This window comes from Triticum urartu, chromosome 1A (genome assembly GCF_056163025.1).
Source record: "Triticum urartu cultivar PI428250 chromosome 1A, HENAU_Tu73, whole genome shotgun sequence".
In the NCBI taxonomy this organism is placed as follows: Eukaryota; Viridiplantae; Streptophyta; class Magnoliopsida; order Poales; family Poaceae; genus Triticum; species Triticum urartu.
The window spans coordinates 386,750,360-386,822,448 of NC_141873.1; the positions used below are offsets into that span (position 1 = coordinate 386,750,360).

General features: G+C 47.0%; 1 protein-coding gene and 1 long non-coding RNA gene across 2 annotated transcripts; one reads left to right on the forward strand and one right to left on the reverse strand.

Annotated features, from left to right (window-relative positions):
- The first annotated feature begins 12,969 nt into the window (after window positions 1-12,969).
- On the forward strand, window positions 12,970-25,441 carry LOC125513750 (protein ARABIDILLO 1). Its single transcript, XM_048678944.2, has 12 exons — window positions 12,970-14,763; window positions 14,861-15,019; window positions 15,107-15,187; window positions 15,293-15,424; window positions 16,428-16,555; window positions 16,675-16,762; window positions 17,162-17,256; window positions 21,973-22,036; window positions 22,338-22,513; window positions 23,954-24,175; window positions 24,281-24,365; window positions 24,806-25,441. The coding sequence occupies exons 1-12, from the start codon at window positions 13,354-13,356 to the stop codon at window positions 24,980-24,982; spliced, it is 2,817 nt and encodes a 938-aa protein (XP_048534901.1). The 5' UTR covers window positions 12,970-13,353; the 3' UTR covers window positions 24,983-25,441.
- Window positions 25,442-26,115: 674 nt separating this feature from the next.
- Window positions 26,116-28,453, reverse strand: LOC125513759 (uncharacterized). The gene is made up of 2 exons (XR_007286124.2): window positions 28,001-28,453; window positions 26,116-27,353 (listed from the first exon to the last, which is right to left on the reverse strand). It is a non-coding gene; the product is annotated as an uncharacterized LOC125513759 (long non-coding RNA).
- Window positions 28,454-72,089: the final 43,636 nt, after the last annotated feature.

Consider the following 72,089-nt stretch of genomic DNA (forward strand, 5'->3'; position numbering starts at 1 on the left):
GGTCATGACATTCGGACACACCATTACACTATGGTGTTCCAGGTGGCGTGAGTAGTGAAACTATTTCACATTGTTTTAATTGAAGACCAAACTCGTAACTCAGATATTTTACCTCTGCGATCATATCGTAGAAACTTTTATTTTCTTGTCACGATGATTTTCCACTTCACTCTGAAATTCTTTGAACTTTTCAAATGTTTTAGACTTATGTTTCATCAAGCAGATATACCCATATCTGCTCAAATCATATGTGAAGGTCAGAAAATAACGATACCCGCCGCGAGCTTCAACACTCATAAAATCGCATACATCAGTATGTATTATTTCCAATAAGTCAGTTGCTCGCTCCATTGTTCCTGAGAACGGAGTCTTTAGTCATCTTGCCCATAAGGCATGGTTCGCAAGCACCAAGTGATTCCAAAATCCCATCAGCATGGAGTTTCTTCATGCGCTTTACACCAATATGACCTAAACGGCAGTGCCACAAATAAGTTGCACTATCATTATTAACTTCGCATCTTTTGGTTTCAATATTATGAATATGTGTATCACTACGATCGAGATCCAATGAACTTGTTTCATTGGGTGTATGACCATCGAAGGTTTTATTCATGTAAACAGAACAACAATTATTCTCTGACTTTAATGAATAACCGTATTGCAATAAACATGATCAAATCATATTCATGCTCAACGCAAAAACCAAATAACACTTATTTAGGTTCAACACTAACCCCGAAAGTATAGGGGAGTGTGCGATGATGATCATATCAATCTTGGAACTACTTCCAACACACATCGTCACTTCACCCTTAACTAGTCTCTGATTATTCTGCAACTCCTGTTTCGAGTTACTACTCTTAGCAACTGATCCAGTATCAAATACTGAGGGGTTGCTATAAACACTAGTAAAGTACACATCAATAACATGTATATCAAATATACTTTTGTTCACTTTGCCATCCTTCTTATCCACCAAATACTTGGGGTAGTTCTGCTTTCAGTGACCAGTCCCTTTGCAGTAGAAGCACTTAGTCTCAGGCTTAGGACCAGACTTGAGCTTCTTCACTTGAGCAGCAACTTGCTTGCCATTCTTCTTGAAGTTCCCCTTCTTCCCTTTGCCCTTTTCTTGAAACTAGTGATCATATCACATCACAACATGCCCTGCAAAAACTAGTTAGACGTCCTCTACATTGTTGTTGCATGTTTTACGTGGCTGCTACGGGCTTAAGCAAGAACCAATCTTACCTACGCATCAAAACCACAACGATAGTTTGTCAAGTTGGTGTTGTTTTAACCTTCGCAAGGACCGGGCGTAGCCACACTTGGTTCAACTAAAGTTGGAGAAACTGTCACCCGCAAGCCACCTATGTGCAAAGCACGTCGGGAGAACCGGTCTCGCGTAAGCGTACGCGTAATGTCGGTCCGGGCCGCTTCATCCAACAATACCGCCGAACCAAAGTATGTCATGCTGGTAAGCAGTATGACTTATATCGCCCACAACTCACTTGTGTTCTAATCGTGCATATAACATCAACATATAAAACCTGGCTCGGATGCCACTGTTGGGGAACGTAGTAATTTCAAAAAAATTCCTACGCACACGCAAGATCATGGTGATGCATAGCAACGAGAGGGGGAGAGTGTGATCTACGTACCCTTGTAGATTGACAACGGAAGCGTTAACTTGGTTGATGTAGTCGTACGTCTCCACGGCCCGACCGATCAAGCACCGAAACTACGGCACCTCCGAGTTCTAGCACACGTTCAGCTCGATGACGATCCCCGGACTCCGATCCAGCAAAGTGTCGGGGAAGAGTTCCGTCAGCACGACGGCGTGGTGACGATCTTGATGTACTACTGTCGCAGGGCTTCGCCTAAGCACCGCTACAATATGACCGAGGTGGAATATGGTGGAGGGGGGCACCGCACACGGCTAAGGAACGATCATGAAGATCAACTTCTCTCTATGGGGTGCCCCTTGCCTCAGTATATAAAGGATGGAGGAGGAGGAGGCTGGCCAAGACAATTGGTGCGGCCAGGATGTGGAGTCCTACTAGGACTCCAAGTCCTAGTAGGAGTCCACCAAGAGGGGAGGAAGGGAGAAGGAAGTGGAGGAGAAGGAGAGGTGGCCGGCCCCCTTTTCCCTAGTCCAATTCAGACTAGAGGGGAGGGGGGGCGCAGCAGCCCCTTGGCCCTTTCTCCTCTTCCCACTAAAGCCCATCAAGGCCCATTGCTTCTCCCATAACTACCCGGTACTCCGAAAAATACCCGAATCACTCGGAACCTTTCCGATGTCCGAATATAGTCGTCCAATATATCGATCTTTACGTCTCGACCATTTTGAGACTCCTCGTCATGTCTCCGATCTCATCCGGGACTCCGAACTCCTTCGGTACATCAAAACTCATAAACTCATAATATAACTGTCATCGAAACCTTAAGCGTGCGGACCCTACGGGTTCGAGAACAATGTAGACATGACCGAGACACGTCTCCGGTCAATAACCAATAGCGGGACCTGGATGCCCATATTGACTCCTACATATTCTACGAAGATCTTTATCGGTCAGACCGCATAACAACATACATTGTTCCCTTTGTCATCGGTATGTTACTTGCCCGAGATTCGATCGTCGATATCCAATACCTAGTTCAATCTCGTTACCGGCAAGTCTCTTTACTCGTTCTGTAATACATCATCCCGCAACTAACTCATTAGCTGCAATGCTTGCAAGGCTTAAGTGATGTGCATTACCGAGAGGGCCCAGAGATACCTCTCCGACAATCGGAGTGACAAATCCTAATCTCGAAATACGCCAACCCAACATGTACCTTTGGAGACACCTGTAGAGCTCCTTTATAATCACCCAGTTACGTTGTGACGTTTGGTAGCACACAAAGTGTTCCTCCGGCAAACGGGAGTTGCATAATCTCATAGTCATAGGAACGTGTATAAGTCATGAAGAAAGCAATAGCAACATACTAAACAATCGGGTGCTAAGCTAATGGAATGGGTCATGTCAATTAGATCATTCAACTAATGATGTGATCTCGTTAATCAAATAACAACTCTTTGTCCATGGTTAGGAAACATAACCATCTTTGATTAACAAGCTAGTCAAGTAGAGGCATACTAGTGACACTCTGTTTGTCTATGTATTCACACATGTATTATGTTTCCGGTTAATACAATTCTAGCACGAATAATAAACATTTATCATGATATAAGGAAATAAATAATAACTTTATTATTGCCTCTAGGGCATATTTCCTTCAGTACATAATTACGCACTCAAGATACCATGGGCATAGGCGGAGACACGGCCATGGCACGGCCCACAATGCAGCTCAACCGCGCCAGGACCCATAAACCTTTAACATTTTCTTCCTTTCAGGCCCCTATTCTTTGAAGGCCCTCTCCGATCGTCTGATTATCGGAGCCGTCATGGGAAGGAAACACCAAGGAAGCAAGAAGCTTTGACGTACAAGGGAATCCTCAGGTGGTCTCTGATAACGATCGATATACCTGTTTTGCAAACCCACACGCAGCTTGACCTTGGATAGGACATGTCAAATAGTCCTATCTTTTACTTATTGCACTAAATGTATGCATACGCTTTGACGTATCATTTAAATAATAATGTACAACATTAGCTCATTATTGCATTCTTCTACCTTTTCTTTTCTCTCATGTCTGCTTATTTACGACAAATCGCACCCGTACATTCTAATACGACCAGTGCGACAGGGGCTGCAGTTTACCCCATAACACGGCATGAAAAGTCCGAACACTTTCGACAGTGCGGCACCCCGAACTTATAGCATTATATGCATCAGCTCCGAATCATGTCTTGGGTCAATAGTTGGGTTTGCCTGGCTCCCATGTTTTGGTACCTTATGTTCCACTATATCGGCTAAGGTAGCACTGGGAGAACTACTGCGATTGTGTCCCGATTCGTCCGGACGAGCACCTCAGTAGAAAAAGCCAAAAACTAACTGTCATGATGCGGCGAGAGCTGGTCGCTATTCGAGAGGTCTCAAATCCTTAAAGATTTTTTTCCGCTTCGGGCGAGGAGTCGGCCTTGTCCGATTTAGGCATACATAGCGCCCCAAGTTCGGCCTTCTGAATACTAGGGGCTTCGCCAAAATTTAAAATTGTAGACTTCTATGGCTAAGTGAGAGTGATAAAGCCTTATAGTCCGATTGCCTGGTTCGTTGTGCTGAACAACTCCTTCAAAGGACCCAAAACTAGGATAAAGAGTGATCAGGTTTATCCCGAACACCTCAGTACTAGTTACATGGGGGCAGAAGCCGACGACTGGCCAACTCTCAAATTTTATAAACGGCCGCACAGAAGGTAATATTTTAAATTAACAAGCGTTACATAGCGCACATGAACTCGTTTCATATTACAGGATCAAAAAGTACATTCATCCAAATATTACATCTTTAGCACATTCATCTACCACAAGGCGAGCGCCCTTCAGGACACTGTCATAATACTTTTCGGAGTGGCGATGCTCCTTGCCCTCCGGTGGCCCCTCCTTCACCAGCTTTTCAGCGTCCATCTTCGCCCAGTGCACTTTCGCCCGGGCAAAAGCCCTGCGCGCACCCTCAATGCAGGCGGACCGCTTTATGACTTCAAGCCGGGGGCAGGCATTTACAAGCCGCCTTACTAGGCCGAAATAGCTGCCGGGCAGGGGCTCGCCAGGCCACATTCGGACTATGAGGCCCTTCATGGGCAGTTCGGTCGCTTTGTGAAGCTCGACCCATTGCTTCAACTGGTCGCTCAAGGGCATCGGATGTTCGGTCCTAGTATACTGAGACCAGAACAACCTCTCCGTCGAGCTCCCTTCCTCAGCCCGGTAGAAATCCGCGGCATCCGACACACTGTGGGGTAGATCTGCGAACGCTCCTGGAGAGCTCCGAATTCGGGTAAGTAAAAGGAAAGTTTCCTTCACATGCTTGCTTTGCATAAAGAATGCCTTACCCGCCGCTATCTTCCTGACCGCCTCAATTTCCTGGAGGGCCTTTTGGGCTTCGGCCTTGGCATTTTGTGCGTTCTCGAGGGCCTTTGCAAGCTCGGACCCTTGCGTCTTAGAGTCATGCTCCAAGGACTCGTACTTCTTGACAAACTCCTAGAGCTCTTGCTGAACCTCGCCGACTCGGGCCTCTTGCTTCTCGCGCTCGGCGCGCTCCTTGGTCGCTTTGCCTTCGGCCTCGGACATCGCCTTCTTCAGGGTCGCCACTTTGGTCGTGGCCCCGAGCAAAATTCATGACGATCCTGTGATCTAACAACCAGTTTCCTTTTTGTTTATCAATAAACAAACAAGGTATCATTTACCTTTGTTCTCTTCGAGCTGCCTCTTGGTAAGGCCGAGCTCTTCTTCGGACCGCTCAAGGTCCCGCTTCAGTGCGGAGACCTCCGCCGTGTGTGCGGCAGCGGCCAACAGTGAAGCCTGCTTATTCACATAGACATATTCTAATTAGACTCCTGTGATTATTATTTGATCCTCTGTTCGGCCTTTCTTCCGAACACCAAACAGAGCATCAGGGGCTACTGTCTATGCTGTAACATTTTCTCACAATTTGATTACTTACCTCAAAGCCTTTTAGGAGGCTGGCATAGGCTTCAGTCAGTCCGCTTTTGGCGGACTAAATCTTCTTGACCACCGCACTCATGATAGTGCGGTGCTCTTCGTTAATGGAAGCGTCGCGAAGCGCTTCCAGCAAATTGTCCGATGACCCTGGATGGACAGAGGCCATCGGCACAGACTTGCTGCCCCGGCATTAGAGCCCATGGGAGTCTTGCCCCTCGTGTGCCCAGCGTCTAGAATGTCGCCTTGGGGCGCTTCCGGAACTGTCTCCCCTTGGTTCGGTACCCTTTGAGACAGCACCTCGACGTCATCCGTAGGGCGGGGGGAGGAGGCGGTCGGGAGTGAATCGTTGTTCATCTCCGACGGGCCCAAAGACTCATCCGAAGAGGATACGTCGATACGGGCTTTGGAGGGGCTGCATAATCATGTTCGGCATGATAAGAAGTAACAAAATAAAACATACCAAGAATTATTACGGTATTCGGATACTTACGACTTCGCCAGGGGCTTGTCCCTGGGTAACCACTCCTCATCGCTAAAAGCGGCCGCCGTGGAGCAGTCCGGAAGGAGAGTCCTTCCCTTCTTGGACCCTTTGGCTTCCCCTGGCGGGGGGGGGGGCTTCCTTTTCTTGTCTCCCCCGGCTGGGGGGGGAGAACTTTCCTCTTCCTCCTCGTTTTCATGGGAGGAGGGCGCCTCGGTGTTATCAGACGACGATTCCGATATAACCTTACGCCGGAGACCTTTCCTGGTCCCCGTGGCCTTCTTCTTGGCCTTCCTCTCCGGCGCCTCATAGGGCGCCGGAACCAGCATCTCCATTAAGAGAGCACTTGCTGGATCCTCGGGCAGTGGGGCCGAACAATCAATCCGCTCCGCTGTCGCGCCCCATTCCTGTTAAATGGCGTGGAGGCTTAGATCCACCACATGATTATACTGAGGAAAGAAACATCTTATGAGATATAAGGAGCTTACCGGATTGGCAGGGCGCTTTGCGCTGAGTCCACGATCCTCGGTAAGGGAAGGAGGTACCTCGGCGGACTTGAACAGCACCCTCCAGATGTCCTGGTGTGTCGTGTCGAAGAGCTCTCGTAGCGTCTGGTGCTTAGCCGGGTCGAACTCCCACATATTGAATGCCCGTCTTTGACACGGGAGGATCCGGCGAAACAGCATAACCTGGACCACGTTGACAAGCTTGATTTTCTTGCTTATCATGTTTTTAACACAGTTCTGGAGTCCGGTCAGCTCCACTGATGAACCCCAGGATATGCCCTTCTCTTTCCAGGAGGTGAGCCACGTGGGGATGCCGGATCGAAATTCAGGGGCCGCCACCCAGTTGGTGTCGCGCGGCTCGGTGATGTAGAACCATCCCGATTGCCACCCCTTCACTGTCTCCACATAGGAGCCTTCGATCCAGGTGACGTTGGGCATTTTTTCCACCATGGCGCCTCCGCGCTCCGCTTGTTGGCCGACCACCACCTTTGGTTTAACGTTGAAGGTTTTCAGCCACAGCTGAAGTGGGGCTTGATGCGGAGGAAGGCCTCGCACACAACGATAAACGCCGAGATGTTGAGGATGAAATTTGGGGCCAAATCGTGGAAGTCCAGCCCGTAGTAGAACATGAGACCGCGAACAAATGGGTGGAGGGGAAATCCCAGCCCGCGGACGAAATGGGTAAGGAATACAACCCTTTCGTAGGGTTCAGGGGTAGGGACGATCTGCCCCACATCTGGGAGCCGGTGCGTGATATCTGCGGCCAGGTATCCGGCTTCCCGGAGCTTCGTAATGTTCTCCTCCGTAACAGAGGAGACCATCCACTTGCCTCCCGCTCCGGACATGTTTGGAGTGGTTTTGTGGAGGAAATGCGAACTTGGGCGCTGGAGCTCGAGTGCGCGAGAATGGATGGGCAGGGAAGAAGAAGACGTGGGTGAAAAGGAGGAGTCCTTGTCCTTTTATAAGGGCGGAAGAAACTATGCGCCTCCCCACCTGACTGGTAAACTCGCTTATTCCCCAAGGGCCGTAATTGATGGCGCGGTTGGGTTACCCACACCCGTATTGATGAGAATCCCGTGATAAGGGGACACGATCTCTACTTCGACAAGACGTGCCAAGAAAACCGCCTCGTAATACGTGTAGTAGCTGGTTGAGAAAAATGGTTCGAATAATGACCGGGCCATGACGTGATGTCACGTTATGAAAAGCTGTCAGCAGATTAGAATTGTGGAAATATTACTCTCTATGGTGGTATGTGGAATTTGTTTTGCAGACGGACACAATCCTTATGTTCAAAATCTTCTATGGAGTATTTGGAGAAGGAACCCGCCTTGCAATGCCGAAGACAATCTGCGCGCCGGACTCATCGTCATTGAAGCCTGGTTCAGGGGCTACTGAGGGAGTCCTTTAGGGGGTCCTCGAACAGCCGGACTATATACTTTGGCCGGACTGTTGGACTATGAAGATACAAGATTGAAGACTTCATCCCGTGTCTGGGTGGGATTCTCCTTTGAGTGGAAGGCAAGCTTGGCAATTCGGATATGTAGATCTCCTCCCTTGTAACCGACTCTGTGTAACCCTAGCCACCTCCGGTGTCTATATAAACTGGAGGGTTTAGTTCGTATGACAAGAACAATCATAATCATAGGCTAGCTTCTAGGGTTTAGCCTCTACGATCTCGTGGTAGATCAACTCTTGTAATACTCATATCATCAAGATCAATCAAGCGGTAAGTAGGGTATTACCTCCATCGAGAGGGCCCGAACCTGGGTAAACATTGTGTCCCCTGCCTCATGTTACCATCTGCCTTAGACGCACAGTTCGGGCCCCCCTACCCGAGATCTACCGGTTTTGACACCGACAGCCGTGGACAAATAAATGTCCGTGGCCAGTTCTGCTGATTTCCAAATAGTGCAAAAGTCCGACACGGTACTACCGCTGAAGGCAAGCAGTGCTACCGCACGGGGAGCGGATGTAAAAAATTACATCCGCTCCTACTTCCACTACTGGTGTTGTGCCGGACCAGGGCTCACGGTACTACGGCTCCCAAGGAGCGGTACTACCATGGCCTCCTGTGGTACTACCGCAGGGGCCTGCGGTACTACCGCTCAGAAGAGCAGTACTACCGCAAGCCTCAGAACAACAACACATAGGAAAACTTCTTTTTGCACAAACAAGAAGAAATGGAGGATGCTCCAAAGTGCTAAAGGAAAGGCGGTGCAAAGAGGAGTAAACATGTACGTGACGATTCCACCCAAACCTTTCCAATGCGGACCCCCTCCTAATAGTACGGCTTTCCTACGACTCAAATCCACCGAAAAAGGAACGTAGAAAAACGTCGTCTTCAATAATCTTCGAGGGGCTCCTAACCGTCTTGTGCCTAGTCATGAAATATCTGAAATACTCGAGACACACAATTGGTACGCAAATGCATTGTCATCAATCACCAAAAGACCTTAGGGATAAATATGCCCTTACAGAGGACCTGGAGCTTTTCACTAGCTTCAAAATGAGCCCAAGATCATCGAAACCAGAGTGTGGATGAGAAAGTTATGCATGTTTTACTTTTGGGGCGGCTGCAGTTTTTGTGTTGGCCGGATGTCCGGTAGTTGGCTGGATGTCCGGGCTCCCAGGATGCCTCAGATGTCCGGGATCCTCTCAGAAATCCGGCTCGCTAAGTCCAGAACCTGTGTTGAAATGTTAGTTGTGCCCTCTGGATGTCCGACACTTGGCTGGATGTCCGGGGCCTCAAGTTTGGCCAGATGTCCGGGTCCTGTACTCCGGCCTCTATTTTTCACATGCGTGTGTGTGCATTTCTCAGCTGCCGGATGTCCGGCCCTTGCCCAGATGTCCGGCCCGGAACAATCACTTACTCACAAATGGCTATTTTTTTAGGCTTGCTGTACATACCCCTCTACCAATCCGGTATAGGGTTGACCACTCGATCCAAAAGAACCCTAGAACACCCAAGTGGCTCCCTCTTACTTCTCCTACACCAAATCTTAGATCCCAGAGAGATTCGTGAGAGTTCTTGAGAGATTTTCCAATCAAGTGATAGATCCACTCCCTCTCCCTCTTGTGACCAAAGGAATTTGGGAAATTTTTGTTTTTGCCACTCTAGATTTTGCCAATTTTTCTTATGCCACTCTAGATTTTGACATTTCACTTTTGCCACTCTTAGTTTTTGACAATTATCACAATTGCCATTCCTGTGGCAAAAGCAAAATTTCCAGAGTGGCAATTGTGATACATTTCAAAAGTTAAGAGTGGCAAAAATGAAATAAAATTATTTTGCTTTTGCCACATAATGGCAATTGTGATAATTGTCAAAAGCTAACAGTGGTAAAAGTGAAATGTCAAAATCTAGAATGGCAAAAATAAAATTTCCCCAAGGAATTTCTGATTTAAGCAAGTCTTGAGCATTTCCCCCTTGATCTTGTTACTATTGGAGGTTGGAGACTCCTAGGCGGTAGGAGTGCTCCGGTGAGGAATCGACTTGTGATTTGTCCCCAGAAAGTTTGTGAAGGTTTGGAGGTCGCCTCAAGGTCTACCACTAGTGGTTGAGAAATGCCTTCATGGTATTGTCTCAAAGGGAGAATAGGGTGAGCCTTCATGGTGTTGGTGTGCCCTCGTGGTAACATCCCCCTCTCTAACGGTGACTAGCTTCCCTCTAAGGAAGTGAACATCGGGATACATCCTCGTCTTCGTGTCTTCGGTTATCTCTAACCCTAGCCACTACTTGTGGTTTACTTTGGTCTCTTGACCTTGCATTCACTATATATTGTTGACCTCATTATATTGTGTTGGCTATTTCCTTATAGAGATTATTTAGGCCTACACTTTATATCCCGCGATTCATACTTGTTACCATTGATATATCCTATCATTAGTATAAATTGCTAACTTGTGTCATGCACATCCATATCTTGTAATATTGATCAAGTAAGTTTGTGTAACTTGCTTGTTCTTGTTAGTATCCTTGTTGTGCTCATCTTATTTAGAATAAGTTATTGGTGCACTTAGTTAAGCTTAGTGTATTTAGGATTTGTGCTTGAAAAGTATCCTCTTAGTTTATTTCCCCATTAGGATTAAGACAAATCCGTAGAAGTTTTTAAAACGCCTATTCACCCCCCTCTAGGCGACATCGTGGTCCTTTCATGTGCCCAGACCGGCGACTCTCAACGGGGAACTTTGGTGGTGTGCGCGTCCGTGGCTCAAGGCTGTGGCCGCTGGGTGTTGGATGTGCGTCTAGGTTCTCCGTCTGTGGGATCCAGGTTTGTGACCACTGCGGTGTGCCCGCCAGGAGGTGGTGCGGTTCCCAGTCGTGCTGGATGTGGGAGATGTGTTGGTGGTGTTCTTCCCCGGTCGCGAGGGTGTGGTGGTAGCTGGAATGTGTGGCCTCGACGTGCTGGGTATCTGGTGCACTGTGACGCTATGACCACAGTGATGAGGTGCTACAGCGGCGGCAGTGTAATCCAGCACAGACAGGGGGGCCTCATTCCTTCGCGAGGGGTGGGAGGTGGGCGATGTTAAGGATGAAAATCCTGCCCGTCTTCGGTCGGTGTCGCGACGCCGCCGCTCGCGGGCGCCGTTCCCCTCCTTGGAGACGTCGCTTAGGCGTGTCAGCATCTCCCCTTCTTGGTTGGGTTGATGTCTCCGGGTGAAAATCTAGGTCTTGGACCGGCGATGGCAACAACGTCGTTCCTCTATTGAGACATCGTTTGTGGAGACATGACTATGAAGTTCTGTGTGGTGGTTCTCCGGTGCACGCCGCTGGTCCAAGTAGAATTGCTTGGGCGCTATGTACATCAACGCCGGTGAGTATAGGACTGTGGCTTCCTCGAGACTATCTCATCCCGCCAACCACTCACCATCTTCTTATGGACATTCATGGGTGGTTGGTGCGTCGACAAGGGGAATTCAATGGAAGTTGCTGCTCTTCAGGTGATCGGTGTTGGTCAAGACGCGTCCGTGTTGCTCTGGTTAGAGCAGGTTTGCGTTGTTGTTGTAATGTGTGCGGAGTCTTTTCTTCGATTAGCATCGGTGTCGTGTTTGAACTATACTTACTGTTTGCAGCGAGTGGTAGTCTCTTGTAATTGTCTTATGTCTTCTATAAAAATATGTACGCCTTTGATGTACTCTCGAAAAAACAATGTAGCTGTAGGCGAAACAGATATTAGGGCAAAGATAATGGGTACGATTTTTTACTTACCTCTTGTCCTCTTTTAATTCTACTCCCTTTGTATATATTTTTGCAGTTTAATTAAAAGGGTTTGTTTAGGGCACATCTAGATGTGTCCTAGTTAAAAAGCCAAAGTTGCCCACACAGCCGCCTCTCCCAAAAAATCCTAGGGTTTTCTTTGTCTCCCGTTGGCGCCGCTGCCGGTCCGCCTCGCCTCCGGTGGCCTTAGGGCCTTGGCGGCATGGTGGATCCCGACCCTTGCCGGTGGGAGGGCTCCGTCTTTATATGTTCCTTTGAATTTTGTTAGTGTTTGTGTCCTACTCAGGAAGATGAGACGACGATGCTTTCCTGAAGATGGAATAAGGTTCTTCCCGTCTAGCCTCCGTCCCGATGGTGCATCTAGCATCATTGGTGGGTGTCTGGAGATGTATCTCCGGCAGATCAGGCCTTGGTGGATTTGCTCGGATTTGGTAGTAGTTCGTCTACATTCGTTCATCTTCAAGTTGGATTCTATCAATCTACGCTACTCTTCAACGACGGCGATTGCTGTTATGTTGCATTGGTCCTATGGGGCCTTAACACGACGATTTCCTGACTGTTTACTACAACAAGTTTTGCCCAACTCCGGCAAGGGAGGGGCGATGACGGTGGTGCATCTTCGACTCGCTTCAGTGCTTGTAATCGCCTCTAGGTGGTCTACGGATCTGAATGTAATTTTTATTATTTCTGATGTTCATTGTACTGTCATGATTGAAGATGAACAGATCGGAAGTTTTCTCGAAAAAAAAGAGAAAGATGTGTCTTAGTAATTGCACATCTAAATGTAACTACCAAAAAAAAAGATGTTTACACGAATTTCATGTAAAATCAATGATATAGGATTTAGATGTGCAATACTTAGCACACATCTATATTGTGCTTTATCCAAACTGTAATTTAAATTTAGAGAGGGAGTACTCTAGTAGAGATACACCTATGGTCGTGCCAGCGCTCTGTACTCCACCATGGCGTGGTGATGGCGCGGCCGTGTGGCGGTGGCGGGTATTTTCTTTTTCTTTTTCTTTTTCAAACAGGCGTGCATATCTACCCGAACGTTTTTTCTATCCGAATAGGTGTGTGTATCCGGAGGCCCAAAATACGCCTACGCAGCTACGCACGCGCGTATCCGCGTACGATATATATACGGCCCCGGCATCCTCCTCCACTCCCCTTTTCCTTCCCTGTCACCGCACGGCAGGAGACATACATACAGAGGCGGGCGGGGGGAGGAGGGAGGAAAGGGGAGGGAACCACCCCGTCCGAGCCGACTTTGGATCCACCCACCTCCCGACGACGATCCGGTCGCGAATCGGAGCTGCCGCCAGCTCCCCTCCCCCCCTGCTCCGCTCGCCGAACGGACCTGTTACTTCTACTCGGATCCCTGAGCTGGTCCGGTTGGCCTGATACGCGCGCCGAAGCTCGATCTCGCGCCGGGAGGCCTGCCGATTGCTGATTCGGGGCCGGATTTGGGTGCCGGGCGTGTCGTGGCGTGCGGGTGAGGCGGGCGGAAGCTAGGGTTCCGGCGGGTGCGCGCGCGCCGGCGAGATGACGACCCGGCGGGTGAGGCGGCGCACGTGCAGGGACAAGGGGAAGGGGAAGGAGGTTGTGGAGGAGGGGCGGGCGGTGGAGGCCGGCTCATCGCCGCCGCGGGACTGGGTGCCGGCGGGGGATGGGGATGGGGGCGGCGAGGCGGTGGCCGGCGAGGCCGTGGACTGGACGCTGCTTCCGGATGACACCGTGCTGCAGCTGTTTGGCCGGCTGAGCTACCGCGACCGCGCCAGCTTGGGGGCGACCTGCCAGACCTGGAGGGGGCTCGGGTCGTCGCCGTGCCTGTGGAGCACGCTCGACCTCCGCGCGCACCGTTGCGACGCTGAGGTCGCCTCGTCGCTGGCCTCGCGGTGCGGGGGCCTGCAGCGGCTGCGGCTGCGGGGTCATGAGGCGGCTGTGGCGGTGGCCTCCGCCCTCGGCGCCCGCGACCTCCGAGAGGTGGTGGCCGAAGGCTGCAGGGGACTCACTGACGCCACTCTTGCAGTCCTGGCCGCTCGACACGAGGCGCTGGAGAGCCTCCAGATCGGTCCAGACCCCCTTGAGCGCATCTCCAGCGACGCCCTCCGCCATGTCGCTCTTTGCTGCTCCCGCCTCCGTCGCCTCCACCTCTCGGGTCTCCGTGAAGCTGACTCTGATGCCATAGGAGCGCTGGCGCGCTACTGCCCCCTCCTTGAGGACGTTGCCTTGCTCGACTGCGGCACTGTAGATGAGGCTGCCCTTGGTGACATCCACTCCCTCCGATTCCTCTCCATAGCAGGATGCTACAACGTGAAATGGGCTACAGCATCCGCCTCATGGGCCCAGCTTCCCTTGCTAGTCGCCGTCGACGTCTCCCGCACTGATGTCTCTCCAAATGCTGTCGCTCGTCTAATCTCCCACTCCAAAACCCTCGAGCTTATATGTGCTCTTAACTGCAAATTTGTCGAAGAGGAACAAGCACACAGTCCCACTGCATTTAGCAACTCCAAGGGCAAGCTTGTGCTTACCATTACATGCCCCATTTTTAAATCACTCGCTTCACTGTTTCCTGCCGAGGCTGTGGAGGAGCACGGCGTGTTCAATGAGTGTAATTGGAGGAACAAAAGGAAAATACTTGGTGTCATGATGAACTGGCTCGAGTGGATCCTATCACAGTCGCTTCTTCGGATTGCGGAGTGCAATCCATATGGCATGGATGACTTCTGGTTGCAGCAGGGCACATCAATGCTGCTGAGCCTGGTGAAGAGCTCACAGGAGGATGTGCAGGAGCGTGCAGCTACAACAATTGCTACATTTGTGGTTATTGACGATGAAACTGCGAATGTGGATGCTGCAAGGTCGGAGGCGGTAATGCGGGATGGAGGCATTCCACTTCTGCTGGACCTTGCAAGGTGCTCAAGGGTGAGTGCTCAGTCTGAAGCAGCAAAGGTAATAAATTATTTGGCCGAACTCATGGGTTCTCAGTATTTGTTTTCTATACTATTCTGGTATATCATTTAGTCCCATTGGTTATGTCTCTGTTCAGGCTATTGCCAACCTATCGGTGAATGCGAAGGTTGCAAAGGTGGTTGCAGATGAAGGAGGTATCGCCATTTTCACTAATTTGGCTAAGTCGACGAATCGACTTGTTGCTGAAGAAGCTGCTGGTGGCCTTTGGAACCTCTCCGTGGGTGAGGAGCACAAGGTTGTTATTGTCTAAATGCTGATTCTTATTGCTTGCTTTGATGTCCGTATCACTCGTGCTAATAATTGATTGGTTTCTCATTTTCAGGCGGCTATTGCGGCAGCTGGTGGTATCAAGGCTTTGGTTGATCTTATATTTCGTTGGCCTGCTGGGACTGATGGAGTTCTTGTATGGAACTTTTAACTTCACATTTTCAGCAACTTCCAACTATACCTGCTGATATGCTCCCAACCATCCTTTTTGTGACTTTGCTCTACCCCTTTTTTCTATTAGGAACGTGCTGCTGGTGCGCTTGCAAACCTAGCTGCTGATGACAAGTGCAGCTTGGAAGTTGCAAAGGCTGGTGGTGTCCATGCTTTGGTTACACTTGCTCGATCATGTAAACTTGAGGGCGTCCTAGAACAGGTAAGCTGCATTGTGTCTTCATGCTTGTCCAGTTTTGTTCTATACGTATAAACCAGTAAAATTTTATGCTATATCTCCTAAATTGTCAACCAATACTACACATTCCGCAGAACAGACACATTTTACGATGTAGGAAAAACATGAGTAAAGAACATTCTCCCTCTGTAAAGAAATATAAGTTCATATCACTAAAGTAGTGATCTAAACGCTCTTATATTACTTTACGGAGGGAGTACAAGTTTTCATCTTCAATGCTCCATACTTTTACATACCATCTGCAGCTTATTTCTTGCCTATTGAACTTTTGCCCTGCAATATATGCACCATTTCGATCATTTATAGTGCATCTTCCAGGTACCAATGCAAACATTTCTTGCATGGATAGCTACAATTTTATCGTGCTTGTCCAAGAGCACTCTTATGACACGTCCCATGCAAATTTTACAACTCGTGTTCCCATCAAGAAACAGAAGTCTGTAACCTGTGGTACTGAACCCGTGTCTGATATTCCCTCAAAAAAAAAACAAAAAGAGAAACCATGTCTGATATGCCGACTAGCTTCATACCATTTAGGTGTAAGTAGAAAACACACTTTAATATAACATTTTAAATCTTTTAAACCTGCTCGAAACCATTTTGCTTTAGAGAGCAGCCCGGTGCACATAGCTCCCGCTTGCGCAGGGTCAGGGGAAGGGTCCGGCCACTTTGGGTCTATAGTACGCAGCTTTTCCCTACATTTCTGCAAGAGGCTGTTTCCAGGACTTGAACCCGTGACCTCATGGTCACAAGGCAACAGCTTTACCGCTGCACCAAGGCTCCCCTCTTCACCTACATTTTGCTAAGGCATTTTGCTTTAGAGCTACTCAAAATATCTGTTTATAAAATAGTAGCAGTTCTCCGCTTCATCTTAAGCTCTAGAAGTAAATGCCTTGTATACATATTTTGTCCTCTTTATGTTCACCCCTGTTTTGTTATTTGCTAATGCTATGTTTGTTATGCATAGGCGGCAAGGGCTCTAGCCAACTTAGCTGCACATGGAGATAACAACAACAATAATGCAGCTGTAGGTCAGGAAGCAGGGGCTCTTGAGGCATTAGTGCAACTAACATGTTCTCAAAACGAGGGTGTAAGGTATAGTTCTAATTGACATGCTTTCACTTTTATGGTTTAAAGTTGTAATATTAGCTTTCCTTAATGTATACCACATAGATCTGAGGTAATATTGTGCTTTTTATTTAAAATTCAATCAGGCAAGAGGCTGCTGGTGCTTTGTGGAACCTATCATTTGATGACAGGAATCGTGAAGCTATTGCTGCTGCGGGGGGTGTTGAAGCATTGGTAATACCTTTTATCTTATCAACCAAACTGTCTTACGCTTTGCATTCTTTGACCAATATTACCTGTTAGGTTCTCCATCTAAATTTACATGATCTCTCTGAATAGGTTTGTGCTCAATGGATTAGTGTGAAATACAAAAGTTCAAGTATAATAGTTTTCATTCAAAGAAGGCTGAAGTTATTGTGGAGCAATTTAGTTAGAACTGTGTGTCATGAACTCTTAGTATTTAGGGGCAGACATTTAACTAGCAAGCGTGTAACTTCCTCTGAGGAATCATTTATTATGCTGCTAGCCAGGACTCGAAAATGTTTCTTTGGGAATTACTGTGTCACCCGTCTTTTCTTAAGCCTACTTAATAGGGGAGCTGTCTTTTTCACGTATATGGCATTCGTATTTTAGGTTTCACTTGCACAACAATGTCTGAATGCTTCGGAAGGCCTTCAGGAGAGAGCTGCTGGCGCATTATGGGGACTATCTGTCTCAGAATCGAACAGGTAACTTACTATACTAGTATACTACTCCCTCCGTCCGGAAATACTTGTCTTAGGAATGGTTGTATCTAGACTTATTTTAGTTATAGATACATCCATTTTATCCATTTCTAGGACAAGTATTTCCGGACGGAGGGAGTATCTAGTTGTTACGATACTCTCACTAGTGATCTGTGGAAGTACTCGCAACACTGCTGCTTATGCATTTTTCTGCTCGAGTTTATATATTCGGCAAATTTTCGAAGTTCACTGAAAGGTCTTACTACTTACTGCCAGTTATTCCATGGTGTCTGCTATTTAAGACATAATGATCCTTGCAGATAACTTCTTACCATCAAAGAGTCTGCCTACCTTTATTCACTAAACTTGCACCACATACCAACTTCCTCTATTTTTAGGAGTGCGTTTGTGATAGTTGCATATGAGATGGACATGTTGATCGGAAATAAATCTTAATGGAAATTCCAATGTACTGATGGAAGTGATAAATGGCTGTAGTGTCAATCAAGAAAAGGAAGTCTAGTCAATACTTTAGGGTGTGTTTGGTTGGGGTGTGTTTGGTTGAGGAACCAACTGTCACGGAATGGAATGGTTCCATTCCAGAGGAACGGGTCGGTTCCATTCCTGTGTTTGGTAGGTGCAAAATAGTAGAATGGGTTGGTTCCATTCCAGTGTTTGGTTCGGAAGAATGGAATGAAAAATGGAATAACAGAAATTCAAAAATTCGGCAGCATTTCATTTGAATTTTCAAGAAAAACAACATAATAATATATATTGACATAAAACACAATTTTCAGCAACAATATCATAAGGTAGCAAGTTCATTTGGCACATCCAAAAGCAATCAGCCAGTACATGTCTGTCACATACAAATAATCAAAGCAAAGTGCTCCCCTAGCCATCCTTTTTCTTTTGCTCATCTTGACCATCTACAATGATACATCTACAAGGTGCTCCCCTAGCCATCCTTTTTCTTTTGCTCATCTTGACCATCTACAATGATACATGCTATAAAAAATATGCCTACCAATTACTTCTAACCATGGATCTAGACAACAATATATGGAAGAAATTGAGGAAGAACATTGCACACACAGAAACATAGATCCGTTCATCAATCCAATGTGAGCATCAGCATGTATATACAGAGAAGGGAATGGAACTGTACCTTGCCTTCGCTGCTACTTGCTAGCCGCCCTGCTAGGTCGCCGCCGCTGCCTGCTAGGTCGCCACTGCCGCCTGCTAGGTTGCCGCCGCGCCGCCGCCTGCTAGGTCGCCGCTGCCACTGCCTTCTAGGTCGCTGCCAAGCCCCTGATGCGCGCCATTGCAGACGAGAGATGACGGGGAGGAGAGGGAAGCCGGCGCTGGAGAGGTGCGGGAGGGGCGGGGCTGAGAGAGGTGCGGGAGGGTGGCAGATCGAGAGGGAGGGAGAGATGCGGGAGGGTGGCGGCGCTGAGAAGGCAGTCGGGAGAGGATAGGGCTTGGGTTCGTGCGAGGGGAACGACCGAACGAAGCCCGTTCCCTGTCGTCCGCTCGAATCGGAGGTATGCCTCGGTTCCGCATATAGAGCGAATATGCTCTTTTCTGGGACCGGTGGGTTCTGATTCGATCTGCTAACTAAACGTGGGAATAGGCTCTCGGGACGGGACGGATCCATGCCATTCCATCCGGTGACAGCAACTGAACACACCCTTGAGGAACCAAATGGAATGGAATGGAATGGTTCCATTCCAGTAGAATGGATCGGTTCCGTTCCTGTGTTTGGTTTCAGTCACCAAGTGGAATGGAATGGTTCCGTTCTTGCATTTGGCTAGAGAGATGAAACGAGATGAATTTGATTCAGCCAGAAGGTTTTAAAGTTCTTAAGATACATTTGTTACACTGTTAGAACTGCCAAATAACCTTGGGATTATTAGTTGCTCAAGAAACATGGCTGAACAAGTCATGAGCACCTAAAACAAGAAAAATAAATCCAAGTATGAATGGTTGGCCATCTCAGTAACAACTACTCAACTCCACAACTACACATTTATGTCAGTGTAAGCGTACTGACGGGAAAAGGATCATAACACACAAGCATCTACAAATCTTATAAGCTGATCCATAGGAATTGTTGTAGTAACCATCCAAACAAAATCTGAAAGGAATTCAAAAACTGCTCATTCAACATTCTTAATTCTGTTTAACACCTTATTATTTGGATTCAGAAACACAAACTAAAATAGACAAAGATCAAGAAAATCGAGAAGGTTTCCCCGTGCTCCATCGTGACCCTGTCATATGCATGTCCCAGCCAAGCTTGGCTTCCTTCAACAGGAGCTCGCCGCTCCCATCCATGTTGCTACCACTTGCCGCTGGTCTTCTCGATCCCCTTGCCGATTATGACCTAATTGTGTGCACATCTCAGCCCAGCTCGGCGTCCTTCGATAGGAGCAGCCGCCGTATCCCGCCGTAGTAGCCGCCGTAGCCGCTCGCCTGCCTTACTGCTGCTTGCCCAAAGCGCCTACTGCTAGCCCGCCACCCCTTCTCCTCTTGGTCTACCACGCCATGAGGAAGAGACGAGGGAGAGGTGGTGCCGTTCATGAGGGAGAGGCTGGCGCCGATTGATCGAGAGGCAAGAGAGACGAGGGAGTGGCAGTGCTGATGGGAATAGGGTTTGGAGTTGGGAGGGAGGTGAGTGAATCGGCGAGGAAGTGAGATGCGTCCTGTTCCACGTGATACCTCTGATTTGGAAGTACGAGTGAGTTCTGGATCTTGGCCGAATATTCGCTTGGTGGGAACTAGTGGTTTCCAGTTCCATTTGTCTACCAAACACAGGAATGAGGCCCAGGTACAGGTCGGACCCATTCCATTCCACTTGGTGACCGAAACCAAACACACCCTAAAAGAAGACCCGTCCTGTACCTGTTAAATTGTTAAATTTGAATCTGTTCAGAATCTGTGACTTCTTTTTGGATAGATCGAAAAAAATAGGTGATTTGGATACAAATGCATTTCTTTAGAACGGGATGAAACAAACAAACATCAACACCATATGTCATACAAAAAAACATTTTTGATTATCACTTGGAGAAACTTCTCATACCTTTATGTTCATGAGCCATCTGTATGCAGGGAGAGTCTTGTGCAGCTCTTCATGCAGTGCATAGTGATCCCTCTAGTTCAAATGTTGTATTGTATTTAACATGAAATTTAAAAACATCCTGCCACCTGTATGCCAAATTTGGAACCTAACAATTCATAAACTAGCCTGCTCCATCTCTCCCTTTGTTCGGCTTGAGTGTACTTTGATATTTACAGTCTGTTCTTCTCCATCTCTTCCGCATGGTAGGCTCCTGCTTGGTAAAGGATCTTGACCAAACTGCTCAAAACATTGCACACATATAAATCTTGCTTGCATGGCATTCGGTCAGAAGATTAACCCTCATCATGATGCAGCCGTGGGAAAAAAGGGAAAATTTTGAACATCTTTGAACTTATCGTTCACACCATCCTTGTCTAGAATACCGGGTTGGCAATCATGCAAACGAGGAATTTACGGCCTTGATGCTAACCTTTTGGTCCACTCCTGGGGCTTCTTGGTTCATCTTCCGTATTCACAGATCTGAGCCTTGAACTCAGAAGTCAGTACGCTCTTGTCGGCCCGCTGCTCCAGTCTCCTGCCTTGCTCACAGATCTTGTCACCTGTGCATATCATGGCCAACGGCCTGCTCGTCCGCCAGCACCGCACGGTGCTTGACCTCGTCTCCATTGACCAGATCCATGTGTGGCTCCCACGTCACCTTGTCTCCACTTAAGATTACAGCTTGAGTAGTACAAAACAGAATACTCTGGAAATCCTACAAATCAAACAGAACACTCCCACGTCACCTTGTCTCCACCTAAGATTTCAGCTTGAGTAGTACCAAACAGAACACTCTGGAAATGCTACAAATCAAAGGCAGAGAGGCCAGGGGACGATGATCTGATCCAACAGGAACTCCATCTTCCTCGGCTACTTGCCCACCCTCACGACCGTCTTTAGCTCGACTGGCACGGTGAGTGGCCTTCTTCTTCCACCGTATGAATCAGGTGGCCCCGTTGCAGTGTTATTATTCCACCCTCTAGCCCCATCTGGAAGCAGCGCTGACAAATCTCGAGCATGGGCCGAAATAAATATCATGTACTCCCTCCGATCCATATTAATTGACGCATACTTAGTACAACTTCGTACTAAAGTTGTACTAAGTGTGCGTCAGTTAATATGGATTGGAGGGAGTACCATGGTCCATCCGTTAGCATGTATCCTGGGCCAACCGTACACCCACCAGATGTCAAACAGGGGCCCTGTGCGTGGGCCCATTGTATACACTGCATGGCCATACATGGCCATCAATACTGGACTTTCTGCACGCTCATATTTGTTCCGAAAGTAATCTTTTCACAGATCATCATGCCTTGTTCGGTGGCCCAGTCTTGTTTCTTAATCGGTCTAATATTAGACTTGTTGCAGTAAGAAGAAAAGGAAATAATTATTTTCTAGTATTTGTATAAATAAAACAAAAAAAGTGTTTTCAGGAATCTGCATCTTATCTCTTTCTTCTGTTAATCTTTGATGTTTTTTGTGCCATAACGGAGGGGTTTGACTTCTAACTTTATAAGACTTTTCTTACATCAGCTTTTAGCTATTCATTCATCATTCGACATAGTTGGTCATAACTTTTGCATTACGATTGTCAGCATCGCAATTGGACAGGAGGGTGGCGTTGCACCATTGCTCACAATGGCACAGTCAGAGGTTGAAGTAAGTTTCCCTTATACTTAAGATTTCATGCCTGGATGCGTACAGTTACTAAAGAGCTTCAATTGTTTTCTTCCTCATGACCTGATCTATGCCCTTCTGTTTGGCAGTAGGTAACACATCTGTAGATTATCTGCTCGTTAACAGTTTGGTTTCAAATAAATTAGACATTTTCTTTATGAGGGCCCTTGATTTCCTGTTGACTTTTACCCCTACTCTATTGCCTAGGTGATTATGTAGTTCATGTCTACAGTTGCTACATATTGTTATTTACTCCGGACCTGATGACTCACTATTGCTGCAGGATGTTCATGAGACAGCTGCAGGGGCATTGTGGAATCTTGCTTTCTATTCCAGCAATGCTCACCGTATAGTTGAAGAAGGTGGGGTGCCTATACTTGTGCACCTTTGCTCATCATCAGGGTCAAAGATGGCTCGGTTCATGTCTGCGCTAGCCCTTGCCTATATGTTTGATGGAAGGTACACTTTTTGTGAAACTGACCATTCTTGTTTGTTTTTCGATATTAATATCTGGCCTTACGTTTAGAGTTACACAAAGACTGCAAGCAAGTTAACAATATGCAATCCTGCTATATTATTGATTTTATCATGTAGCGTTAGCTTCAAAATTCGGTTCATCTAATTGATCATGATGTACTTCTCGTAGAGTGAACTAAACAGTTGACACCATGCTTCCTGGCTTTGATGAAAATCAGTTATTCCAATAACTTTGATAGCAGCTTCTGGGTTACATACAAATTTTGTACCACCTCCATTTCATACTAGTAGGTGTATTATGATTTGTTCAGATAAGGGTTTGACCAACATTTTATGTCCCAAACCCTTGTCTTAATGAATCGTAGTAAGCCTTATATTGTGAAACTGAGAGAGTATATAAGTGGTTTTGAAGTACTCCTTCCGTTCCTAAATATAAGTCTTTTTAGAGATTCCAACATGGACTACATACGGAACAAAATGAGTGAATCTACACTCTAAACTACGTCTATATACATTCGTATGTAGACCATATTAAAATCTCTAAAAAGACTTATATTTAGGAACAGAGGGAGTAGTTGGAGATTTCAATTATGTTGCCCATGCCAGCGGAATATTTGTCATCAATAAGCCAGTTTTGTAGTTTCTATAATTTCATTGTTAACATCTAGAGAGCACAGTGGGTCAGTGTTAATTGTTCTTAAGTTTTCTGATTAATAAATCAGAAATGATCTTATGTATTGTGTGCAGTTGTGTGGTACTGTATTATGGTTATCATGAGTATCGCTTGGTTTCCAGGGTCATGCTGCCTAGGTTATTGGCTTACTGCATTGTTCGTTGTCATAGTTGCTTACTGCATTGTTCGTTGTCATAGTTAGTCTAGGTGACTTATTAAGCCTTATGTGCATCATTGTTTGACAGTGCAAGTGAAACAGAAGCACTGCATCTTCGTATTCCATGATGTAGAATGAAGTTATGAGAAATTAAACACAATTGTCATTTCTGTTTATTAGTTTATTGTAGATCAACATATTGTTGGCATAAAGTACTGTTGCCTTAGGCTGTACGAGATAAATATTTTTCTTTTTGGACTCAGAATTTTGTGCGTTAGTATTTGTATACGGGTCTGAATATATTTTTACTTGGAAGGTCAGCTAGCTATAGAAGCTTAGACACGGTTTGCCATGGTTCGCTAGTCTCTTTTAGGATGTTCAATTGCTGCATGTATTCCTTAAGTAATTACTCCCTCTAAAGAAATATAAGATCGTTTAGATTCACTCTGTAGTGATCTAAACGATCTTATATTTCTTTACAGAGAGAGGATACTGTAAGCTGGTTGGCAGAAATTTGGTATTTATTGCTGATGCACAAGATTATCTTATCAAGGAAATTTCATGTCATAATCTGAAATATGTGATCTGACAGAATGGATGAGGCCGCCATTGTTGGGACATCATCTGAGGGCAGTTCCAAAGGTGTTAACGTCGAGGGAGCTAGAAGAATGGCTTTGAAGCATATAGAGATCTTTGTGTTGACGTTTTCAGATCCACAGGTGTTCTCTATGGCTGCAGCTTCCTCAGCACCAGCAGCGCTATCTCAGGTTGCCGAAGCAGTGTTCATACAAGAAGCTGGACACCTGAGATGCAGGTTTGGCTTTACATTTCGTGTTTATTTCGTTCATCTTATTTGAATCTTCCATCATAATTTGAATGCATTTGGTGAACATAGTTCTAATACCTTTACTTCCTCCAGTGGTGCTGAGATAGGTAGATTTATTGCCATGCTTCGGAATCCTACGCCAGTTCTTCGTGCGTGTGCTGCATTTGCCCTTCTTCAGGTTTGTTTTCCTTAACATCTAATGCTAGTCGTCCCTGCCTTATTTTTTCCATTGGAGTTGCCATGATTGGACACCTGGGCGAGACAGCGCACCAGGCCAATTTTTGTTTACCTTTGGACATCATGCGTCTAACGATGTCCCATCTTGCAATTAGTTCCTACTCCCATAGTTACAAGAATTATTTTCCATTTTGATCATGCTTAAAACCGGTTACTTCGTCTATATTCTTGATCACTTGCTTCTCCTTTCACTGGTAAATAGGGAAGATGAACTGAAATTGTTTCCTGTTCGTTCAAAGGGACCAGGCGTAATCTCTATCTGTCTAAAAAAGTTATCTACATCTTTGTTTCTGTTTTGGCTGATGCAAACCGATCTTAGTTTTCTGGTAACAGTGTTTCTCCTATGATCTGACGAGAGATACTCTTCAAAATGCTATGCAGTTCTCAATCCCGGGAGGTCGACATGCAACACACCATGCGGACCTTCTGCAAAATGTTGGAGCGGCTCGGGTCTTGCGTGCAGCGGCGGCAGCAACATCAGCTTCCATTGAGGCCAAAGTGTTCGCCAGAATTGTCCTTAGGAATCTGGAACACCATCAGGCAGGGACTTCAACCTGAAAACGCAATGGCGAGCACAAGCGCGACTAATTCTCCAACAGGGCATAACTTCTAACCTTTGGCCCCAGAATGGATGCAAACTCGCGGTTAAGTTGTCGCTGGCATTTGAAGCTGCCACGCAAGCTGTGACCTTGGAACTTCCACCTTGAGGAGAACTGTCAGAAGAGATGTACTTCGTATGAACGTTCAACCGATGGTCAGCAGCTGTTGAGTGTGCAATTTTCCTGTTGTTTTTCTGATGTGTAAAAGTAACTTAAAAGTGTTAGAGTTAGCATTGGCAGGACGTAGAGAACTTTTATGGTATATAGAAAGTTAAGAGTGTTTGTTATCTGTTGATTTAATTTAACAAGGTGAGTGGCAGCGGGTGACATTGTTAGGCTGTTCCACCTGTCGCATACGTGTAAAACTTTGTAGATGCATACTGCTTTGTTATATGAACGTCCCGTGGATATGTGTTTCTGTGCTTTGTGCAAATTAAACGAGCCGTTAATTTAGTAGAGATCTATTTTTACTAACCTCTCAAACAGTCTATACATTTAGGCCCATACCCAACAAATATCTATACAAATGATCCTACTCTCTTTGTTTCAAAATAGATGATCCAACTTTGTACTAACTTTGTACATAGTATGAAGTGCTGCAAACGAAAAAATTGATATATGTTTTGATTCATTTACAGCTGAGGCAACCGCAGTTCGGTTTGGCATGAATCTTGCTCGTACAGTTGGATGCAGTAAAATTGATATCAATTCCGACAACATTGAGGTCATCGAAGCTCTTAAAGACGGAAATTCTTCTTTGGTTGCTAGCGCTATTTTTGACGATTGTTATTTCATGTCATTAGATTTTAATCATGTTGTTTATGATCATTGTAATAGAAAAGCTAACTAGGTAGCTCATGAAATGGCGAGATTAGCTAAATTTTCTACGCTTGGTTTTTGGATGGATACTGTCCCTAATGCGGTCATTCCTTTGCTTGTAAATGATGCCACTGTTTTGGTGATTGAGTAAGAGATATTATTTATCAAAAAAATAAATTAGGTCATTTATTTTGGAACGGAAAGAGTACTACTTATTACAAATGAATAAAACCTGAGTTAAAAAAAACCTTGGGAGACGGTAGAACCTCCAACTTACACTCACCATCGAGTCCATAGAATTGCTGACAGAAACACCACATGCCTAATGGACAACACAACACGGGATTGATCACACTACATCATTATCATCTATCTCCCATACACTACATCATTATCATCTATCTGCCATACTCAATCCTTGTAACAACCCCCGAGAAGGATCATGAGATGGAGGCAGCAGAATGCCACCAACAACATGTACTTGCAGATTGACAAGGCTGTACGGGTAACACGGCGACTTCCTGAATCGCCCTCGAAGCGAATACAATCGGTCTTGTAGTCAAGCAGCTCCGTGAAAGAAAAGATTGCGACAACGCAAGCGTACAAGCATACTATGGTGGCAAACACAAAGAGCACACGCAGAGTCAACCTCTTCCAGAAAGGGAAACGGGCCATACCGGTCTTGGGTTTGGCGGCGTCGGCGGTCTTCTTTGCAGCCTCGGCGTCTTTCTTGGCAGCCCGAGTCGCATCGGCCTTCCGCTTCACCTCGTCCTTTGCTTCCTTGAGATCCTTGTCAATGAGGTTGAGCTCCTTGTCGGCCTTTGCAGCTGTATCCTCGGCCTGAGTTGCCGCCTTAGCCGCCTCGTCGGCAGCCATCTCCAAGTCCTCGATCTTCTTCTGCGAGGCAACATCGTCGCCGGCAGGGTTGGCCTTGGCTTGGGCCAAGTTCTCATCGGCAGCTTGGGCAACTCTGATTGCATCATTAGCTTCGGATCTGGTGATCTTTTTGGCATCAAGGGCGTTGTCTTAGGCGGCGCGCATCTCCGCGACGACGCGCTTGGCGTCCGCTTCGGCCTGGACAGCCTTTGCTTCGGCATTTGAGGCGACCGCAGAAGCATTAGCTGCGAGAGTGCGAACAACGGCAGCCTGCGCGGCAGCGGCGGGATCGGCCTCGCGTTGCTCTTGCTCTTCTTCTTGGGCACGGGCATCAACGATGATTTTGACAAGATAAATGATGCAAGCTGCGAGGGCCATTGCGATGGCAAGAAAAGTGACATCAAAAGCCAGATTCTTGTAGTGATGGGCCACTTGTTTGGCGTCGCATATTACGGATGTAGCGTTGAGGCTGCGGAGTGTCTCGATCACCGATGATGGATCCGACACGCTGTTGCCAATGAGAAACAGGCTCGTAATGCCGCCGATGAACGCCAACATCTTAACCAGAAGATCTTGAACACGCGTATCTTGATCAGAAGATCCCGGAAAGATCCCATCTTGGCTAACAACTGTTTCTGAAGAGGAAAATCATCGAGAGGAAACGAGTAGCAGTTAGTGGCCTGGCATGAACAAGATTAAGATAAACAACAAGGAGATCATCCAGAAATCACCACACAAGATGAAAACATCCACAAGAGCCGACCTGTCTCGGTCGCGCGCGTGCAAACGCTCGAGCAGGAGCCCGTGCTCGACTCGGGCGCGGCACAACATGGCGAGGAGCGGCGACAGGAGCTGTGTGGGCACGGCGCGGCTTGCGGGAGAGCTGCGGTACGTGCGCGGGCACGCACGCATGTGTGGGTGAGCGCGGGCAAGCAGAGGGCTGCGGGGCACTCGAGCTCGAGCGTTGCTCGGCTCGGGGCCATGTAAAAAGAGCGGGCGAGGAAGAGAAGATGGGGCATGCGAGACGAGGCAGTGCAAGGCACGCGGGCGAGGCGGGCGTGCTGCTGCGCATGGAGTGGGTGTGCGGCGAGGCGCGGCGAGCGCGTGTGTGCATGAGGAGGCGCGGATGCTGAGTGTGTGCGTGTGCGCGAATGAGGCAGGGCAACGAGTTTGAGCTCGCTGCCATGGTCGTCCAGGGCGGCCCTGGCCTCGGGCACGATGGGATCGGCGGCTACAGCGACGGAATTGAATCAGAGAGGGGCTGGGAGGAGCGGCTGCTCACCTAGGTCCCGTAGGAAAATACGAGGCGGCTGGAGACGCGACGGAGAGGACTCGAGGACGCGCTGATCGTGGTGAAGCTCGGCTCCGTGAAGAAGACGAAGCAGGGGAGGTAGACAGGGCGCTGAACTTGGCGATCCGGCTCGGGGAGGACGCGAAACGGAGTCGCGGCGGCGTCGCGATACGCGTGGAGGAAGAAGGAGTCGGCGGAGAGCTTGCTACGCCGGAGGAGAGCCCTGGCTCCTCCCGGCCATGGCGTCGGGCTTGGGGGATGAGGCGCGGTGGAACTGGCTGCTTACCTGGCGGCGGCGCGAGGAGGAAGAGAGGAGGAGGGGCGAACCCTAGGACGAAGCGTGGGGGTTTAATAGGAGGAGCGGGCGCGGTGCCGTGGCCATGGTGGCCATGTGTGCTCCTCGCCGAGAGTTACTGTGAGAGAGAGATGTGATGGAGGTGGAAGAAAAGTTGCACGGTGGGGGGATGACAAGTGGGGCCGGTCCAGTGCATGACAGGAATTTACCAGGGAGGAGAGAGCGAGTGGTCCAGGTGGGTTGGGCTCCGGCTGGGCTGGGCTCAGGTAAGGTTTTCTTCCTGTTTTAATTTCTTCTTCTTTTCTGTTTTCAACATACACAGAATTAGAAGAAAACTAACAGGGGGTTTAGGCGAAGGATCTGAGAGATAAAAAAATATCCACACAGTCCTGGAAAAGCGCAATATTTAATAAAAATGCTCTGGTAATTTTTAGAGACTACAAATTCAAACAAGTTTGAAAATAATTCAAGATTGAATAAATCCTTAGCTGAACCAAAGCACTTCCAAATGATCTTAAAACAGGAGGAGGTGGTCTTGGCATGAACTAGGATTTATAGGGAAATATTGAACATTTTTTTGGAAAAGGAAAATGTCACTTGCAATAATTAGAGAAAGAGGAAGGAAGCTAACGAAGGGTTTGAGCACTTGATCATGGTTTTGGTTTAGATATGACTTGGCTCCCGGACGCAAATGAATATGAAATAAGATGATGGGGTTCACACTAGATCATAACAACAAAAAATAAATATACAAACACCGAAGCAAAGATGGTCATGATGCATGACGCAAACATAAAACAAACAAACATCACAAGTAAGAACATATCACAAAAATAATGGAGGTTTCAGTCTTGGGCTGTTACAAACATATATCAATTATCTTAACAATGGTAACTATCAGGCAATGAATAACTATAAAGATAAATAATTGAAATAACTACAGTATGATCAAGATAAAGCACAAATCAACATGGTGTCCAAGTCATCACCATGATCGCTGCACGACCATCTCTTACTTCCCTGTGGTCCTCCGACCATCTTTCTCATAGCCATCCAGTGGCTTATCCTCAATCTCCTGACATACACAGATGTCAAGGTCATTCCACTATAAGTCTGACAGACCACATCTTTCCACGGGTAGTTTTTAGAAGTTTCATATTTCATTTATAGCTCCGAATTCGACGAGCCCAAACAGTGTGACCTAGTACGAACTATGCCCAATACCAAGGATGCGGCTACTCTGGATAGATTTTATGCTCTGCGGAGGATGTGCACTGTACCCACACTATGGACAATAGTCCAATAAATCCCTTCTATAGCATGACACTCTTACCGCACCATGGACTACCCACATGCTAGCCTTGGGAGAGAGAAACCGGGGCCCTACCACCTCGTGGCACAACTCATCCACTCCTGTATGTAATACTTTCTAACACGCAATCATACCAGCTCCGACTCTCATAGTTGGACGACAATTTGGGGATCAAGGAGATACTAACTATCCAACCATCCCTCTTTTGTGATACGCGTAAAATTCATAAGCATAAATCGAGCTAGAGACTTCCTATAAATACAAATGTGGTCGCACGAGGGAGTTCAACTCAGTGAAACCATGACTCGATCTAGACCGTAGAGGAGGTTGTTATTATTAGTTTCCCATTCTTTACCGTTACCTCAAGTGCATTTCACCTGCCCATGTTAGTCATACACCTGATAGAGAAATATACAGCAGTATGAAATCATATCAAATTGGATCCAAATTATCTCTACATAAGAGCCATTGGCGCTCTAATGTCAATATCATAACGTGCAACCAAGTAAACAACGTAAGTAGTTTATCCGAGCAAAGGTATGTGAGCATAAACAAGAACAAGTTTTAAACTACCAACTTGCAAGAATAACACATAGTGAACACTTAGGGTATACATCAAATGATTGGCTTGCCTTCGGACCGAGGAGGTCATCGGGAAGAAGTGTGATGGCCTGGTTGAAAAGTTCTGGCGGGATAATGATGCTCCGGAAAGGGCTAATCGACGATAGGGGCAAAATGGTCATTCAATGAAAGTGGCTCCATCAGAACAGGCTTGGTGAGTGCAGAACATGTGCTTTGGAATGTGGATGAAAGATATGAATGAATTATTGTGAAGGACCTTTCTATAATTAAATAATTACGCTTGGGTCCTTGACAATCTATAGCGCCTTCTAATGAAATATGCTTTCTAGAGGGGAAAGCACATTCAACCAAAATAGACCTCCACTTAAAAAGGATGGGCCCCAACCGTAAGAGAGGCATACCCCTCCACTGAGTCGCTTACAGGTGGGGTCTGCTGTACTGATTCGCCACTGTCTAATTCTTCCTCTCGATGCACAGTGCACCGAGGAGAGGAGCGCAGGGCTCCGGCCATTGCCGATGACTCATGACATGAGAGCACCTGCCGATGACCAGGTCGTGATCGTGGGACCATGCCACGTCGGTCGATGTAGTGCAGGAACGCTGGAGTGATGGGAGCAAAGACGACGCCAGGCAAGGCAAACGACGATGACAGTGAAGTTGGAGCGGAAGCCATGGCCGTGGATAGGAAAGGTAAGGATGGAACTCGGGATCTATTATAGGAGGTGCTGGAGGTCTTCTAGCGTGGCTAAATGGAGAGGAGGAGGCCTAGGTGCTCGGAATCGTCTGAATCTGTGGTGGCGGCAATGTCGCCAGAGAGGAGGCAAAAGAGCTTGAGGGCTTGAGTCCCTAGGGTCCAATTGGGAGGGAGAGGTGTGAGTGGCCTGGGGCTCCGAGGAGAGGCTTAAATAGTTGGGTGATGTGATTAGATGAGGATGGTTGTGTCCATGCTCTAGCTATGGTCCGAGCAAGGAGATAGGGGGACTCGGCATCCACTGGTTTTTACAGAGGATCAAGGGACCGAGGAAGCTCACTCGCACGCTAGAGGGGCTCGGAGGAGGGACTGGCCTTAGGGTGCAGTGGGGGCACAGTCCTATGACGGCGAGGGCAATGGCGTGACGTGGGAGGAGGCAAGGGAGGGGAGAGAGTCCTGGAGGGCCCCAAGGCTTTTGCGAAGTCTCTGGTAGGCCTGGACAAGGGGGAGGGGGTGAAAGGATCGCTATGGTCGACTAGAAGGGAGGGTGGGTTGAATAGGCGATCAAAGAAATGTTCCCAAATTTTAGGCTCGACAATAAAACATGTTGTCTATATATGGAACTAGGTGAACAACCTCTATGAAAAGCACAACAACAAGATATAGACTTGCACAAAAGTGAAGATAAGAAGTTTTACCATAAGTGGAGACAAGGGTGTGTTTATGAAGTTCCCTCCTTTGGGGAGGTACGTCTCAGTTGGAGGGGTTATGAGGGCAGAATGCTCCCCAAGGATCCCAAGGACCAACTCTATTCTCCTCACGCCCTTTCACAATGTAAGATGTCGTGAATTGACTGACGGTGCCCTTGAAAGTGGCAACCTAGACCTTTACAAACAAGATTACGACAATCTCCACAACTTAATTGGAGGATACGAACACCACCACAAAGCTTCACCATGATGGAATGTGGCTCCGTGTTGACCTTTTCCGTCTAGGGAGCCCAAACACCCAAGAGTAACAAGTTGATGAAGATGAAAGAGCCCGAGGAACGCAATACAATTTGGTAGGAATGTTGATCAATTGTTTCTCCTCCTATGCACAAAGTATGAGAGAGTTTGGATGGATGGGGAAGGAGATCATGAGCCTTTCCTGTCTTAGCAATGGAGGGGAAAAGCTTAAAGAATATTAGGGTTGAAAGGTGGAAGGGGGGAGGGTTATACCCTCCATGGGAGAAATAGCCTTTGCACAGTCGCAAGTCCGGGTACCCAAACTAAAGGGGTCAGTATACTCGGACCATACAAAGAAAAGATGCCCCATCCCGGGCACCCAAGGGACAAATTCCCCGGGCACTTGGAGGTCCAGGACCCTAGGCACCTTGGTCGTACAAAAGTTCACGCGAGACCCCAGGTGAAATGGTTAATACGGTTGACTAGAGGAGGGGTGAATAGGAGACTACAAATTTTAATGCCAATTTTAGGGATAAGCGAATAAATAGAGTTCACTAGACATGCAACTAAGTGAACACAACCTACATGACAAGCAAGCTTAAAGCCAAATATGCTAGGAAACAATCTAATTAGCAAGCCCACAATCATACAAGTGAGTCGGGGACATGATTTTATCCTGAAGTTCACTCTTCCTTGGGGGGAGAGCTAGTCTCTGTTGGAGTGGTGCCAGAGCGATGAAACTACTTCTATGCTTGATAATACCGTGCCATTAGGCGAATTTCTTGATGAACAACTTGCCAGGGTTAGAGAAAATGAAATTATTGAAACAGATAATATTGATGAAAGTGATGATGAAGATTCACCCCCTAGATATGAATTGCCTGATGTGCCTGAGGGTTATGTTATGGATGAAGAAACTGCTAGAGACCATTTTGCTTCCAAATATAGATATGATCTTACATAAACTGTTAGCTAAGCTGAAAGAAAAGTCTTTGAATGCTATAATGAAATATGACCCTGCTTTTGCTACTTCACCTATCTGTATTTCTGATAAGGATTATGATTTCTCTGTCGATCCTGAGTTAATTACTTTGGTTGAATCTTATCCTTTTTATGGCTATGAATCTGAAACTATTGTGGCACATCTTACTAAATTGAATGATATAGCCACCCTATTCACTCATGAGGAAAAAATTCGTTACTACTATATACTTAAGTTATTTCCGTTCTCATTAAAGGGTGATGCTAAAACATGGTTTAATTCTCTTACTCCTGGTTGTGTGCGTAGTCCCCAGGATATGATTTATTACTTCTCTGCTAAATATTTCCCCGCTCATAAGAAACAAGCTGCCTTAAGGGAAATATATAATTTTGTGCAAATTGAAGAAGAGAGTCTGCCACAAGCTTGGGGGAGGCTTCTCCGATTACTTAATGTTTTGCCTGTTCATCCTCTCAAGAAAAATGAAATACTTGATATCTTTTATAATGGACTAACCGATGCTTCCAAAGACCACCCGGATAGTTGTGATGGTTGTGTTTTCAGGGAAAGAACTGTTGAGCAAGCTGAATTGCTATTGAATAATATATTAAGTAATGATAATGATTGGACACTTCCTGAACCAACTCCTAAGCCAACTCTGAAGAAAAGGGGTATTCTATTTCTCAGTCCTGAAGATATGCAAGAGGCAAAGAAATCTATGAAAGAAAAGGGTATTAAAGCCGAAGATGTTAAGAATTTACCACCTATTGAAGAAATACATGGTCTTAATAACCCGACACGGGTAGTAAAGGTAAATTCTCTCTATAGATTTGATGAAGGTGATATTCCTCGTAATAAGTCTGCTAGCCAATGCTTGGATGAGTTTGATAATTTCATTGTTAAACAAGAAAACTTGAATGCTTATGTTGGTAGACAATTGAAACGTAATGCTTATATGGTTGAACACTTGAGTGATTATATGTCTAGAGTTAAAGGTGACCTTAAACTTATTAGTAAACATGCTTCTATGGTTACCACTCAAGTAGAACAAGTGCTTAAAGCACAAGATGATTTTCTTAATGAATTAAATAATAAGAAAAATGATAATGCTGTTAGAGTTATGACTAGAGGAGGTAAAATGACTCAGGAAGCTTTGTATCCTGAGGGCCACCCTAAGAGAATTGAGCAAGATCCTTAGAGAACTAATGTTGATGCACCTAGTCCTTCTAAGAAGAAGAAAAAGAAAAATATAGTACTTTGCATGCTTCTAGCGAACCTGTTGTTGACACACCTGAGAATCCGAATGATATTTCTATTTCTGATGCTGAACATAATCTGGTAATGAACATGAACCTAGTAATAATGATGATGTTCATGTTGATGCTCAACCTAGCAATAACAATGATGTAGAGATTGAACCTGCTGTTGATCTTGATAACCCACAATCAAAGAATCAGCGTTATGATAAGAGAGACTTCGTTGCTAGGAAGCACAGTAAAGAAAGAGAATCATGGGTTCAGAAACCCATGCCTTTTCCTCCTAAACCATCCAAGAAAAAGGATGATGAGGATTTTGAGCGCTTTGCTGAAATGATTAGACCTATCTTTTTGCGTATGCGTTTGACTGATATGCTTAAAATGAATCCTTATGCTAAGTATATGAAAGATATTGTTACAAATAAAATAAAGATACAAAAAGCTAAAATTTCCACCATGCTTGCCAATTATACTTTTAAAGGTGGAATACCAAAGAAACTAGGAGTTCCCGGAGTACCAACTATACCATGCTCCATTAAAAGAAACTATGTTAAAACTGCTTTATGTGATCTTGGAGCCGGTGTTAGTGTTATGCCTCTCTCTTTATATCGTAGACTTGATTTGAATAAGTTGACACCTACTGAAATATCTTTACAAATGACTGATAAATCAACTGCTATACCTGTCGGTATCTGTGAGGATGTGCCTGTTGTGGCTGCAAACGTTACTATTTTAACGGACTTTGTTATCCTTGATATTCCCGAGGAGGATAGTATGTTGATTATCCTTGGTAGACCCTTTTTGAATACTGCAGGGGCTGTTATTGATTGCAACAAAGGCAATGTCACTTTTCATGTTAATGGTAATGAGCATACGGTACATTTTCTGAGGAAACAACCTCAAGTCCACAATATCAATTCTATTGGAAAAATTTCAACGATTACTATTGGAGGTTTTGAATTCCCTCTTCCTACTGTTAAGAACAAATATGATATTCTTATTGTTGGGGACATGCATATCCCCGTTGAGGTAACCTAGTTGAAAGAACATGCGGTGCCCCCATGTTTGGTTTTGGTAATTGATGACAATCTCTATGGACTAATGGTTGCCTTCAGTTATATTTGAAGGTTTTGTCCATAGGATTGTCTTGAAGTCCATGTGTTGGTTTCAAGGAGTTTATGAGATGGCCAAAGTGCTTTTCAAGGAATTATCCAAATATTGGTCATGTGTGAGTTGAGATGGCCAAAGTGCTTTTCAAGGAATTATCCAAATATTGGTCATGTGTGAGTTGAGCTTATTGCAAGCATGTCTTGAAGAAGAAGATTGTGTGATCATTCATGTTTACCTTCAAGACATCATCCAAATGATGAGAGTTGGAAAGAGTCAATGTTGATCAAGACTAAGTCAAGAGTGAATCAAGTTGATCAACTCACAAAGCGTAGAAGAAGTACCGAGAGGGATCAAGTGATCCCATGGTATGGTAAGCATTGTCCATTACGCTTTGTGTACTAACCCATGGTCTACGTGAGAGTTCTTTGTGGGGTTAGGTATGTTTCCATGGTCTTGCGTCAAGAGGAAGATCTCATACAATCCATGGAGGATGACATCAAGTGGTGATCGTCACCAAGTTTGCAGTGTGCAAGTTCAAGTGGAGCAACTCGAAGAGTGGCTCACCCATAATGGAGTATGGGGGAGCAATCAAGCCTGAAGCTTTCCGTCCATTGTGGTGTCAATGGAATTGTGAATATGTGCCAAAGAGTGGCTCACCCATAGTGGAGTATGGGGGAGCAATCAACTAGTCTTCATCGAGCCAACACAATCAAGAAAGGTGGTCCAACTTGAGGAAGTCAAGATCGTCATCATCTAGATCAAGTGGACTATGTGCAAGGCAAAGGTTTGCCCTTGATAGGTTTTCTATATTACCGGTCTCATAGTGGTAGTTGGGAGACCGGGTTGTAGGATCGATTGCCGTACTATCAAGGGGGGCTCTCTAGGGAGTAGCTTGATCGTATCATTAGTCAAGAGCTCAAACCATTGCATCCTTACATCATCTTTCTTGGTTCTTGTTTGGTTCCATTTGTGAGTCTTAGACCTTTTGGTCATCTTGATGACAAGCTTGAGTTCATCGAAAACGGAGTTCGCATGCATCTTCTATGATGTTTTCGGTGTTGGAGGTTTTACCGGTCTTATCCGAGGAAGGGTTCTCACCATTTTATTATGGTCCTTCTCTCATTTTCTTCTTATTGATATTTCTCTCAAGATTGTGTTAGCCCTTGTCATTAGCTTTCCAACAAACTTGGTTTCGTTGAATTCGGAGCTCGTATGCGAAAGTTGTGGCTGTTTTGATATTGCCTGTTTTACACAGAGAGGTTGTACCGCCCCATGGAGAGGTTGTACCGCTTGACAGGTACAACCGGTGTTTGGAGCGGTTGTACCGCTCCAGAATTGGTCCGGAGGTTGCACCGGTCATGTACCGCTCTACCACCGGACTGGTCTCTGTTGTGGTGCGGTTGTTGGGCGGTTGTGGGCCGGTTGTACCGCTTATTGCCTGTTATCGGTTGTACCGGTGTTCATAGAGGTTGTACCGCTCCTATGTTATTCTGTACATAACGGGCAGATTCGTGGGGACCTATTTAAGGGGGTCTTCTTCCCTAATGGTTCCCCATCTCTTGAGCTTGTTTTTGCCCCCATTGTTGACCTTCTTTGAGCTTGCTAACTCTCACTCCCTCGGATTCTTGCTAGTTTTTGAGGGAAAAGAGAGAGGAGATCTAGATCCACATTTCCACCAATCACTTTCTCCTCTATGTGAGGGGAACCCCTTGGATCTAGATCTTGGAGTTCTTGGTGTTCTCCTTCTTGTTCTTCCTCTCATTTTCCTCCCTAGCATTAGTTGCTCTGGTGGGATTTGAGAGAGAAGGACTTGGGCACTCCGTGTGCCCTTGCCATTGCATTTGGTGCATCGGTTTGAGTTCTCCACGGTGATACGTGGAAGTGAAGTTTGAGAAGCTTATTACTCTTGGGTGTTTGGGCACACTAGAGCTTGTTCCTCTTGGGTGCCTTGGCGCCCTAGACGGTTGGTGTTGTTCGGAGCTCAATCATTGTGGTGTAAAGCTCCGGGCAAGCGTCGGGGTCTCCAATTAGGTTGTGGAGATCGCCCCGAGCAATTTGACGGGTACCGGTGACCGTCCCCAAGGGTTGCCAAAGTGTACGGGTTCGGTGATCGCCCCCAAGGGTTGCCATTTGTACGGGTTCGGTGACCGCCCTCAAGGGTCCCTTAGTGGAATCACGGCATCTTGCATTGTGCGAGGGCGTGAGGAGATTACGGTGGCCCTAGTGGCTTCTTGGGGAGCATTGTGCCTCCACGCCACTCCAAACGGAGATTAGCATCCGCAAGGGTGTGAACTTCGGGATACATCGTCGTCTCCGCGTGCCTCGGTTATCTCTTACCCGAGCTCTTTACTTATGCACTTTACTTTGTGATAGCCATATTGTTTCTTGTCATATATCTTGCTATCACATAGTTGCTTATCTTGCTTAGCATAAGTTGTTGGTGCACATAGGTGAGCCTAGTTGTTTTAGGTTTTGTGCTTGACAAATTAACCGCTAGGTTTATTCCGCATTTGTTCAAGCCTAAATCGTAATTATTTTAAAACTCCTATTCACCCCCCTCTAGGCGACATCCATGATCTTTCAATTGGTATCAGAGCCTCGTCTCTCTTTATTAGGCTTTACCGCCTAGAGAGTAAAGATGTTGACTAGGGGATTAGGATTCTCTGACACTCATAGTTTCGATGGCACAAATTTTGATGTTTGGGTAATTCACATGCTTAATCTCTTTAGGGTCATGGACCCAAATTTAGAGCGAATTGTAGATATGGGTTCTTCTCCTCCAAAGGATCCCCAAAGATTATCTTTAGAGTATGAGAAAAACTCTTATCTCAATGCTCAAGCTTCTAATGTGCTTTTCGATGCTTTGAGCAATGTAGTTATATTTCAACTCATGCCGTTCCGGGATGCTCATGAGTTGTGGACAAAGCTTCAAGATAAATATGGCGTGTCCAAGTTTTGTGGGGATGATTGTTCTCCCTCCACATCCGGCCGTATAGTCTTCTCAACTTCTTCTACTTCACCTACATGTGGTTTGCCACAAGGTAATGATATGGTGAGTAGTGTTGGTCATTGCAATGATGATAGTATGTTTATTGTGGATGATCCTTCATCACTATCTTATTGCAATGCTCCTTCTTTGGGCTTTAACACTTCGAGCACTCCAAATGTTTCACATGCTTGTGTTGATAGTCCTTGCATATCATGTAGAAATTGCTTGACTAAATCTCATGATGATATGTTTACTATGTCTTGTTGCCATGATAAAAATGCATATATGTCCTCGAATTTTTGTGCTAACAATGTAGAGGAAACCCAACACCCCATGGAACAAGATGTGGTCTTGAATGGTGCTTCAACGGATCCTACATCATCATCTATTACATTTTGCCTTATGGCCAAGGCTTCAAAGGTATCTCCCACTTTGAATCCCAATATATCTTGTGATGATGGCAAGAGTGATGATGATGTTGATTATGATGAAGAGAATGATAATGTTGCCTCCTTAAAAACTAAGGGGGAAATGATTTTTAAAGCTCTTCACAAAAATAAACTTGCTCGTTCCAACTTCATGGAAATCATGTCTATTGCCATTGAAGGCAAGAAATACATTGAGGAGTTGGAATCTCATCTAGAGGAGCATGAGGTCACCATTGAGAAAATGGAAGCTCATGAGCGTGATTACGCAAATGAGATCGCGGAGCTATCTCAAGCTCTTGAACATGAACAAACCTCATCCGAATCTCTTGAGGAGACCTTTGCTATAGAATTATCTAGAATAAAGGAATCTCATGATAGAGCACTCGAGGTGGCCAATGATTTCAAAACTAAAAATGCTAAGCTTGAAGTTGCTCATGCTAGACTCCTTGAGGATTTTGAGCACCTCGAAAATGGCTCAAGGGTCATCAAGGGTGAGCTCATCAAACTCACCGAGTCTCATGCTCAACTTGGAGCTTCTTACTTAAAAGAGCTTGCCAAGGTGTCCTCTCCTATTGTTGTTAATGATGATGCTTGGGATACTAACTTTATTACTTGTGAAGCATCCATTTTGAAGGAGAATGTTGAGCTTCGGGCTCAACTTGAGTTGCTATCTAGCAATTATGGGAAATTGGAAGAAAACCATGAAAAGCTCTCAAGCTCTCATGATGATCTTCTAGTATCCCATAATGAGCTAAAGATATCTCATGAGGCCATGATTTCTAAGGTAACATGTAGTGAGCCTCATGTGGATACTAGCACTAATTCTAGTCAAAATGTTATATTGCCATGTGCTAGTCCTTGTAATTCATCTACTCACAATGTTGGTACATCTTGTGATGAATTGCTTTCCTTGCCTTGTTGCTCTAACGATGAAGCTTATACTTCCTCTAGTACTTGTGTTGAGACTAACCATGTAGAGGAAATCAAAGAGCTCAAGGCCCAAGTCACTTCCTTGAAGAAAGACTTGGAAAAGAGTCATGAAGGGAAATCCACACTCAACAATATCTTGAGTGTGCAAAAATCCCCCAATGACAAAGGTGGACTTGGATTCAACTCCAATAAGAAGAAGAGGTCCAATATGATCAAGAAGAAGGGCCAAGAACAAGTCAAGAATTCGACCAAGATTATTTGCTTCAAGTGCAAAATTGAAGGGCATCATGTTAGATCTTGCCCCATGAAGAAGAAACCCATTAGTGACAAGCAACAAGGGAAGCGGCCACAAGTACATTCTCATGCTCAACCTCAAGTTGAAGAAAAGCCTCTTCCCAAGAAGACTCAAGCTTATGCTTCTCAAGTTGAGAAATCAAGTGAGAAGAAAGTGAAGAGTAGACGTTGCTACCTATGTCGCGAGAAAGGTCACCTCGCCTCTTCATGCACTAGTGGTAACTTATCCAACCCAACTATTATTGATGATATCTATTCTCTTGGGAAGGATAATGTTGGCAATGTGTTTGCCAAATTTGTTGGTGCTCAAAGTGGTGTCAAGAAAATAACCATTTGGGTAGCCAAGCCTATTGTGACTAACCTCTTAGGACCCAACTTGGTTGGGGACCAACAAGCTCAAACTTGATCAATAGGTGATATTGGAGGTCATTGGAGACTTGGCTACATTATGAAGAATTAAGGGGACTTCATCATTCTCATTGTCTCAAGCCAAGTCATTCGGATTATCAAGTTTCTATCTTATATCCAATGTGCCTCCTTGCGGTAACTTGTACTTAAATTGCTTACATTGAAAGTTACTTGCCCCCTTGCATGTTTTGGTTTTGTTCCTTGCATGTGTTTGTATATGGTGTGCTTCCAACTTGATTATCTTGAGCAATCAAGTATGTGTGTGTTGGTTTGCACATCATGTACGTGTGTGTCATGCGTTGAGCCTTTTGCATCTTGTTTATTTCTTAGTTGGCTCTTGTGAGAGATTAATGGAATATCCCATTATGGGGGAGTGATGTGCTTTGTGCACTTCACAATCCTATAAAGGTGGGTACATGGGGAATACCACTTAGTATTGATATTGCAAGCTTATCTAGTCACTATGTGGTATGTCTTCTCATGAGAAATTCAAATTCTAAATAGTCCATTAATTATCTCTTGTTGGATTCTTTAATTGCCTCTTGTCTATCTTTAATTGGTATCACATTATGGGGGAGTAATATGCTATGTGTATATTACTAGCCTAGAAAATGTGTACATTTGAGATATTGTCATCTAGAGTTGATATTGTAAATTATCTTGTTCCTAGGTGGCATGTTAGCTCTACAAGTTGCAATTTGCTTTTTGTATGGTGTGAAGATGATGTCGGATATCCTTGCTATCTACCACCGGGAATTATTTCCATTTACTTCTTGTCTTTTGACAATTGGTACTCACTTTTGTGGTAGAATTTATTGATCATCTTTACATTGGCTTTTGTTTTTTATTTGCCATTTCTCTTGCCAAGGATTGTATCATCTCCCTTTGTCTTCCATACCACTTGTGGATCTTGTTTAGTGTTTTCTAGATATAGTGAAAGTGGTGATCCCACCTTGTGCATTTTCTATTCAAATGCAAATTCTCTCAATGCACTAGTCTTGGGGGAGCTATCCTATTTTCTATAAAACACTAGTCCTGCGATCCTTATCAAGTGTGTGTTGGTGGAAGGCAAGCCGTTTTCATTTTGGTACTTTGTGCCATCATGAAACTTTGTAGAGAGCTTGGTTTGTTTGGAACCATCCTCTCTTTTGGGAGTTTGATACCTTTTTTTGAGTGTATCAATGGATATCTCATTCCTTGATGTATCTTTTATGGATATCCTCCAAGTGATGTTTTATTCATTTGGTATCTTTTCTTCACTTGGTTTTTCTTTGTCATTTGGTATCGGTTCTTGAAAGTCTTGAGCGTGCATATTAACTTCATGTAGTATCTTTGGCATGCTTTCTTTCTTCGACCCAATATATAGGGGAAACTCCACCAAGTCTCAAATTGGATGAGATGTGCATGAATTTCATTTCGTTTTCTATATGCACATATTTATGTGGAGTTTGTCCTATATATTGTTGGTGTTTCTAACTCTTTGGTCCCAATGAGTTTGGGTACCATTTTGTTTGTGTTGTTGTTCTAGGAACAATTGGAGATGCATTGGATGCTCGGCTCACTCACAAGGAAGGTGGGGTCACCATGTACTTATTGGAGTCAAGCTAGGATGATCAATGAACTACTATCTACCTTTAATTGGTATCTACTACATCCTTCCAATGATATCTCGGTAACAAGTATCTCTTCATGCATTCTTCCTTGCTTTCAACCTTGTGTAGGTTGCATATTAGCATGATATTTATTCCATCTTGTGATACTTGTTTCCTTTCTCAAAGCATCTCAACGATGATCTCATGTTGCTAGTTGTGATGTCTTTGATAGTTGTGTAGTAGGAATTCATTTATATACAATAAGACCATATCTAGCCACGTGCTATGCTTTCAAGCAAATATCTTATTGGTATATTTATGATTTCCTTGTGGATATCTTGTTCCTCTTGTTGCAACTATTTCGGGTGTACATCCTTCTTTGTAGATATATCATCATGATTTCGTCTACCTAGAATCTTATACACTTGAGAGAAGTTGCATATCTAGTTGATATCCTTTCTTTCACGTCCACCTTATCTTTCTTATGTTATTTCTTTGGTGGCTCCGTGAAAGCCTTTTCCTTGAGTGCGTGTCTTCTATCGTTGCATCTTGATGCGCTCTTGTGTGGTGAAGATTATTTTCCTCATGCTTATCTTTACGAGGTTTTTTTCCATCTTAATTGGCATCCCTCGTCTTGATGCACCTTTCATCTTCTATCTTCACCGCGGGTTGTCACAAGCATAGGTTCTCTATATGCTTATTAGTAAGCTTGTGAACCCATTTGCTAGTTGTGTGTGGGAATGATAGGCCTTGCACCGTGTGCCTCATTCTTTGAAGACTTTATTGATGCTTAATGCTCTTCTATACATTAGTCTTCTCAAGTGCATTGCCTTGACTCACACACATCCTCTTGGTTGAGCCCACTCTTAAGTTGCCTCTCTTACTTGTTGCTCAACCATGTGTTTGTTGCAAGTACTAGGCTTAGTTTCCTATATGCTCTCTTGCACTTGTTGTAAGTTCCTATTGATTTTGGGGGAGCTATGATCCTATTTTGTGCACTTTGTATCCAAATACAAAAATTGTTGATGTGCACAAATCATGGGGAGCTTCTCTAGTTTCTTTAGAACACTGCTCCGCTCTTATCATAATATCCTTTATTCATGTGGCTCGTAGGATCATTGGCCTAGTTGGTTCAATTGATATCTTTTGATAGCTTGCTTCAATTGGTATCTTTTGATTGCTTGTTTCTCTCTTTGTTATGTCTTTGTGGCATATCTTCTTTTTGCAATCTTTGGGCCTCAATATAGTTTGTCTTCCTCCAAGTATTTACCGTTGGATGTGTGTATTGCATTCCACTCTCTTGTTGAGAAATACACAATTTATGGAGGAACACATTTTATATTGGCCGTCTAAGCTTTTAGCCCATTTTGGCAATCGATGCCAATGGGGGAGAAGTTTTAGAGAGTTTTGTGGAGAAGTTTAGAGAGTTGTCTCTTCTCGCTTTGGTTGTTCCTAAGCATACGCATCTCCTACGCATGCATTATTGGTTGTTGCATTGCATGTTGATGCATAATTCCTTGTATAAACTCTCTTGAAAGTGATTGTCATCAATTACCAAAATGGGGGAGATTGAAAGAACATGCGGTGCCCCCATGTTTGGTTTTGGTAATTGATGACAATCTCTATGGACTGATGGTTGCCTTGAGTTATATTTGAAGGTTTTGTCCATAGGATTGTCTTGAAGTCCATGTGTTGGTTTCAAGGAGTTTATGAGATGGCCAAAGTGCTTTTCAAGGAATTATCCAAAGATTGGTCATGTGTGAGTTGAGATGGCCAAATGCTTTTCAAGGAATTATCCAAATATTGGTCATGTGTGAGTTGAGCTTATTGCAAGCATGTCTTGAAGAAGAAGATTGTGTGATCATTCATGTTTACCTTCAAGACATCATCCAAATGATGAGAGTTGGAAAGAGTCAATGTTGATCAAGACTAAGTCAAGAGTGAATCAAGTTGATCAACTCACAAAGCGTAGAAGAAGTACCGAGAGGGATCAAGTGATCCCATGGTATGGTAAGCATTGTCCATTACGCTTTGTGTACTAACCCATGGTCTACGTGAGAGTTCTTTGTGGGGTTAGGTATGTTTCCATGGTCTTGCGTCAAGAGGAAGATCTCATACAACCCATGGAGGATGACATCAAGTGGTGATCGTCATCAAGTTTGTAGTGTGCAAATTCAAGTGGAGCAACTCGAAGAGTGGCTCACCCATAATGGAGTATGGGGGAGCAATCAAGCTTGAAGCTTGCCGTCCATTGTGGTGTCAATGGAATTGTGAAGATGTGCCAAAGAGTGGCTCACCCATAGTGGAGTATGGGGGAGCAATCAACTAGTCTTCATCGAGCCAACACAATCAAGAAAGGTGGTCCAACTTGAGGAAGTCAAGATCGTCATCATCTAGCTCAAGTGGACTATGTGCAAGGCAAAGGTTTGCCCTTGATAGGTTTTATATATTACCGGTCTCATAGTGGTAGTTGGGAGACTGGGTTGTAGGATCGATTGCCGTACTATCAAGGGGGGCTCTCTAGGGAGTAGCTTGATCGTATCATTAGTCGAGAGCTCAAACCATTGCATCCTTACATCATCTTTCTTGGTTCTTGTTTGGTTCCATTTGTGAGTCTTAGAGCTTTTGGTCATCTTGATGACAAGCTTGAGTTCATCGAAAACGGAGTTCGCATGCATCTTCTATGATGTTTTCGGTGTTGGAGGTTTTACCGGTCTTATCCGAGGAAGGGTTCTCACCATTTTATTATGGTCCTTCTCTCATTTTCTTCTTATTGATATTTCTCTCAAGATTGTGTTAGCCCTTGTCATTAGCTTTCCAACAAACTTGGTTTCGTTGAATTCGGAGCTCGTATGCGAAAGTTGTGGCTGTTTTGATATTGCCTGTTTTACACAGAGAGGTTGTACCACCCCATGGAGAGGTTGTACCGCTTGACCGGTACAACCGGTGTTTGGAGCGGTTGTACCGCTCCAGAATTGGTCCGGAGGTTGCACCGGTCATGTACCGCTCTACCACCGGACTGGTCTCTGTTGTGGTGCGGTTGTTGGGCGGTTGTGGGCCGGTTGTACCGCTTATTGCCTGTTATCGGTTGTACCGGTGTTCATAGAGGTTGTACCGCTCCTATGTTATTCTGTACATAACGGGCAGATTCGTGGGGGACCTATTTAAGGGGGTCTTCTTCCCTAATGGTTCCCCATCTCTTGAGCTTGTTTTTGCCCCCATTGTTGACCTTCTTTGAGCTTGCTAACTCTCACTCCCTCGGATTCTTGCTAGTTTTTGAGGGAAAAGAGAGAGGAGATCTAGATCCACATTTCCACCAATCACTTTCTCCTCTATGTGAGGGGAACCCCTTGGATCTAGATCTTGGAGTTCTTGGTGTTCTCCTTCTTGTTCTTCCTCTCATTTTCCTCCCTAGCATTAGTTGCTTTGGTGGGATTTGAGAGAGAAGGACTTGGGCACTCCGTGTGCCCTTGCCATTGCATTTGGTGCATCGGTTTGAGTTCTCCACGGTGATACGTGGAAATGAAGTTTGAGAAGCTTATTACTCTTGGGTGTTTGGGCACCCTAGAGCTTGTTCCTCTTGGGTGCCTTGGCGCCCTAGATGGTTGGTGTTGTTCGAAGCTCAATCATTGTGGTGTAAAGCTCCGGGCAAGCGTCAGGGTCTCCAATTAGGTTGTGGAGATCGCCCCGAGCAATTTGACGGGTACCGGTGACCGCCCCCAAGGGTTGCCAAAGTGTACGGGTTCGGTGACCGCCCCCAAGGGTTGCCATTTGTACGGGTTCGGTGACCGCCCTCAAGGGCCCCTTAGTGGAATCACGACATCCTGCATTGTTCGAGGGCGTGAGGAGATTACGGTGGCCCTAGTGGCTTCTTGGGGAGCATTGTGCCTCCATGCCGCTCCAAACGGAGATTAGCATCCGCAAGGGTGTGAACTTCGGGATACATCGTCGTCTCCGCGTGCCTCGGTTATCTCTTACCCGAGCTCTTTACTTATGCACTTTACTTTGTGATAGCCATATTGTTTCTTGTCATATATCTTGCTATCACATAGTTGCTTATCTTGCTTAGCATAAGTTGTTGGTGCACATAGGTGAGCCTAGTTGTTTTAGGTTTTGTGCTTGACAAATTAACCGCTAGGTTTATTCCGCATTTGTTCAAGCCTAAATCGTAATTATTTTAAAATGCCTATTCACCCCCCTCTAGGCGACATCCACGATCTTTCACTAGTGTTATTCAAAAATTCTCCGGTTTCATATTATTCGGGAGGAGTTTGTTAACAAGACTTGATCAACCTTGTCAGTGGATTTCTTTTGATGAGCATGAGATTGATGAAGTTAGAAAGCACAACTCTCTGTACCCTCCTTTTACTTTCTGATATTTAGATTAAATAAAGAAAAAATAGTATTTTCTGTGTGTTTTCTGAATTATCCTTACAATAAAAATACCCCAAAGATAAAAGTTCTCCAAATGTCCTAAAAATGAAATATGATTTTTTGTAGAATATTTAAGAATTTCTGGCACTGAGAACACACCGGGGGACCCACCATTTGGCCACGAGGGTACAAGGCGCGCCCACCCCCTGGGGCGCACCCCCTACCTCGTGGGACCCATGTGGACCCGCTCCACTTATTCCAGCACCCACTCACTTTGTCTTCCTCCAAAAAAAATCATCCCGTAGCTCAAACCCGTGTTCTAGCTCATCTTGTTACCATTTTCGATCTCTTTGCTCAAAGCTCCATTCACAAAACTGCTTTGGGGGATTGTTCTTCGGTATGTGACTCCTCCAATGGTCCAATTAGTTTTTGTTCTAGTGCTTTATTTATTGCAAATTTTTGCTGCCTAGGTGACCCTCTTCTTGAGCTTACATGTCAAATTTATATGGTCAAAAGTAGTTTTAATGCATGATATAGCCTCTAGGAACTTGTGGGGGAGTAGTTGCTATCAATCTTGTTGTGTTTAGTTCACTTTTATTTTGAGTCACTAAAAATTTCAGAAATTTTTCAGAGAAAGAAAAATGCATAGGAAAATGTACCAAGGTGGTTCCTCAAGGAAGCAAGGACCAAGGTTCGCGATACGTGAGCCGGACGATGAACCACCGAGGGAAGCTCAAGTGCGGCCTTGTGAATGGACGTCAAAGGAGTTTATGGTCTAGGCAGGCATCAAGGATGAATTTGACGCGTATGTGCGTAATGCTGATCTTGAGGATTTCGTGTTAGATAAGTGCCTACAGTACCACTACCTAACTGATTCCTTTGTGAGGAGGTTTAAATTTACATCCTCGCACAATTCTCACACTATTTTATTTGATCTTTATGATAAATCATATACCATGGACCTAGAAAATTTTAATACTGCTTGTAAACTCCCGCAGTGGGGCAATGTTAGTGAACCTCGCAAATCTGAATATAAAGACTTTCTTGCTAGTATCACTGTGGGGGAATCTAGGGAAATCACACAAACTACCATAGGGAGCATTCATTTCCCTTCCATACATTATTTTGCTCTCTTTATAGGTAGATGCATTAACGGTAAAGATGAGGCTTGTCACATGTGCGTTCCAGATCTTAGTGTCCTTAAGAGTGCGGTATTAGGTGATAAACAATATAACTTGAGGGCCATTGTTGCACGAAGGTTGCATCTTAACGGTAAAAGTGGAGATTTGTTTGGTGGAATTTATGCAACTCGTGTAGCTGATTATCTTGGTGTACCCATACATGGAAATGATATGGATTTGCCTCCTGCTTATCTAGATTATAGTGCTATGGTTCTCCATCAGTTTCTTGAGAGTATAGTTGCCCATGCCATGCTTAATTTGATAGGAATTTATAATAGTTTACCCTGCATGCCAACATGCTATTAAAATGGTTGTGATGTGGTATGATAGGGTGGTATCATCCTTTGAACGATTTGAGTGGCTTGACTTGGCACATGTTCACGCATGTAGTTGAAACAAAATCAACATAGCCTCCACGATATTTATGTTCATGGTGATCTATATCCTACTCATGCTTGCACTCATTGTTGATTAATCTTAATGCATGTTCATGACTGTTGTCGCTCTCTAGTTGTTCGCTTCCCAGTCTCTTTCTAGCCTTCACTTGTACTAAGCGGGAATACTGCTTGTGCATCCACTTCCATAAACCCCAAAGTTATTCCATATGAGTCCACCATACCTTCCTATATGCGGTATTTACCTACCGTTCCAAGTAAATTTGTATGTGCCAAACTCTAAACCTTCAAATGAAATTCTGTTTTGTATGCTCGAATAGCTCATGTATCAACTAGGGTTGTCTATATCTTCCATGCTAAGTGGGTTATTCTCACGATGAGTGGACTCCGCTCATCATTCACGAGAAAATGGCCGGTAACCGAGATGCCCAGTCCCATGCTCAAATCAAAATAATTGCAAACAAAACTCTCCAGGATTGTTGTTAGTTGGAGGCACCCGTTGTTTCGGACAAGCCATGGATGATGTTTGTTGGTGGTTGGGGAGTATAAACTTTACCATTCTGTTTGGGAACCACCTATAATGTGTGTAGCATGGAAGATATCGAGATCTCTTGGTTGTTATGTTGACAATGAAAGTATGTCACTCAAAATATTATTTATCTCTGTGTCAAAACTCGAGCTCTAGCACCTTTGCAAATCCCTGCTTCCCTCTGCGAAGGGCCTATCTATTTACTTTTATGTTGAGTCATCATCCTCTTATTAAAAAGCACCAGTTGGAGAGCACCGTTGTCATTCGCATGCATTGCTATTAATTTACATTGAGTATGACTGTGATTAGATCTCTTTTACCATGAATTACAATATCTAGTCAATCCTTGATCTTCAGGGGTGCTCTGCATTTATGTTTTGCGGTCTCAAAAAGGGCTAGCGAGATACCATCTTGTTATATCATGTTATGATTGTTTTGAGAAAGTGTTGACATCCGAGATTTATTATTATTGCTCGCTAGTTGATTATGCCATTGATATGAGTAAACATGAGACCTAAATGTTATTGCGAATATGGTTAGTTCATAATCTTTGCTAAAAATTTGAATGCTGGCTTTACATATTTGCAACAACAAGATCTAACAGAGTTTGTAAAAGTTTTTCTTTATCACTTTCAGTTTGTCAACTGAATTGCTTAAGGACAAGCAAAGATTTAAGCTTGGGGGAGTTGATACATCTCCAACATATCTACTTTTCCAAACACTTTTTCCCTTATTTTGGACTCTAACTTGCATGATTTGAATGGAACTAACCCGGACTGACGCTGTTTTCAGTAGAATTGCCATGGTGTTATTTTTGTGCAGAAATAAAAGTTCTCGGAATGACCTGAAAATCCACGGAGACACATTTTGGAATTAATAAAAAATACTGGCGAAAGAAACAGCATCAGGGGCCCCACACCCTATCCACGAGGGTGCAGGGCGCCCCCTGCCTCATGGGCCCCCTGGGACTCCACCGACCTCAACTCCAACTCCATATATTCACATTCGGGGAGAAAAAAAAATCAAAGAGAAGGATTCATCGCGTTTTACGATACGGAGCTGCCGCCAAGTCCTAATCTTCCTCGGGAGGGCTGATCTGGAGTCCGTTCGGGGCTCCGGGGAGGGGAATCCATCACCATCGTCATCATCAACCATCCTCCATCACCAATTTCATGATGCTCACCGCCGTGCGTCAGTAATCTCATTGTAGGCCTTCTAGACGGTGATGGGTTGGATGAGATTTACCATGTAATCGAGTTAGTTTTGTTAGGGTTTGATCCCTAGTATCCATTATGTTCTAAGATTGATGTTGCTATGACTTTGCTATGCTTAATGCTTGTCACTAGGGCCCGAGTGCCATGATTTCAGATCTGAACCTATTATGTTTTCATGAATATATGTGAGTTCTTGATCCTATCTTGCAAGTCAATAGTCACCTACTATATGTTATGATCCGGCAACCCCGAAGTGACAATAATCGGGACCACTCCCGGTGATGACCGTAGTTTGAGGAGTTCATGTATTCACTAAGTGTTAATGCTTTGGTCCAGTACTCTATTAAAAGGAGGCCTTAATATCCCTTAGTTTCCAATAGGACCCCCTGCCACGGGAGGGTAGGACAAAAGATGTCATGCAAGTTCTTGTCCATAAGCACGTATGACTATATTCGGAATACATGCCTACATTACATTGATGAATTGGAGCTAGTTCTGTGTCACCCTATGTTATAACTATTGCATGAGGAATCACATCCGACATAATTATCCATCATTGATCCATTGCCTATGAGCTTATCACATATTGATCTTTGCTTAGTTACTTTTCCGTTGCCACTGTTACGATTGCTACAAAAACTACTACTGCTACTTTTGCCACCGTTACCGTTACTTCTATACTACATTGCTACTAAATACTTTGCTGCAGATATTAAGTCTTTCAGGTGTGGTTGAATTGACAACTCAACTGCTAATACTTGAGAATATTCTTTGTCTCCCCTTGTGTCGAATCAATAAATTTGGGTTGAATACTCTACCCTAAAAAATTGTTGCGATCCCCTATACTTGTGGGTTATCAATACATCAAAGCTTTAAATAAGGATATAAAGAATAGCAAGTAAAGCTTTGGAAGGACATGTAACATGCATATGCTCCCCCTACATGTATGCAATCATGTGAATATGGAATATAAGAGCGTGTGAATGCATAATCATGATAGAGCAAGCAATGAGTTACATGTATCTTGGCTATATGCATCAGAGCAAATGGTGTAGATACTGGAAGTATACCTTCATGTTCATGAGTCCTTCTTGCAAACAATATGTACATTAGCAAGAGATCATCATGCACATGAGTGTGATGCATATACTTACCTTGTGGTCTTGAGCTGGCTTTGAGAAAGATGAACCTAAGTAAACAAGGTTAGATAACACAGAAACATCTACTGAACAGAGCAAGAATAGTAAACCACAAGAATACCAAGATTGGGAGGACATGTAGAGAATGAGTACTAGGTACTCTACTTGATATATACATGTCCCCAAAGGTAAAGATATGCAATGAATTCAAAGATTTTCTTCCCTTGGGTGTCTTTCTCCCCCTGAATCTTATGTCGGATAATGGGAGAATAGAGGGGAAGGAAAGTTAGAGCAAAAGCAGAACAAGTCAGAGCATAGAGAACATAACATAAACAAACATGTCTTTCCCCTCTTAAAGACATTTGACTTCTCTACTCTTGAATACCAAGCATCTGGGGTCGCTTTATCCCTTTGATATGATTATATCTCTCCCCCTTTGGATGTGATTAAGCTTTGACGTGAGCTCTCTCTGCCCCTTTGACATCAATTTTCAATAAGGGACCTTCTAGAGTGTGAGTCAAGTAGGTTTGGTCCTTGAGTCGCAAAGCAAAGCAGCATGTACAATGTGATGCAGGTAGAGGACAAGAATCATTGAGTGGAGCTGGAGCAGATATGCAGGATCAAATGGAAAATTGTCTTCTCAGCATTGAAATCGGTAACACCGAGTTGTTTTCATCAGTGACACCGAAGTGGTTCGGTTTGACCAAAAGATACAAACCGGTGTGTTCGAGTTCAACACAGAGAGAGAACAATTGTCATCTCAGCTCTTCTAGGCAAATAAGATCTCACAAAGATTTGCAGGGAATTAACTGAAGGATTTGCAATGAATTGGATGCAGAACAAAACAGAGAAAATGCAGAGATCTAGATGAAGTTTTTTTCTTTTTTCTTTTTGAATAAAGAAGGGGAACAAATATGCAAGAGACAAATGCAAGAACTCAGAGAAACACTAGAGAACTTCATCTAGAATTGGTCAGCAACAAAGTCACCTATGTTAGAGTATATTGACTGAGGAGTCAAGTGAGAACACTCGATCATAGGTCATATTTATCGTTTAAGCTCAAAATGGGGTTACCATTTTTCGTTTAAGCATTTTGATGTATTCACATCTTGTTGAGCTGCTTTGACCCATGACTTGGGGTAAAGCTTCTCTAAGATGGAATAACATACCTTGGGTGGTGGTGTTGAACTTGATCATGTAGTTGAACTTGTGTGGAATGATCAAGGTTGATGCAGCTCATCAATGGTTGGGAGCACCACTTGTAGTTTGGGTTCATCCACCTACATGGGTTAGTTTTGTAAGGAAGAGCACCTGTGTATCCAAATTGACAATCATGAAATTGATACCAAATAAAATTTGATATATAGAATTTGTCAAAGGATATGTTGAAAGGTTTCATGCTTCCTTGTCTTCAACCACCATATTGTAGAGACTTGGTGATGTAGAGATTGCTCAAGATGTGAGTGAGTTGCAATCTCATGGATTTCGATTCATCCAAGTAACTACAAGGGTTAGATAGCATGCAAGGGTGCAAATATATCCAAGACATATGATTATCATCATAATAGAAATATCAAGGATTAGTCAAAGGCTCATGCCTTGCATGTATCCAAATGGAGTTTCTACTCCAAGTTTGAAGCATCAAGGATGTTCAATTCACCTCTCAAACGGAAAAATACTTTCTCATCAAGCAGTTTGGTGAATATGTCTGCCAATTGCTTATCGGTACGAACATGCTTAAGGTCAATGTCTCCTTTAGCAACATGATCTCGAATGAAATGATGACGGACTTCAATATGCTTGGTTCAAGAATGTTGCACGGGATTGTGAGCAATCTTAATAGCACTTTCATTGTCACAAAGCAATGGAACATGTTTCACATTGATCCCATAATCCTTAAGAGTTTGGGTCGTCCAAAGTAAATGAGCACAACATGAACCGGCGACAATGTATTCCGCTTTGGCAGTGGATAAGGATACCAGTTTTGTTTCTTGGAAGACCAAGACACAAGAGATCTACCAAGAAATTGACAAGTACCCGAAGTGGACTTTCTAGCAACCTTGTCACCGGCATAGTCCGAGTCGGAATAACCAACAAGATCAAAAGAAGACCTCTTAGGATACCAAATGCCAAAATTTGGTGTATGGATTAAGTATCTCACTATCCTTTTCACAACCTTAAGATGACATTCTTTGGGGGCCACTTGATATCGTGCACACATGCACACACTTAGCATAATATCGGGACGGGAGGCACATAGATATAACAATGAACCAATCATAGAAGGCTAAACCTTTTGGTCAACCGATTTGCCATCCTTGGTCAAGTCAAGATGTCCACTACTAGGCATGGGAGTTTTCATACCTTTGCTTTCTTGCATGTTGAACTTCTTGAATAAGTCCTTGGTGTACTTTGTTTGAGAAACAAAGGTGCCTTCCTTAGTTTGCTTCATTTGCAACCCAAGAAAGAACTTGAGTTCACTCATCATAGACATCTCAAACTTCTTCGACATTAGCTTTCCAAACTTTTCACTAAAATGAGGGTTAGTCGAACCAAATATGATATCATCAACGTAAATTTGGCACACAAATAATTCACCATGAACCCTTTTAGTAAAAAGAGTAGAATCTATCTTTCCAATCTCAAATCCTTTTTCAATAAGGAACTTGGTCAAGCATTTATACCACGCTCTAGGAGCTTGTTTAAGACCATAAAGAGCTTTGTGAAGTTTGTAAACATGGTCGGGTTTCTTAGGATTAATAAATCTGGGAGGTTGCTTAACATAAACTTCCTCCTCAATTTCACCATTTAGAAAAGCACTTTTAATGTCAATTTGGTACGAAGTAATATCATGGTGATTAGCATAGGCAAGTAAGATGCGGATGGACTCAAGTCTAGCAACGGGGGCATATGTCTCACCATAGTCCACACCTTCGACTTGAGTGTAGCCTTGGGCGACGAGATGTGCTTTGTTGCAAACAACTTGTCCATCTTCATCTTGCTTGTTGCGAAACATCCATTTGGTACCGATGATGTTGTGGTTGTTATCGGGCTTCTTGACCAATGTACACACTTGGTTTCTCTCAAAGTTGTGTAGCTCTTCATGCATGGCATTTATCCAATCCGGATCTTCCAATGCTTCTTCAACCTTCATAGGTTCAATGCTAGAGATGAATGAATAATGTTCAAAAAAATTAGCCAAACGAGTTTTAGAGCGAGTGATTCTCCCGGTTTGGATATCATTGAAGATTTGTTCGACGGAATGGTCTCTTGAGACTCTTGCTCAAAATCATGAGAGCTTTTGCTTGGGTCGGGGTGGAACATCTTCTTCATCATCTTGTTCTTCTTCTTGGCCTTCTTCATTGTTAACATTGTCGTTCTCTTGTCGTGGTGGAGAAGGAGGTTGATGAGGTTCATCTTGGTGTACTTCCTCGTTTTCTTCATCTTGATTTGTCCCACTTGTGGATGCTTCCATGTCAACTCTTGGTTCACCTTGTCGTGAGGTAGAAGCTTCCACTTGGACGGACGAGCTACTCTCCTTCACCTCCGTTGGACGGATCTTGCCAATAGACAAGTCTTGGATTGCTTCCGAAGGGTCTTTATCTCTACATCAATTGGCAATTGCTCTACTTGCGAGCCGTTAGATTCATCAAACTTCACATCTACCGTCTATTCAACCTTTCGGGTGAAATTGTTGTAGACACGGTAAGTGTGAGAGTTTGAGCCATAACCAAGTAGGAAACCCTCATGAGATTTAGGAGCAAATTTAGAACGATGATGCTTATCAAGAATATAGCACTTTGAGCCGAATACTCGAAAGTATCCAACTTGGGGTTTGTTACCGGTGAGAAGCTCGTATGATGTCTTGCCGAGTAGCTTGTGAAGATACAAGCGATTTGTTGCATGACAAGCTGTCTCAACCGCTTCCGCCCAAAAGTGTTTTGGCATCTTGTACTCATCAAGCATTGTTCTCGCCATATCAATAAGAGTCTGGTTCTTCCTCTCAACAACTCCATTTTGTTGAGGTGTGTACGTGGCCGAGAACTCATGTGAAATCCCTTCTTCGTCAAGAAAGGTATCCACATTTGCGTTCTTGAACTCTGTTCTGTTGTCGCTGCGAACTTTCTTGATCTTCACTCCAAATTGATTTTGGGCCTTCCTAGCGAAGTTCTTGAAGATCTTTTGGACCTGCGATTTATCATCAAGAAAGAACACCCACGTAAATCTTAAAAAATCATCAACTATGACTAAACCAAATGAGTTTCCACCGAGGCTTTTGTAGGCATTGGGACCAAAGAGATCCATATGAAGTAGCTCGAGTGGTCTTCTCGTGGTCATGATCTTCTTCATGGGGTGGCTTCCTCCAACATGTTTTCTTGCTTGACAAGCACTGCACAACCTATCCTTGTCAAAAATAACATCTTTCACTTCAAGGATATGATCACCTTTAATAAGCTTATCAAGATTTCACATGCCCACATGACCTAACCATCTATGCCACAACCAACCTTTAGAAGATTTTGCAATTAATCAAGTTCTAGGTTGAGCCTTTCTAGTGAAATCAACAATGTAAAGATCACCTCTACGTATACCGATAAAGACCATATTGTGGTTATCTCTACGAAACACTTGGCAATCTACTTCAGTAAATAGGACATTGAAGCCAAAGTCAGCAAGTCTAGATACAGAAAGTAAATTATAGCCAAGTGATTCAGTGAGCATAACATTTTGTATGGAGCTATCATGTGAGATGGCCACCTTACCAAGGCAAACCACCTTACCCTTTGAGTTGTCACCAAAAGTGACATACTTTCGAGGGCCATCGTTTTTAGCAAGCTCACGAAACATGTCCTTGTCTCTGGTCATGTGATCAGTACATCCACTATCAAGGACCCATTCCTTTCCTCCAGCCATGTAGCCGCGAAGATTTGCCATAAGACCAAAGTGTCTCATAGACTCATCGTGATCAAAGTCACTATCCTCATCCTCATCATAGTATCCATGTTCAACATCGTCTTGTGATAGATCAATTCCTAGAGAGACTGATTCATTAGATAAATGATCATCACAATACTCATCTTTATGAATTTTAATAGCTTCGGAGATGATGTTGCTAATGATTCCAACATCTCCTTTAGCACACATGAGGTTAGTAAGCTCAAATAGACAATCACCAAACTTAGGATCATTGGAATTCATCTTACTCAAGGCAATAGACTTATGAAGAATTTCATCCAAGTTTTGTAAGGAATAGTTTGGAAATCATTCCTCAAGAAATATCCATATAGTGGAGGCACAATCAAGAGTAGGCAAGCAACCAAGCAAGTTTCTAGGCAAACCTCTAGTGATAAGATTAACAGTTCTAAGGTTGCGGATCATGTCGTAGACTCATTAAGGGTAGGATGCAAAGGATCAACATGAGGTGCACAAGGGCAAGTAATGTACTTGTTCAAATGATATTCATTGAAAGTCTCAAGCATCTCAATTTTCCATTCATGAAAGAACTCTCCATCAAGTATAAGCACTCTACGTCTAAGACTCCCCAACATAGACTCATCCATCTTCCTCCAATGGTGATTAAACCAAAGCAATGGAGACCAATGCTCTGATACCAATTGAAAGGATCGAGAAGAGGTGTCTAGAGGGGGGTGAATAGACTCTTAACAAAGAAAAGTAGCAGTTTTTAATTTCTTCAAGTTAATGTGGAGTTTTAAAACAAGTTTAAGCATTCAAAATACATTTCAAGCAAGCATGGCAAGAGTATATGAGCAGCGGAAAGTAAAGCATGCAAGTTGCAAGAGTGTAAAGGGATGGGATTGGAGTGTGCAAACGCAATTGGAGACATGGAGATTTTTGGCATGGTTCCGATAGGTGGTGCTATCGTACATCCACGTTGATGGAGACTTCAACCCACGGAGGTTAACAATTGCGCGAGTCCATGGAGGGCTCAACCCACGAAGGGTCCATGAAGAAGAAACCTTGTCTATCCCACTGTCCGATTTCGGGTTCCGTCAAACCCTTGAGGTTCGAACACTGGGGTGCACGCGAAGGTTTTCCCCCTACCGATCCACGCCCTAGCTCTCTAAGATCTTGCGGACGAACTCGAAGAACTAGCAACGCAAAGACACAAGATTTATACTGGTTCGGGCCACTGTTGTGGTGTAATATCCTACTCTAGTGTGGTGGTGGTGGATTGCCTCTTGGGATGATGATGAAGAGTACAAGGGGAAGAACAACCTCCTGAGGTTGAGGTGTTCTTGTGCTTTGTGAACTTGTGTGGCTCTTGGATCTGGCCTTCTAGCTACGGTGGTGGCTAGCTCTATTTATAGAGGCCCTGGTCCTCTCCCCAAATATCAAGCGGGAAGGGAGCCAACAACGGCCAATTCGAAAGGGGACAACTAGTACAAGCTATCCTGACAAAAGTAGTCTTCGCCTGCAAAAGACTCTGGTGGTGACGCCATCCTGGGCTCCATGGTGACCTCCGTCTTGCAGTCCCACGGGTCTTGGTCTCGTTGCACCGATATGGAAACCTTTGCTTGATGCCTCGGTACTCCGCGCCTGCGCCTGCCCCCTTAGCACAAAAGAGGAAGCAAGGACACTACGCACGCGGGCGCCCGCCTGGTCTCGATCATCATGGCTCACGTCACGAGGACCTCGCGAGGTTTGCCTTGCCTTGATCTCTCCGCCCCTCGTGAGCCTTCCTGGCGAGGCCGCTCCTGAGGAGGTCTTGCGTCATCCACCTCGCGAGGCTTGGACCCTCGCGAGGGTCTTGGTTCCTTGTCGATGAAGATGGGCCGTACAGACCTGCCAACACAACCACGCCATGGGCCGCAGGCAGTCAAGTCTGGGGACCCCCGTTCCCAGAACGCCGACAGTAGCCCCCGGGCCCAAGGCGCGCTCGGGCTTGGCTTCGAGGCGAAGCCAAAGGTCAAGCGCGGAGCGCCGCGGGCCCCAAAAGCCTGCGACCTCGGTTGACGCGTGGCGGTTGATTGGACGTGTGCGTCTCCGCTTCCTCACGCTGCCTTTGAATCCGCCTGGCTATGTGGCCCCCGCAACCTACACAGTTATTCTCCCATTGCCCATGCCTTGCCTCCCCAGTCCTTCTGCTTCCTCGAGACTCCGCTCCTCCTCTCCAATCTATCCTGCACTCCGCCTGCTTCATCACCATGGCACCGAAAGAATCAGACAAGGGGAAGAAGCCTTTGTCTTCGCCGAGTGCGCCTCGAGCCGCCGAGCCTTCGGTCGGCCGATCCTTGGTGCTCAATGACGAGGCCATGGACAAGGTGCGTTCCATGCTCGCCACCAGTTTCAACGAGTGGGGGGAGACGGTGGCATGGCCTCGTCTCGTGCTCGCATTGCTCGGCCGGCCACCGAGGTCCCAATCTTCATCGACGCTCTTTGGGCAGGCCTGATTCCCCCCTTCTCCGCCTTCCTCAACGCAGTGCTCGAACATTACCAGATCCATATGCTGCATCTCGACCCCCAATCCGTGACCCTCCTTGCCGTCTTCGCCTTTGTGTGTGAAGCCATGGTGGGCATCGCTCCTTCAGTGGCCCTCCTCCGCCACTTTTTCTCATTGCATCTGACTGACCCCCCCAAAGCTCGGGGTGCGTGAGCTTCCAGGCCGTGGCCGCGATGGCGGGCGAGGGGATTGACTTCGAGCTTCCTTCCTCCATGAGCGATTTCCGGACACAGTGGGTATTTGTTGATGCCGGTGTGCTCAGCCCTCTGCTCCACGCTCTGTCAGCGCCTGCTGTTTCCCACTCCGGCTGGGGCCACGAGAGGCTCGTGAGCCCCCATCTTGTCCCTGTCTGGCTCAGGTTAAGGATGCTGAAGAACCGTGGCATGACCGCGCCGATGGTGGTGAAGGAGTTCATCAAACGCCGGTTTGCTCCGCTTCAGCGCCACTCTCGCCCGATGTGGTCCTTGCTCAGCATCCAGGACCACATGAGGTTTCAGGAGTCCGGGCTCCCCCCTTGGGACGCGGCAAACGGTGCTCAAGGTCCTAATTGGTGTCCCTTCACCGGACGACTTGCCTGGGAAGAACTGTCTGTTGTACCGCTGCAAGAACAAGGCTGAATTCACAGGGGGCATGCCTTCCTTTGACGAGTGGGGGCTGCGTCCGGACGGCCTGGTGGGGTCCCGCGAGAACCCTATCAGCGTGGTTCCCCTCTTTGTTGCTGGCGCTGAGCTCGTCTCGAACATGAGTACAGGGGGACGAGCGCCGTCAGAGGCCGGCGGCACGAGTGCTGATGTGCGGACGTCGCTTGGGGCTCCTGGGGCGTCGTCCTCAGGATCCCGTGATTTCGGGACGCCGGTTGCTGAGGTGATGCAGCACGCAGCTCCCGAGGCCAAAACTCCGGAGGCCTTGGGAAGTCGCGGTGAGACAGCGCCCGACTGTCCTCTGCAGCCAGGCATCCCCGAAGTTGTTCCCTTGAGCACTTCTACGGCTTCACCCCGGACTGGCCGCCACGTTCAGCGCTTTGGTCGGTTCTGCATGGACTTTGAGGAGCTCTACAAGAGGAAAGGATCTCCGAGCGACAGCGGCATCTTCGGGCCGTTGAAGCAACGAAAGTATATCGTCGTCGACGAGTAAGTACCTTATCTTGGTGATCGTTCGTGTGTCGCCTTCCTTTCCTGACGATTATCCCCTCAGGACCCCTTCTGCCAAAGCCGTGAAATCTCCTGAGAAGCAGCTCCCTCTCGCCCCGTGGGGTCAGCCGCGGGAGTTGGTCCGTCACCAGGGCGCCCCGAGCTTGCGCCTTCGTCATCCTTCCCTCATGGCCTTGCTCGGAGCGCAGCGGGCGTGCCACGAGCTCCTCCTCTGGTCATGGACAATAGCTGGTTGGCTTCGATCTTCAGCTCCTCCTCAAGTAGCGGGCCCCGCCTGGTCGGGGTCCCTCGTGAGGTAGGCTTGGCACCTGGAGCGGCACCAGCCCGCAACCCCCTATCAAGAGGGGGCACGACGCTTCGCATTCCGCCTGCAACCCCCGTGGCGGAGGACAAGGTGGGCCACGCGTTGGAGTTCGAGCACGGGCGGAGCGTCATTCGTCGCGAGCTCTTCCAGGAGGCGATGGGCGCGATGAGTCGACTTGGTGAAGAGCTTGCGGGTGTCGACGCGCGTCTCGAGGCCGAGGGTCTGCGACTAGCGGAGGAGTGGCACAAGCTGAAAGTGGCCATCAACCTTGGCGCCACCAGCGTGAGCTAGAAAACATGAAGGCTGAGGCCTCTCTTGCGGCCTCCTGTGAGGCCTGCTCCCGAGCTCTGGAGGAGGCTCGTGAAGCTGACCGCCATCGTGAGGCTGCGGAGAAGCACGCGTGGGAGCTCCACGCTTGGGGCGCGTCCCTCGAGCAGCAAGTGGAGGCGCGCAAAGCTGCCCTCACGTCGCTGAGGGGGATGCCTGCCGAGAAAGATGAGGTCCGGAAGCGCGAGGAGGCATTGGCTTTGGAAGCCGTGGAGCGTAGCCTCGAGCTTGAGCAACCGGAGACGAGGGAATGTCAGGTTGCCCAAGCAGAAGATGCCGCCGAGGCTCGCGAGGCCAAGGTCCAGGAGGAAGTCGACCGCCGGGTGGCTGAGGTTCGCGCGGATCTTGAAGGTCGACACGCCCTGAAGCTGAGGCTTGCGGGAACCGAGGCAGCGGGCAGGACCGCTGCTCTCAGACCCAGGTTAGACGAGGCGGAGAGGCGTGAGGAGGCCAAGGCCGCCGCCCTGATCACGGCGCAGGCGGACTTGGCCTCCGCCCGCGCCGAGCTGCTTTCCCTTCAGAGACAGGTTGATGACGCCGAGGCCGTCGCGCGGCAAAACAGGGAGGAAGTGCTTCAACAGCGGACGTTGGAGCGCGAGCACGCCCCCATGCTTCAGGGCCTTCGGAATAGGTCTAATACCACCCTAGGCTTCATCCGCGACGAGAATGCACCGCCCCCACTCGAATGACTACGCCAGTCACTTGACCTTCTTCACCAACGTGGTGACGCGCCTGGAAGCCCGGTCTAACAGGGCTCGCCAGCTTGTGGAAGAGAGAAGTCACAGTCTGCTTGGGCGCGCGTTCTCCCGCGTCTTCAGCCACTTCCGGAACATTGATCTCAACTTTGATTTCGACGCTGCTATTGTTCCCGTGCCGGAAGCCATCCGGGGCGACTTAGCGTGATGGGTTGAAGACCACGTGGATGCGCTGGTCAGGGCCTTCGCTTCTGATGATGACGGGGTTGTGGTTGCGGCGGATGAAGGCGACGTGGTTGACGCCGGCGACGGCGTCGCCGGCGAAGGTGGAGGCAACGCAAACAACGGTGACAGGGATGCCAGCGGCGCGTCTGAAGATGACATGGGGGACATGGCGAGTGACCTATCCGGTTGATTCCTTGTTTCCCTGCTATTTACCCTATAAAAACTTGGACGTGGCCCTGGAAGACTGTAAGAGCATTTTGAGAGGGGGAGCCCCTAATGTAAACAATCGCAGCTTTTATCCTTCCATGTTGAATTGAGTGCGCGTCTTCACGAGCTTACGCACACCGGGGCAAGGTCGTTGTTGCGGCTTACCTTAGCTTGGGCGAGCCGGAACCGGCCTGAGAGATTGCAGGTTCTTGAGGAGCTCCCAATGAATTTGTCGGCATGCCTGGGAGGGCCGTGTGATAGGCGAGCGGCTACTGCGGCCCGGCACGCACGCGGCTCGTGCGCTTCATGCTCAGCCCGGCTCGCGAGGGACCCACGAGGGGGGAGCGGCTAGTGCGAACTCCGAAGCAAGGCAAGAACAAGATTGCAAGAAATAGTTCGAACGAGAAAAGGCACCCCCCCGCGCGCATCAAACAAAATTCAACTTCAACTTAAATCCAAATCCAGAAGGCAGGGTTACAGAAAAGAGATCCAAAGCAAATGGCCGCGTCTGGCGCCTAGTTTAGTCTTCGACGTCTTCTCACCAGCGCGGAGCTAAGTGCTGCCACTAGGCGTGGGTGGGAGCCCTCGAGGCCCGAGGGCGGCTCTCCGGAGACTCCGAGGCGTGTACAGCCCCACTCATTATTACATGAGAGTGTCACGGGCGGCGATCTTCATAGGCATTGGGCCTTCTTCACAGGTACCGACCTTGCTTCATATCGCTAGGCGAGGGCCCCGCCTTGCGCCACCCCCTGCCACCGCTGGGATGACCGAAAACCGGGACGGCCCAACAAGGGCAGAGGGGACGCCAGCGGCGCCCTCGGAGACCATGGGTCCTCTATCGGGGGAAGGGTCATGGTCGCCACCCCGGCAAAGGGCCTACCTCGGGGCGTTGCCTTGCTCTGCGCGACTCGGGGAGGGGTCTTGCTCCTGGCCCCTTCCACGCAGCCCCCCAGCAGGTCTCTCCTATCGTGCCGGAACCACCGTTCGGCGCCGTGGCCTGGTTCATCTGTGACTCATGGTTAGCGTAAGCTTGCTCCTGAGGGATTAGTGGTACCATATATCTGTTGTCGACGGTGCAGTTGGCGAGGCTCTCCGGCGGCTCCTGGAAGGCTTCAGCTCCTAATGCCTCCTCCTCCCAACCTGGCCCGAGAAACGAGCCAGGGTCGTCCTCCGGTGTGTACTCCTGATCCATCATGCGGGGTACATAGGCTTCTGGGGCTGTTACCCCAAACACCTCGCCGTAGTGCCCCACACTCCACATCGCCCGACCCAGCGCAGCGTCCTGAGGATGATAACGCGGCGCCTCGCTGGGGCCATGGGGGGCAACGCTCGTGCCCATGCTCATCAGAGGCGGCGTGGGGGCAACGGGGCCCCTGGCGCCGCCGGCCGTCCTGGGGCCGATGACGCCCCCAGGCGCACCTGAGGGCGCGCGGTTGTAGCGTGGCCCGTCATGAGGTCTAGTGGCGGCTCAGGAAGGAAGCAGATAGCAGAAAGGCGGCGCTCCTGACGCCGTCGCATCCAGCAGCTCAGCGACACGTTCCAGCAGTGCGTCGTGTCCGCTCTCCATCAGCCAGCACCGCAGCAACTCCCGCGCCACCGTGAGCGCGGCCCGCATGTTCGCCTGCTCCCGCCGGGTGTGTGGTGCCATTGCTGCGGCGTGGCTTGTGGCCCTTGCAGCGGCTCGCGTTTGCCGTGGAGTGAGGGTGGATGATGCCTGGCCGCGCTGCCCGCGCCCTGCAGTGTTAGGGGCGTGGGGTTGAGGTCTTCGTGGTCTGGTGTCGCCGCCCGGGCTGGCCAAGCTGCCCAGCGGCCGGAGTCAGCCCTTGGGTCGCTGGACATCGGGGCCGCGGAGCATCGGCGGGTTGATCAGCGAGGAAGAGACTCCGGCGCACCCCTACCTGGTGCGCCAAATGTCGGATTTCGGGTTCCGGCAAACCCTTGAGGTTCGAACACTGGGGTGCGCGTGAAGGTTTTCCCCCTACCGATCCACGCCCTAGCTCTCTAAGATCTTGCGGACGAACTCGACGAACTAGCAACACAAAGACACAAGATTTATACTGGTTCGGGTCACTGTTGTGGTGTAATACCCTACTCCAGTGTGGTGGTGGTGGATTGTCTCTTGGGCTGATGATGAATACTACAAGGGGAAGAACAACCTCCTAAGGTTGAGGTGTTCTTGTGCTTGGTGAACTTGTGTGGCTCTTGGATCCGGCCCTCTAGCTACGGTGGTGGCTAGCTCTATTTATAGAGGCCCTGGTCCTCTCCCCAAATATCGAGCGGGAAGGGAGCCAACAATAGCCAATTCGAAAGGGGACAACTAGTACAAGCTATCCTAACAAAAGTAGTCTTCGCCTGCAAAAGACTCTGGTGGTGATGCCGTCCTGGGCTCCATGGTGACCTTCATATTGCAGTCCTGTGGGTCTTGGTCTCGTTGCACTGATATGGAAACCTTTGCTTGATGCCTCGGCACTCCGCGCCTGCGCCTGCCCCCTTAGCACAAAAGAGGAAGAAAGGACACTGCGCATGCTGGTGCCCGCCTGGTCTCGATCGTCATGGCTCACGTCACGAGGACCTCATGAGGTTTGCCTTGCCTTGATCTCTCTGCCCCTCGTGAGCCTGCCTGACGAGGTCACTCCTGAGGAGGTCTTGCGTCATCTGCCTCGCGAGGATTGTCCCCTCGCGAGGGTCTTGGTTCCTTGTCGATGAAGATGGGTCGTACAGACCTTCCAGCACAGCCACGCCATGGGCCGCAGGCAGGCAAGTCTGGGGACCCCCATTCCCAGAATGCCGACACCCACCATGGCCATCGCCCACGAAGGACTTGCCTCACTAGGGTAGATCTTCACAAAGTAGGCGATCTCCTTGCCGTACAAACTCCTTGGTTCAACTCCACAATCTTGTCGGAGGCTCCCAAGTGACACCTAACCAATCTAGGAGACACCACTCTCCAAAAGGTAATAGATGGTGTGTTGATGATGAACTCCTTGCTCTTGTGCTTCAAATGATAGTCTCCCCAACACTCAACTCTCTCTCATGGATTTGGATTTGGTGGAAAGAAGATTTGAGTGGAAAGCAACTTGGGGAAGGCTAGAGATCAAGATTCTTGTGGCTGGAATGGAATATAGTGGTCTCAACACATGAGTAGGTGGTTCTCTCTCAGAAAATGTATGCTGGAAGTGTAGGCACGTTCTGATGGCTCTCTCCACTAATGAAGAGTGGGTGGAGGGGTATATATAGCCTCCACACAAAATCTAACCGTTACACACAATTCCCCAAACTCGATGGGACCGAATCAAAAAACTTTGTCAGACCGATTTAGTTCAAAATGTGAACGTTAGGATTTTTGGTGGGACCGATATGATCAACTTGGTGAGACCGATGTGCTAGGGTTAGGGTAAAACCTCATCTCGGTTTGACCGATTACACAAACTCAGTGGGACTGATTTTGGTAATGAGTAAAATAGAGAGTTGGTCAGGCAAACTCGGTGTGACTGATTGCTTATCTCAGTGGGACCGAAATAATTACAACCCGTAACAGATAGTTTGAAATCCCATCTCGGTGAGACCGAGATCCCATCGGTGAGACCGAATTGATTAGGGTTTCTGGCAGTGGCTATGTCAAATGAACTCGGTGGCGCTGGATAGATAATTTTGGTAGGGCCAAGTTTGACTTTTGGTTTGGGACATATGTGGATATGAGAAAGTGGTTGAGGGATTTGGAGCATATCACTAAGCACTTTGAGTAAGCAAGCCATTAAGCAACACCTCATCCCCTTTTAATAGTATTGGCTTTTCCTATGGACTCAATGTGATCTTGGATCACTAAAATGAAAATGAAGAGTCTTGAGCTTTTGAGCTTTTGCCAACTTCTGTCCCTAGCATTTTGAAGGGGTTCCACATCCTCTTGTCCACGCCACTCCACTGTTGAACTTATCTGAAATATACTAGATAAAAGTATTAGTCCAACAAGAGATATGTTGACATTAATTACCAAAATCACCCAGGGAGCACTTGTGCTTTCATGTGTGGAACTTTTCAGTTGCAAGATTTGACTAATGAAGAAATAAGGAAAAAAATTCCTTATTAATTAGATGGGGGAGCTCACGATTGGTTAGAACGCGAGCCAGTGAACATCTTGAGGAACTGTCCAGAATTGGTGAAAGCATTCCTCACTCATTATTAACCTCAAGGTAAATTTTATACACTAAGAAGGAAAATCAACAGCTTTGGACAAAGAGAAGGTGTCGATGCAACAAACCTTGGGTCTGTTGCCCAGACCATGCACACGCCTAAAAGAGCAAGGTTGCAACATCCAAACCAAGATTGAGTTGAAGAAGTAGCTCTTTGAGGAATCAAAGGGAAGATCAAGAAGACCAAGACAAGCTAAATGAGAAAGACACCACTAAGGGAAAGCCTCCCTTGCCGGGAAGGCGAGCCTGGCGAGGTCGAGGTGGCCCCGAAAGCAAGCCTCAAGACCGTCCCGACAGGCCTGCTGGGCATGATGAAGGTCCCACCGCTCCACCTCATAGTGACGCAAGTCACCGATCGGTGCGGTGTCAAGCCCCCAAGTGACTAAGTGGCTGTTATTTGGCACATGGAAGCTACTTCCTATGGAAATCACCTCCAAACGACACCCGTCCAGAGACATGTCAAGCAGACAGACGAGGAGGTGGCCGAACAACCTGACAAGGCTTGCCGGGCATGCCACGATGTGACACTAAGCGGTGCATTTAATGTGCTCTGCTCTGTCTGCAGAGTTAGGTATGATAACACCGTATGCTATCTAATCCGTACACAATGACTGATTTGCCACTGTGGTGACCCCTTGATCTATAAAAGGAGGGCCATGGCAACCATAGAAAGGATTCGGACCCTTGTACATTCGTACGCGTGTAGCTGCCCTCGCCCCAAGGAACCCTGCCGGGCTAGAGCGCTGCATTTCCACCACAATCCACCAAAGCAGGAGTAGGGTTTTACGCCTCGCGGCGGCCCGAACCTGGGTAAAACTGCCTGTGTGATCTCTGTCGTGTTGTGCTACGTTCTTCGCTCTTTGTGCAATGTGCTTGTCCCCCTGTCGAACCACAAGGGGCTGATGGCCCCATAGGTGGCCATGGTTTCCCATGACATCTTTGGCACGCCGGGTAGGGGGAAGCGCTTGCGCAAACCCGAGAAGCGTACGCAGCGTGTCATCATCTTATTCATCGACGAGTCCATCGTCCATGGCGCCCAAGAAGAAGCCCGATGCCGCAGCCCATCTGTCCACTTTGAAGGCCCCGTCGCACGCAGCCGCCAACACTGCGGGGGCTACGGGGATGCACGAAGACGTGGACGCTGCGGGGGATGTGGTCGACGCAGGCGGCGTCGTCACCACCTACCCTGCGACTGAAACAAGGGCAGAAGGCACCGGGGAAGGGCAGCACCAACAACATCCCAGTGGCCACGCTCCATGAGGTACGGATGGAGAAATCATTCCATCTGTGCCTCTTCGCCCGACCGAAGGGCACAACCACAGCGGTGGCACTCGCTCTGGGGTGAATCGCAACTCTTCGGCCGCTCCCGTTGCGGGCGCGGGCGTAGGGCATGCGCCACCCCTGGAACGAGCTGACCCAGCCAATGCACCAAACGGAGCAGCTGGCCCTCAAGTGCCACCACCTCGTCACCACACCACCCTGGCGGCGGGCTCACAACAACAAGAACATGACACGGCTACTACATGCACCATAAGGAGCCAGACGACACTACGATCTATGTCGTCATCCATGCCAAGCACAACTTCGGAGGCCATGGCGCGGGCCCAGCTGCTGTTGAGGTTTCTGCCAGCAGCCGATCAGATGGATGAGTGGAGAGCCAATATTTCAAAGCCTAATTGGTTTCGCCGAGGCGGGAGGATCACAGTGAGCTAGCCCGTCGCAGCCTCCCCAGGCGATGACAATGGCCCGTGCTGCTGGCCGTACCAAAGGGGCCTCCCCCACGGTGCAGTCCCCTCCGCGGCAGCCTGCGCAGGGGCCATAGCCGGAGCCACGCGATCAAGAACCCGACGACATCTCGATGGCTTCGTCCAACCCTTAAGCGCGTCAAGGCCAATGGCAAGTCTGGGAGGACAGACAAAGGGAAGGCGCACGTGTCACCATCGTGCGACACCGCGACACCCACTGGCAGTCCGATAGGCACAATGGCGCTGACGTCGACGAGCCCACTCTCGGTGAAGGTGGGTACCTACTTTCAAGGTTGGGTGCCCCACCTTCACTTGTGAGTTGCGACAAGTCTGTTGGCCATACACCCGCACGTTCAAGCCAGAAATACCAGAGAAGTATGATGGAACCCGGCAGAGTTCTTGAACATCTACACCATCGTTGTTCAAGCTGCCGAGGGAAGATACAAGAAGGTGTTCACCAACTACTTCCCTTTGGCGCTCAAGCCAAATGTGAGGTCTTGGCTAATGCACCTGCCGTAGAACTCCATTTCGACTTAGGATGACCTGTGCCATGAGTTTGTTGGCGCCTTCACGGGTGGCCATCAAGAACCAGGGCGGCCCAGTGACTTGAAGCTCCTCCCGCAGAAGGAAGGAGAGACTCTGCGGAAGTACATGTAGAGGTTCAACCGAGTACACAGGAACATTCTATACAGCCTCCCAGTAGCTGTGATAGCTGTGTTCTAGTCCAACATGCGCAATCATCGGATACGTTCCAAGATGAACGTTCGATTGCCCAAGAGTGTGAAGGAGCTTTGCACTCTAGTGGATAAGTGTGCTCGGGTAGAGGATGGGAGGCAGCTCCCCGGTGAAGAGGATGGCGTCGACGTCGACTCACAGGATGACGACGAGGCCACCTATCAGAAGAAGAAGAACAAGAAGCGCAACAAAAGGCGCAAGGATAAGGCAGTGATGACTGTTGAGGGATCGGGCGCACCTAGTACCGGCAAGAAGGCCAAGACCGAAGTTCCCGGCAAGGAATTTGTCGCGTGCACTGATTGTCGGGAAGCTGCGGCTGCCGAAAAGGCTGGGAAAGGTGATGGGCCATACTACAAGATCCATCGGACCAAGGGCCACGATCTCGAGGAGTGTCATTAGGTCGAGCAACTCGTCAAGAAGCAGAGGGCTGAATACGAGAAGCGTGACAAGGAGAAAGGTCAAGATGGCGCTGGCGGGAAGGGCCGAGGAGGCGGAGCAAGCCGCCCTGGAAGGCTCCTCAAAATCAAGGGAAACACGCCAGAGGCCATAAGAAGGAGGAATGCAATGATGAGAGTGATGAGGAGATGAAAAGGAAACCAGCGAGCAGGAGTTCCAGAAAGCCACTGATGCCATGTGCATTGACGGGGGTGCATCTCTGCACTCCTCTCACCGCAAACTTAAAAAGCGGGCACGTGAAGTCAATGTCGTGGAGCTAGCGGCGGATTCTCGGAAGCCGCTCAAGTGGTCCCGCACGCCCATCATCTTTGACGAGGAGGATCACCCTAACCGCACCACTGCGGTAGGGTGCTTGCCGTTGTTGGCCTCACCAACAATACGCAACCTCAAGGTCACAAAAATGTTGGTTGGCGGTGGGGCCGGGTTGAGTCTGATTTCTCCAAAGAGTCATCAACAAACTTCAAATTATAGAGGAAGAGCTCAAAGTTATTGGCACATTTCAAGGGATCAACCTCAGCAGGAGTCATCCTAAGGGGAAGATCACTCTACTGGTGACATTCGGGGCGGCATCCCACTATGCCAACAATACCTTGAAGATGCCAGGGCCGATAGGTGTCATTAGTCCTGGGCATTTGGTATAAACCGAAAAATCGGTTTCTACCATTCGTTTTTTTTGTAAATTCGGTTTGCAAAGTTAGAAATCAAAATTACCATCCCAAAATGGATAACCAAAAATTTGGTTAACCGAGTTTTTTGGTTTGGTTTTCGGTTTATACCGGACTAGCTGAATGTGCCATCCGACTCTATTGTTTCTTTGCACCTGCGCTATTGCCTACTATATAGTCGAGTTATCGACCTCCTTCCATGTGGCTGGCCGAGGTGGTGCTAAAGAAAAGCAGCAACACCTCGTGGGAATCACAAGCGGGCATGGGAAACGGGCTAGCATGCATGCATGTGGTCGGCCCATGGTCAAAGAAACTGACGTCCCAGCTTGTGTTTCTTTTACAACGTCCAAGTCTGCTAGTGGCACATGGGCTAGTGGCCAACTACATCCAGGCCTTGCCTATAATAAAAAACAAAACCAAGGCCTTCAGCGTAGCGAAGTGTGCGGAGCTGCTGCGGCGTGTGTGGACAACTTCTAGGCCAGTTTCACGTATGCTCACTGTCTTTTGTCTCACGTACGACGTAGACTTCGATTTTACTTCGGATAACCGAATCAAAAACCAAACCCACCGAACTTAGTTCGCTTAGTACAAGTAGAAACCGAATTTTTATGTACTATTGACAAAAACTGAAAATTCGGTTTTTTCGGTTTCGGCTTCGGTCCAGTGTTCGGTTTGTCGGTTTTTATGCCCACCCCTATGCGTCATTTCCATTCCATCAAACAAGAAGGATGCAGTCATTTGTGTGGACAAGATGTACTGGAAAGCAGTCACGGCAGAGGCCACGGAAGCCAGTGTTCCCGCCAAGGAAAACAAGAAGATGAAGAGAGATGGCAAGTATGTCTGCAAGGAGTCCGGGAAACGTGCCTCTTCAGAGTACGTTGTGCCCGTTGATGACGTGCCAGAGAGTTCCAATAGCAAGCGACCCAAGGCTGCTGCACCTGCTATGAAAAAGGTCCCGACAGGGCTGGCTGGCGCTGATGGTACCTTCACTATTAGTGCCACCCTCTATGACAAATAGGAAAGCGCGCTCGTTGCCTTCCCACGGGCGAATATCGATGTGTTTTCCAGGCAACCATATGATATCTCCGGTGTTCCTAGGGAGGTAATTGAGCACCACCTTATTGTCTGCCCACATGCCCGACCCGTCAAGCAGAAGGTTCGGAGGCAAGCTTTGGAGCGGCAACAATTCATTGCCAAGGAGATCAAGAAACTTGAGGCAGCTGGTCTAGTCAGAGGAGTACTGCATCCAACATGGTTAGCAGATCCTGTGATGGTGCGCAAGCCTAACGGAAAATGGAGGCTTTGCATAGATTTTACGGATCTAAACAAGGCATGACCGAAGGACCCATTTCCCTTGCCGCACATCGACCAGATTGTGGATTCCACCTCTAGGCGTGACTTGCTCTGTTTTCTAGATGCATACTCCGGATACCACGAGATTTTCATGTCCAAGGAAGATGAGGAGAAAACCGCGTTCATAAGTCCATGTGGCACATACTGCTTTGTACGGATGCCCTTCGGGTTAAAGAGCGCCGGATCCACTTTTGCAAGAGCAGTACAGATTGGCTTTGAGTCCCAGCTGCATAGAAATGTTGAAGCTTACATGGATGATATTGTGGTCAAGACCAGGGACAGATCAACCCTCATCCAGGATTTGGAAGAAACCTTTGCAAATCTGCGTAAGATCAACTTGAAGCTGAACCCGGAGAAGTGCGTGTTTGGTGTCCCTTCCAGCAAGCTACTTGGCTTCTTTGTGTCCCATCAGGGGATAGAAGCCAACCCCGACAAGATCAAGGCTATCGAGCAGATTCAAGCACCCAAGACAGTTAAGGACGTGAGGCGTTTGACTGGGTGTGTTGCCACGCTTAGCAGGTTCATTTCCATGTCTGCCGAGCGTGCCTTACCGTTCTTCAAAATCTAGAAGAAGGCAGGGCCTATGGTGTGGACCCCAGAGGCAGACGTCGCGCTACAATATTTGAAGACCTATCTCTCCTCTGTGCCCACTTTGGTCGCTCCCAAACCACAAGAGTCGTTGCTTCTATACTTAGCGGGAACCAATCAAGTGGTTAGTGCAGCACTGGTGGCGCAGCAGGAAGTAGATGTTGGCGTCATAGGAACGGGGTCCCCAGACTTGCCTTCCTGCGGCCCATGGTGTGGCGCCACCAGCGGCCCTGTACGGCCCATCTTCACCAGCAAATACTCAAGACCCTTGCGAGGGGCCAAGCCTCGCGAGGCGGGCGACGCAAGATCTCCTCGGGGGCGGCCTCACCAGGCTGGCTCATGAGGGGCGGAGAGATCAAGGCAAAGGGCACCTCGTGAGGTCCCTATGACACAAGCCATGACGACCAGGGCCAGGTGGGCGCCAGCGCGCGCAGTGTCCTCGTTTCCTCTTTGGTGCTAAAGAGGCAAGCGCAGGCGCGGAGTCCCAAGGCGTCAAGCAAAGGTTTCCATATTGGTGCAATGAGACTAAGACCAGCAGGACGACAGGGCAGACGTCACCATGGAGCCCAAGACGGCGTCATCACCAGAGCCTTTGGCAGGCGAAGGCCACCTTTAGTCAGGATAACTTGTACTAGTTGTCTCCCTTCGAATTTGGCCGTTGTGGCATCCCTTCCCGCCAACATTTGGGAAGAGGACCAATGCCCCTATAAATAGGACTAGCCACCACAGTAGGTGGAAGACCGTCTCATCCAAAGGGGATCGGCTGATCCAGAGAGAGACCATCCTCATCCTCACCAACTCACCTAGCACAAGAACATGTCTCCTCAGGAGGCTGTTCTTCCCTTGTAACTGTCCACCCTCAGCCCAAGAGGCAATCCACCACACCACACTGGAGTAGGGTATTACACCATATCGGTGGCCCGAACCAGTATAAATCTTGTGTCCCTTTGTTATGCGAGTTTGACTCGCTAAGCCTTGAGATCGCGGTGAGGGTGAGTGCGTGGGGGAGGAGAGATCTTCGTGCGCACCCCAGTGTTCGAACCTCGAGGGTTTTGCCGGAACCCAAAATCCGACATTTGGCGCGCCAGGTAGGGGTGCGCTGAAGCTTTCCTTCCGTTGATCCACGTTCCAACGCTCCACTGCATCCATGTCGGACGTGCGTCGAGCCCGCGCCGAGCGCCGGGCCGCCCTCGCCGCCCGTGTCGCTCAGACAGCCCCTGTCGGCGGGCCTCCCCATCGTTCTCCATCTCCTGTTGCCAACGCCGCTACCAGCCCGGCAGCAAACGAGCAGCAGGCATCGTCACTGCACCCCTCTGTGCGGCGGGACAACCG

Excerpts from the sequence above, each read along its gene's own strand:
- LOC125513750 (XM_048678944.2), top strand. The coding sequence starts at position 13,354 with ATGACGACCCGGCGGGTGAGGCGGCGCACGTGCAGGGACAAGGGGAAG. Across the intron at positions 15,425-16,427 it reads TTGAGGGCGTCCTAGAACAG|GCGGCAAGGGCTCTAGCCAA; the intron begins GTAAGCTGCATT and ends TGTTATGCATAG. Across the intron at positions 22,037-22,337 it reads TGGCACAGTCAGAGGTTGAA|GATGTTCATGAGACAGCTGC; the intron begins GTAAGTTTCCCT and ends CTATTGCTGCAG.